The 72,089-nt window shown below is 39.2% G+C and overlaps 1 protein-coding gene and 1 pseudogene across 30 annotated transcripts; both read left to right on the forward strand.

Moving 5' to 3' along the window:
- The first annotated feature begins 5,349 nt into the window (after positions 1–5,349).
- LOC127495079 (NACHT, LRR and PYD domains-containing protein 1 homolog) lies at positions 5,350–55,637 on the forward strand. Of its 30 annotated transcripts, none has more exons than XR_007925059.1 (21): positions 5,350–5,530; positions 12,925–12,959; positions 13,046–13,103; positions 13,841–13,927; positions 14,178–14,212; positions 14,299–14,356; positions 38,286–39,933; positions 40,085–40,165; positions 42,426–42,518; positions 42,617–42,745; positions 44,827–44,985; positions 45,099–45,185; positions 45,304–45,392; positions 51,594–51,619; positions 51,695–51,771; positions 52,210–52,424; positions 52,586–52,842; positions 53,142–53,284; positions 53,483–53,630; positions 54,045–54,083; positions 54,173–54,352. XR_007925059.1 is itself a non-coding variant. In XM_051861496.1 (21 exons), exons 1-21 carry the CDS (start codon positions 5,515–5,517, stop codon positions 54,445–54,447), a joined length of 3,744 nt encoding a protein of 1,247 aa, XP_051717456.1. In that variant the 5' UTR covers positions 5,350–5,514; the 3' UTR covers positions 54,448–55,637. The 30 variants fall into 30 exon arrangements, 21 of the variants coding, with proteins under 21 accessions (XP_051717456.1, XP_051717464.1, XP_051717472.1 ...); XM_051861496.1 differs by having other exon boundaries at positions 53,125–53,256; positions 54,173–55,637; XM_051861504.1 differs by having other exon boundaries at positions 14,181–14,212; positions 53,125–53,256; positions 54,173–55,637.
- A 15,139-nt stretch (positions 55,638–70,776) lies between these two features.
- Positions 70,777–72,089, forward strand: part of LOC127495231 (E3 ubiquitin/ISG15 ligase TRIM25-like) — a 2,668-nt pseudogene continuing 1,355 nt past the window's right edge.

Consider the following 72,089-nt stretch of genomic DNA (forward strand, 5'->3'; position numbering starts at 1 on the left):
CATGGGTAAAAAACCTGGGTTTCATTTTTGATGATGGCTTAAAGTTCGACCGTCAAATAAATTCAGTAGTCAAAGCTTGCTTTTTTCAGCTGCGTTTGCTTTCTAAAGCAAAGCCTTTTCTTTCTTTTAAAGATTTTGAAAAATTAATTCATGCTTTTATTTTATCTAGGCTGGACTACTGCAATTCACTTTATTTTGGGGTTAGCCAGACAGCTTTATCCCGTTTGCAGCTTGTTCAAAACGCTGCGGCTTGACTCTTGAGTGGGGTTAAAAAGAGGGAGCATACTGCTCCTATTTTACGCTCACTACATTGGTTGCCTGTTTGTTTTAGAGTGGATTTTAAAATTTTGCTCCTTGTTTATAAATCTTGAAATGGTTTGGCCCCTACCTATCTCTGTGAGTTACTTATTGAGTATCAACCCATTAGATCCCTTTGGCCTTCCAACCAGGATCTATTGTCTACCCCTAAGTCGAGGCTTAAGTGCAGGGGAATCGTGCTTTTTGTATTGCTGCCCCCAGGCTTTGGAACGCCTTGCCACTCTCCATTAGACAAGCTTCTTCTGTTAATATTTTTAAGTCCAGGCTAAAGACATTTTTATTTTCTAAAGCGTATGGTTGATGGGATAGTTGTATGATTTTATAACTTTACTGTCTGTTTGTTGTGTGTTTTTCTGTTTTTAATGACTTATTGGAAAGCACATTGGTCAACAGAAGTTGAAATTAATTGTGCTATATAAATAAATTGTCGTTGTCAGATCACAAGAACTTTCTTCGCTTTGCTTTCCAAGGCCAAGCATACCAATTCGAGGTCCTCCCCTTTGGCCTTTCGCTCTCCCCCCGGGTCTTTACCAGGGTGGTGTCGGCTGTCCTTTACCCTCTTCAGGTTGGGAGTATAAAGATCCTACCATATCTAGACGACTGGTTGATCTGTGCACCAAGTCGTCACCAGGTCTTAAGAGATACAGAGACTGTTATCAAACGTATACAAGGACTCGGTTTTCGCATCAATCACGAAAAGAACAATGTCGAACCACTGCAAGAAACAATATTTGTCTGGTTAGTTTTGAACAGTCTGACAATGACAGCGTCTATCTCCCCACAGAGGGCAGCAAAATTGTCTACCCTGACACAATCTTTCCGCTTAGGCAAACAGATGGAGTTGGCGCAGTTCCAGAAATTAATGGGAATGATATCGGCAACAATAAAGGTAGTGCCTCTGGGACTGCTCAAAGCACGACCACTGCAATGGTGGATCAACAAGTTTCGACTCCACCCCAAATTACACAGGCGAATGAAGTTGAAAGTCACATGGAAATGTGTCCATGAATAAGCAGAAGCAAGTTGAATCAAGGGGTTCCGCGGGGGAATATACCAGCAAGGAGAATGGTGATGACAATAGATGCTTCTCTGACAGGTTGGGGGGCTGTCTGGCAAGGCAGAACAGTCAGAGGCTCATGGGTGTTTCCTTGGACCACGGAACACATCAGTGTACTGGAGTTGAGAGCAATCTATCTGTCTCTGAGACACTTGATTCTGTTCCTACAGGAGGACTGACAATATGTCGGCAGTCTTCTTCTACGTCTGGTATGGGGCCGTCCATGGCAGTTACCAATCAGGGCAGATCTTCTCTCTCAAGGGGAGGGTCAGATCTGGCACCCGAACCCAACCACGCTACAACTCTGGGTTTGGCCTCTACTCAGCCCCTCTCTCATTAGCTAGAGGAAGCAGTAATGAAAACCATAAACAATGCTAAAGGACCTTCCACTTGGGATAACTACTCAAACAAATGTGTTCTCTAATTGGTGTCAGGACAAGAACCTGGACCCCACAAATTGTGGTCTTGATTCTGTTTTATGCTTTCTCCAGTCACTTTTAGACTCAGGAAGAAAAGTCAACACAGTAAGAGTTTATGTTGCGGCTAAACCCTTCCACAGTATTGTGGAAGGGTTATCAGTTGGTAAACACATGTTGGTGTCTCAATTTCTTAAAGGGGCACATCGCCTCTATCCGGGAAAAAGGTTGCGATCACCATCCTGGGACCTCCCCATGATTCCACAGTCATTGACTAAAGCCACGTTTGAGCCATTGGCTCAGACAGATCTTAAATCACTAACATGGAAAACAGTTTTCCTTCTTGCTATCTGTTCAGCAAAAAGAGTGGGTGAATTACATTCGTTAACAGTAAGTGAAGACTGTCTGAGATAGAAAGCAGACTATTCAGGGGTCTCTCTTTGGCCAAATCTGTTTTTTCTGCCTAAGGTTCTTAATCCTTGCATAATCAATCAGGTTATCGAACTGGCAGCGTTTCAACCTGACCGTGGTCTATCAAGTACAGAGTGTGATCTCACTACCTTGTGTCCAGTTCGAACACTTCGTGCATATATTGAGCGCACACAGTCGTTATGACATTCACACACTCAGCTCTTTGTGTGTTTTGATAAAAAAAAGTGTCGGACAACCAGCCTTGAAACAGCATCTATCACATTGGATAGTACACACTATTGCACAAGCATATTCCAGCCAGAGCGTACCAGTTCCAGGGAACCTGGTGGCTCATTCTACCAGGAGTCTGTTCGGTTCACCCGGATGTTTTATAGGGAACTAACCACTTGGGGTCAGTCATCTGACTTTGTTTACATTAGGTCTCAAGGAGAGCTAGCGGAATGGCGTCATTCAAGGTAAGACCGTGGTGACGGTCATCATTCGGTCTCATAGATCCATAGTTATAGACATAACTTACATTTTACCTTTATTTCTGCAAGCGCGCGATATGTGACCAATTTTACCACATGCGTGACATTTCTCTGTTTTAAATCTACAGTCAGGCGCAATGTGATTTGTTCCCTTGCATCTGTAACAGGACTTACTTGCTACACTGGTTTGCATTTCTTTTTCACGGCTCACTTCGCTGTCAGCTGTGCTGCTATTGCGCAACTTGTGACATGCTGCTGCTGCACTGTTATTTCACAGGTCCTGTGCATTTTTATCCGGCGCCTCCAAGAAAAGTGCTATTTTCAGCGCATTATCACAATAATAACCTCCTTTGGGTTCGTTCATCATTAACTCTGCAAACCATTCTGTCTCTCAGCATCTGTTGCAGCGTTTCACCTTAATTACAGTCCTGTGCGAGTTTGCGCAGCTCAGCCACAAAGTCACTGTCTCATCCGGCCTCCTTAAGCGTGAGGCAAACTTGAAACGCTGAACTATCTTGCTTGGCTTCAGGTTGAATTGGTTCTTTAACAAGTCCACCAACTGAGCATATGACTTAGATTTAGGCTTATCAGGTCTCAGCAAATTTCGTATTAAACTGTATGTTTTGGAACCCACCACACTCAGAAGGATAGCTCTTTGTTTCTCAGCATTGTTAATGCTAGTTGCTTCAAAAAAATTATCCAAAATCTCACAGTATTCTTCCCAGGACTGTGTTTTCTCATCAAATGCTGCTACTATAGCCACATTGGATCAGCGGTTTGGAAAATGTATGGATGGATAATTCAGCTGCGGGCGCCATCTTCAGACGAGACACGGGAATTCATTGAAGTTCAACATGCGACTCTCACAGTGCATTATGGGCATTCTCTAGCCATTGAGGGTACATCAGTTGTACATTTGTTATTGCGGTGCATTGTGGGATTGAATGAGTGCGCTCAGTAACGTCCACTATGGTTTCGGACACCACTACAAATGACTGTCCCTCTCAAATAGTGCCCTATTTAAGGGTATAGGGGGAGCCATTCAACCAAATGGGTGCCATTTCTGTCCTCAGGACATTGTATGTATAAATATGCATGAAAATTAACTCTAAAATACATTTTATTTTCAAGCAAAGTGTCCTGAACATTAATCTGACTACAAATTTAAAATATATAATTTAAAACATTATTAAAAACTGCTGAATAGCATTTTTTACATGTCACCGCTATACAATTATTTATCATAAAATATAATATTGTTTTGTTGTGTTACTCCATATACCGTCTATGCTAAACAAAAAGAAATTTCATAAGATATTATATAAAATTATATAAATTATAATTAAATTATAATTTAATAATTAATTAAATTTATATAATTATATAAAATACACATTTTAGTTGTGTCCCCAGGTTTTCACTCAGTCCTGTTGCCCTCACACATTGTCTCCTCTAAAAAACTTGGAACATACCACAAGACACATTTTCAACAGGAAGTTGCATCATCTGGATCTTATCTTAAAATCTTTCATTTTAATTTCTGTATATTTGATGAAATTGTAACTATGACTGAGAAGGTCAATCTCAACCTACTGTCCTGTTACCTAAATTATTTCTTAGATGTTATTTATTTTAAAAATATTAACTTTAGGTAAGTCGCTAGAATTTGCTTAGTGTCCTCATGCTATTAGCATGTATGCCATGTGGCCATATGTCATGTATTTAAGAATTTTTTGCTTAAAAACTCAATCCTGTTACTTGCTGTCCTGTTACTCATAAGAAAAATAACAGGAGTGAGTTAAGAGTAACAGGAGTGAGTAGAGTCCTCTGTTTTGTTGATTTAATAATGTGTATATTAGTTTATAATATATTCACCTGTATCATAAGTTTTACAGTTGAAATTACTTAAATTGTAGATTTTTAGGATTAGTTTTACAATGTGAATACCATACTTGCAGGGAGCCAGTCCACCACAAAATGACTCAAAACTTTTTGTCTTTTTCTTTCTTATCTTTTGTAGAAGATGGAGAGAACCTATACTAATGCAGGTGTTAGAAACACCCACCCATGGCATGCTGCAAGGGAAAGAGTAAAACACACCCACAACCCTCTTTCCACAACCCTTGTCTTTCCCCCCTTTTGGTAACAGGACTGAGAAAACATGCATCCATCTTCTACTTAGAAACCTTGTAAAAATTTAAATAAAGTTGCCTGAGATTGACCAATACACATTTTGAATATAGTTAAATATGTGTAATATTAGATTCAGTGTTGAAAAAAATATAAAAAATAAAGTTTAATTTAGTTTAAGTTACAACAAGCAAATGTCACCCATTTGGTGAAATGGCCCCGGGGCGATTTCGGACACAGCCATAGTCATTCTTTGTCTTCAACCATTAATTGTGGAAAATAGGAATTTGTAGGTTTTTGTCATAAGGGCATCACAAGAAACAAATGCCATGTGTATTCTCAGTATTTGTGCTGTACAGCATTGGTTACAGCTGTACCTGCACTCATCCTTTTAAGGTATTTCATGAAATCAAATACTGAATGTTTGTAATTAAAAAAATTATTAATATGCAATGTTAGAGCATACTGACAGTAAAATTGTAGGCTGTACCATCAGTTTCGATTTTTGCCATAGTACACCGTGGGCGTGTCGGATCACCTACTTCCTGTTTCATGAGGCAGAAAGGCTTTTGTGCATTTTAGATTATGACAAAAGAAACCGGCCAATAAGTTGTAATATCTTGGGATAGCTACTCACTGTACTGCAGTATGAACATCGGAACGTTATTCAGGATAAATTCAATCCTTCACGATGGCGGATTCTCATAGTGAGTGAAATTTATTTAATTAAATTGCGAAATACACAGACGGTAGTATTTCAGTACATTTTTACTAACGCCTATAAGGCCTACAATGAAATGGAACGTTTTTTTGTTTGTTTGTTTGTAACGTTATTTGAGTTTGATTTAATGAATTAACTGGCTTCTCACAAAAGTGATCAATAGACCTCGTCATGCAATGTGAAGGTCTAGATGTTGATCTTTTGGTCATTCGTTTTTTGATTTAACATTGAAATCGGAAAATGAAAAAACGGCATCTTTTTCAAACAAAACGAAAAACAAGATTTCGGCTTGATTTTTCGTTTTTCGTTCAGGAGTAGAAAATGAATAAACAACTTGAATATTTGATCTCTACATGTGGGTGGGAATGAAACACCCCTTTTTCGCTGATTGGTCAACCAAACATTAAACGGTGCCGTCATCAGTTCTTCCGCAGTTCAGCGCTGCAGAATAATAGTCCTTCGCTGCGATGGATTTAACGCGTTTATTGCAACTAACAGTTTAATATTAAATGTGTATGCTATCTATAATGTTAAATTCTTAAATGTAGTCAAATAAATTAGAATAATATGACACTAGGCTGTTATCAATTAAATCAACCAACTGCATGATGCCAGATGTAGCTACTTACAGTAAATACATTTACACATTAATTACAACTGTATAATATAATGAGATTAATATTTTAAACAACATTTTTATTCAGAAATATGAAATGACAAAATGAAATGATACTTGGATTATCAAAGTACGCCTAATATCGCCACTATGTGGCGGTAAGTCATTGTGTTAACGAAGGAGTCATTTATTCATTTGTCGATTTGTTCAAAACGCTGATTTATTCAGGAATAAAATCAAGTAGCTGTCTATATTAATTGGTCACTGAATCATCGTCTATATTAATGGGTTGTTCAAAGACTGTTATTCATTCAGGAATGAAACAACTCTGTGTGCCTAAAGCGAGTCAGTCGCTCAGCGGTTCTGTGACTTTATTTGCTTTGGAAGTTTAGTTGACTAGTATAATGATAATAATATTTCCGAGCTAAACACGCGTAAGTTGCCGAATTTATGGACACACAGAAGAAAGCATCTATAGGCTCTGCCTCGATATGGTAGCCTATGTGTCAAGGCATTCGTTAGTCTGGCTGTTTGATGAGAAAGAGATAAAGATTAAGATTAAATGTAAATTTAAAAGAGATTATATGTAGTTGCAATAAACGCGTTAAATCCATTGTAGCGAAGGACTATTATGCTGCGCTGAGCTGCGGAAGAACTGATGACGGCACCGTTTAATGTTTGGTTGACCAATCAGCGGAAAGGGGTGTTTCATTCCCGCCCACATGTAGAGATCAAATATTCAAGTTGTTTATTCATTTTCTACCCTTGAACGAAAAACGAAAAATCAAGCCGAATTTTTGTTTTTTGTTTTGTTTGAAAAAAATGAAAAACGAAAAAGGTGCCGTTTTTTCATTTTCCGATTTCAATATTAAATCAAAAAACGAATGACCAAAAGATACACAAACCCCGTGTAACGCTTCAATTCACTTTTCAGACCATACAATGCAAATGCAAAAATGAAAAATTGAAACCAGGCTTTCATTTTTCTTGTTTTTCAGTTACATCATCAATGGATATTTGCCAATTTTTCCCCTTTTTTCAATTTTACCTTAGCTAAATCATGACTTTGGAAACGATCATTTGAATAAATAAAATCTAACCGATTTTTGTCTTGTAATTTGCGCCGTGGGCTGTACCATTAGCACGGGGGTGCGGCCGCGCTAAATAACTGCTTTATTTACACTGCGTGTTGAGGAGTAGTTTAAAAGACTGAACACAGAGGATGACCCTTTTCACCCGAAGTGCTATCATTTTTATTATTTTTATTATTGATATAATAACTGTGCTAAATGTAGCCTATAAAGGCAGACTGGCATCGCGAGCAGCCGGGAAAAAGAAATCCCGGTGGCCTGGCTGATTTGCCACGTTGCCCAGCTTGTTGTATTTACCTACTTATTCGTTATTACTTTTTTATTAATATAGCCTTGGTCAGGGATGCATCCCAGTTCATTTTCAGTGGGATAGGCAGCAGACGGAGGGCACCTCGCGCCTATTCTATTCCAACAGCTGTGAATGATGAATGCAGACTCAAAATGAATTCGATTCATTTATTTTGAAAAAGACACAGAACATGAACAAAAATCCAAATAAAAATAATAAAATACACCCAAACTATAAATAAAAACATATAGCCTACAGCGAAACATAAAATAAAAGCATTCAAGACGTTTTGCACTCATTAAAAACATATGCTATGCTAGCGTAACATTTTGCTAACATATATTTCAGACGATCAAGGAAAGATACCATATAATCACAGAGGTAAAAATATTAACAAAAGTACTTAAAGTAGACTGTGGGTAATGTCACTTAACCAATCTGACGCAGCTGTTGAACTTTATTGCTATAAAACTGACTAGAAACACGGAGAAATGTCGACGCTTGAATGTCCAGCAGCTTGAACGTTTTCGCGGTTGCCATGGTAATTCTAACGGCCACCAGCACTAACGTAAACATAACAATAAAAAAGGCGTCTTTCCAAAGTTAACTTTATTTTATACATTTTTATAAAAGCCATTTATTCGTTGTCATCTCGGAAAAATAAATTCTTCTCTCAGAAAAAGTAACTTTACTCTCTTGTCAACATACTGTGCGCGCGCGCGCGCGCTGTATGTCACGTCATTATATATAAAAAGCAGTCATCCATATTCTGACTTGGTGAAAAGAAACATTTTTTTTTTCTTAAGGGAAATTTCAGTCTTGTGTCTGACGTTTAATTACACATTTTAGGTAGTTACGTTGTCAGTTAGTAAATCATGAAATTACCAAAAAGTAGGAATACATTAAGTAACTGTTACGTCGTGTGTTAGCTGGGCTACAATATTTCATACTCTGCAAGTCAATAGCACGTTGGATGTTGGATTCCCGCAGTAATCATTTGGGTATACCACAGGCATGGAATTTAATAAAGTAATAATGAATAAGTCAATATAACTATAAACAAGATGGGCAATGTGCCAAATCAAAGTATGCCTATTTGTATTTATTTATTGGAATTAATAATTGAAAATAAATAAACCATATAGTGCTCTTGAATAGTCTGATGTTGTATTCCAAAATAAAAGCCCCCCAAACTTCAAATATACGCTGTTTTGTCTATACATTCAGAAAATCATAAAAATAAAAGTCCTAGTTTCCACAAACCAAATTCACCTCAGATGGACAGTACTCCTTCTCACGATGTCAACTACACAGTTTCAGGACAGTCTGATGTTGCATTCCAAAATAAAAGCCCCCCAAACTTCAAATATACGCTGTTTTGTCTATACATTCAGAAAATCATAAAAATAAAAGTCCTAGTTTCCACAAACCAAATGTACCTCAGATGAACAGTACTCCTTCTCACAGCATATATTTGAAGTTTGGGGGGGCTTTTATTTTGGAATACAACATCAGACTGTCCTGAAACTGTGTAGTTTACACCGTGAGAAGGTGTACTCTCCATCTGAGGTGAATTTGGTTTGTGGAAACTAGCACTTTTATTTTTATGATTTTTTGAATGTATAGACAAAACAGTGCATAGATATGAAGTTTGGGGTGCTTTTATTTTGGAATACAACATCAGAATGTCCTGAAACAGTGTAGTTGACACCGTGAAAAGGTGTACTGTCCATCTGAGGTGAATTTGGTCTGTGGAAATTAGGACTTTTCTTAGTTTTAGAATGTATGGACAAAACATCGTATATATGAGTGTTGGAAGGCTTTTATTTTGGAATTTAGCAGCAGACAGTGTCAGACTGTGAGGTGTACTATCATTTTCAGGTGACTTTGGCCTGGTAAATTTTAATTTATATTTATTTATTTAGGCCTTTTTTTCCATTTACTCAGGGAGACTTTTGTTTTGGAATTCAGCATATCATACAGTGACAGGGTCCGAGGTGTACTATAATTTTCAGGTGAAATTGGGCTGTAAAATATGTATTTATTTAGTTATTTTCATTTATTCAGACAGACTGACTGAATAAATGAATGTGAAATCGCTTTGACAGAAGATTACTTGTTTTCAGGGGCCCGTTTCAATAAGGAGGTTCAACCAGCTCTGAGTTGAAACTTGAACTCTGAGTTGACTTACCCTGAAATGGGAAACCCAGAGTTTCCCTCATTTCAGGGTTAACATACTCAGAGTTCTCACTTAACCTCCTTTCTGAAACGGGCCCCAGATCAGTTCTCTGACGGTCCTACCGTAATAACCAGTGTACGCGCGAACCACAAAATATAGTGGCGGCTAGATTGACCGTGCATTTCGCGGTGGCTGCTGGCTTGACCGCAGTTTCTTACTGCACGTTCCGCGATTCATGAAGTGAACGAATCGTTATCGTTCTATTGTAATTTATTGTTTTGGATATTAATGAATCAATTGGGTCAACGATTCAATGAACAGTGCTGGGTATATAAATTGTAATTGGTTAATGATTCCAAATTAAATGACATGCAAGTAAAAATGTACTTTGAAAGGTAATCATTACATTACACATTTAAGGTAATAAAATATTTTTTGATTACTTTTGACCTACCTCGTTTATAACATTGATTTGAATAGGATAATCTTGTACCATATTATTGATATAAAAATACAAAGAGAGAGAGAATGTATTCCATTCTTTGTTATTAACAACGTGAATTAAATATTGCATAAATAAATATTTTCTTTATAATGAAAAGCTATTGATTAAATTTTACATAATAAAGAATCAAAATAATAACTCCTAGTGGTCCAGAGATATGAAAAATGGCTATTTTTGCGTATAACTTCTGAACCATTTGCCCCAAAATCATAAAAGTCTCATTAGATTCGGGGCAACATGCAGAGTCCAAACAAAGATATCAAATTTTACCATGTCAGCCATTTTGTGCATTGGCCATTTTGAACTTTGTAGAAATGCTGTATTTTATGAATGCATTAACGTATCATTACGAAACTTGGTATGGGTCATATGCACAAATGCCCTGAAGGAGTCTGAGAAGTTTCAGACCACCAAATGGTGAAAAAAATATTTACACGGTTATAACTTCGGATGTGGTTGATTATTTTCATGGGAAAATCTCCTTATATTCCTGAATCTTTGCCGAGTCTAACAATACCAAGCATGTTAGGTTTTGCCTTATAAGTGCAACATTGTAATTTAGCATTTAAACATTTTACATGAATATCTTTGAAGATATTGATCGAGACGAAACCACCTTAGCAAAATTGAATTTTGATAGTAAGTAGCAGTAAAATGCATTCAAAGTCGCTTATGGGTCATTTTTTATGTGCTTGTAAATATAAATATAAATGTCTATAACTCCTAAAAGAGAGAGAGAGAGAGAGAGTGAGAGAGAGAGAGAGAGAGAGAGAGAGAGAGAGAGAGAGAGAGATTTTTCACCAAATTTGACACACTTATGTATGGGCGCACTCTGAGGACACATAAAAAAATGGCGGGATTGTGTCACTTGGTGGTGCTATAATTAAACAAAACATGAAATTGCCACTAACTGCAATACAGTATTATGATATAAATTGCTATATGTTACAAATGCATTGGTGTATCATGGTACTTTATATGCCATCGGCACCATGCCTTAAAGGTGCTCAAAAAGTTTCAAGTTTCGCCACCTTGTGGTCATAGTTATAATGAAATTTTAAAAAAATGCTAATAGCTTTTGATTAATTTAACTTATTGTCTTGAACCTGGTCTTAAGAGATTCCCTGGGTCACGCCGAGAACATGGATACCAATAGTTGCATCTCATTTCAGAGACTGTGTCCTCCAGAGGTCGCATTTGTCGGCCACATACGTCATCGAGGTGGTCTCATTTAGGAAAAGTAACCGTTAAATTGCAAAGTAAGAAAGAAATTGCAGTATTTTACACCTCACAAGGAATAAGAGTCAATTTTATTATGGTTACTTTTCTTAAATAAGAGATCCTTGATGATGTATACAGCCTATGAATGTGGCCTCCGTAGGACATAGCCTCTGAAATGAGAAGCAGCTAATGTTGCCATAGTTGGCCAAGCTTCCTGCCCGCCATGTATACTACATCCAAGATGTAGGCTACTCAATATTGGTCAGTCGAATCCGACATAAAAGATCCGCAAATGAAACTGTGACCACAAACTTCAATAAGTGAATGAAAGGCATTAATCAGCAATATGCGTTGACACAAATGACTTTATTTGAATGTTTCATAACATGACACTGAGTTGTTAGAAAATAAATGCATAGTGATATCATTGCATGATGACATCAGGAACCTATGAATCGGCTTTTTGAACTGGTTCATTGAGCCGAACTGTCCGAAAGGAACTAGTTCGCAGAAATGAATCGGACTTTGCATCACTACTCAGAAGGTTAATCCAACAAACATAAATGAGAATATACAACTGATGCATTAACGAGAACAGACAACTGAGGAATGATCAGACAGCAACTTAAGTACAAGTCAAATGAATGAAATAATGATAAACACTGATTAAATGCTGATTAAATGAATTACCATGACAACTGATAAGTGATGGCAAAACTGAACAAAGGAACACATGTGACTGAAAATAACAAACTAAAAGTTAATGAAAATGAAACTAAGAATGGGTGTCTGTGACAGAAATATACCTTGCCTTCATAGTGATTTTTTTAGTCACAAATATAAATAATTTGAACATGTAACAAAACATTTCTTTAAAATAAAAACTTTTATTTAAAATAAAAACTAAAAGGGGAATTAATTGACATGTTTTTAAGTATGTTTTTTAAATGGCACATGAGTTTTGGTAACAGGACTGAGAAAACATGCGTCCATTTTCTGCTTAGAAACCTTGTAAAAATTGAAAGAAAAAAATCTGAGATTGACCAGTACACATTTTAAATATGCGTGTTATTAGATTCAGTGTTGAAAAGAGTTACAACAAGCAAGCATTTGGTGGAATGGCTTACCTGACAGTTTTCGCCGTCTTTCACCACATCGCGCTTCAAAATGGCTCCAGTTCTTTGGATGGATATAATATTTGCATATCACACAGCTCACAAATACATCAAATTTTATGTCAGGTTTATTTAATTTTAATCTAGTTTTAATCTACTTTTGTGTTACATGCACTAAGATATGTTAAGTAAAGCATGAAATGTACATTTTTTGAGTTTTATCTATTTATATTTATAAACAATGGTTTTTGAACCAGGTCTCTATTAGAATAATAAGTATTGGACTCTAAACTCTTTCTATCAGATCAAATTGTATTTGTGATCTTATTCCAGCTGACATGAGCTCTAACATATTCTTTTCAAGCAGGGCCAGGCACAAAGGTGAAACCGCAATCTTCTGTAAGTGATGTAGAATTTCCTATAATGTGTTTTTCTTTTTTTAACAATGTGACTGTGAAACACTCATTATTCCTCTGTTTATTAAGTGGCACAGTTTCCAACCACATTGGCAGCATGATTGGATTGAACTCCCCATACCCCTAGGTAAGCTCATATTCTGACTTTTTAATGTGAGAGCTCAACTTTGATTTGTGATGAGCGTTGAAATTAGCTGTTATGTTTGTGTTTGCACTAAGGAACTCAGTGTCCTAAAAAAGACTTCAAATTGTCTTTACCAGAATAAAAAGCATTGGGCACTAAATTATTATTTCTACTAAATCAGGGGTGTCAAACTTCAACCCTAATTAAAAACACCTGATCCAGCTAATTAAGTCCTTCAGGCTTATTTGAAAACTACAGGTATGTGTGTTGAAACTAAACTCTACAGGGCTGTGGCTCTCCAGGAACTGAGTCTGTACTAAATAAACATCAGATCAAATCCCAGATAGCAAGCAATCATTGAAAAAATATTAAGGGTGAACTATCCCTTTAACTATAGCCTTTGACACTGTAATAAAGTCATATTCAAAGAGCAATCCACAGAAATATTTTACTGCTAGTGTTGTGCTGCTAATGTTACCACAAATATTGAAATATACATCTCTAAAACAGTAAGCTTCCCCTTGGAAATGACAGGAAATTGTAGAGTTATATACACAGTTATATAACTTAGAGTTGTCCCTGTTATTTGTTGAGCTGAGTTTAAAGTAAAAGGAAGTGTGTTAGTGAAGGAGAACAGGGCAGAGTTTTAGTTTGTCATATAGCTGATCATTAAAGAGCTGATGATAGAGCTGTCACAGAGCTTCTTCACTATTGTGTTCTGAAAATTTTTTTTTTTTTAGAGCTCAGAGCAGAGACATCAAGCTCAGATGATCAACCCAGTGCCTTTATGCTCTCTTTACCTCAACAGCAGCTTCAGAGGCCAAAAGGTATGGTTAATATAAATTTTAATAAATTTTGCCTACCCTTTACCCATAAAAGCTCCCTGCTCTAAAAAAAAGAAAGAAAAAAAAGAAATCATTTTTTTAATTCAGTGGCCTTTAAATAAAGACTTCATTATACAGATTATGAGGTCTCTATTAGAATAATAAGTATTGGACTCTAAACTCTTTCTATCAGATCAAATTATATTTGTGATCTTATTCCAGCTGACATGAGCTCTAACATATTCTTTTCAAGCAGGGCCAGGCACAAAGGTGAAACCGCAATCTTCTGTAAGTGATGTAGAATTTCCTATAATGTGTTTTTCTTTTTTTAACAATGTGACTGTGAAACACTCATTATTCCTCTGTTTATTAAGTGGCACAGTTTCCAACCACATTGGCAGCATGATTGGATTGAACTCCCCATACCCCTAGGTAAGCTCATATTCTGACTTTTTAATGTGAGAGCTCAACTTTGATTTGTGATGAGCGTTGAAATTAGCTGTTATGTTTGTGTTTGCACTAAGGAACTCAGTGTCCTAAAAAAGACTTCAAATTGTCTTTACCAGAATAAAAAGCATTGGGCACTAAATTATTATTTCTACTAAATCAGGGGTGTCAAACTTCAACCCTAATTAAAAACACCTGATCCAGCTAATTAAGTCCTTCAGGCTTATTTGAAAACTACAGGTATGTGTGTTGAAACTAAACTCTACAGGGCTGTGGCTCTCCAGGAACTGAGTCTGTACTAAATAAACATCAGATCAAATCCCAGATAGCAAGCAATCATTGAAAAAATATTAAGTCAGTGTTAATTGCATTGAATTAACATTAAGTAATATTGGTTCAGTATCACTTTTCCACACTCAGTTAATGTTGAAACAATATTGAAATTTTAACAAAAAAGTCAATGGTAATGCCATCTATCAAACCCTTCCATTTCGTGCCGATCCCGTCCAGCCGGTGTTTTGAAATATTCAGTGTCTGAGATTTTTGGTGACACTGGGCGGATCTTACATGAATATTCATGAGTTTCCTGTTTTGTGTTAAAGTGCCACTGAAAATATTAGCACACACTCCTCGGATCACAGAAACTGTTTTCGGTAATGTAATAGCGTTAAATTTAATGATTACAAGCTCCAAGTAAATGAGACAACATGCGTTAAATATTTTTGTTATACTTCTTTTACATTTGAGGGCCTTTTAAACGGTTTTATTTGATCATTTATATAAATACATAGGCATACCTATGTCTCTGAGGTGGCATAATAAAGTTTCAGTTGTGATTCTGTACCATATTCCTTATTGCTTGTTCAGTTGGTAAATAACTTGAAATGTTAGTAATTTGATTCACAGAGCAAAATAATGATTTTCACGCATTAAGTAGCTAAAAGTAATATTCCATATCGGACTGCAGAGGAGGGCACAGGCTGTCAGGCTGCAGAGGAGGGCATAGTTCCTCAACAGTTTTCAGCATCCCTTCACCACCCCGACTTCTCACTCTTGGCCACTTCCTACCATAGCTAGGAATACGGAGGGAGTACTCTGGGTTTGGGCCATATACCGAGCTCGGGGTCCTCTCCTCAGACAGCACGCCAAATACGCATACCATTTACACTATCTGACTTATTTGTAAGCGTGAACTTGTGAAATGAGATGTAAATAGGGACCGCGTTATGGAGGATGATCAGATATTTCTTTTAATTTTATTATTAATTTGTGTTTATGTCGCTCAAATAGCATGATTAGTCAGCTACAGAGAAACTGGTAGCCATGCAACAGACAAGTGACCAAAAGTGCGCATGTGCTCGGATGTACATGGATGTCCAATTTCACGAATGAACTCTGTGACATTATTCTGAAGTTTTCTCTTCTCCAAATCACAAAACTCTGCCAACGCAACTCGCTGCACAGTCTTTCCTCCGTATCATCATCGAGATGGCGCGAAGAACATGATGGCAGCGTAGGCAAACCCGGCATTGTGATGTATGAATTTGATGTGAGTATATGTGAGTAGATTAAAATATTGGCCAGTAACATGCATACTGTAGGCCTATGCCTATCTGAGTGTGGTATGACCACACTTATTATCGAATAATCAGAATAATGAAAATTGCATGTAAACTGGAGTTTACATGTCTGCTTGTGTCATGGAAACATCTCAGGTTACGTATGTAACCATGGTTCCCTGGGAACCAGGGAATGAGACTCTGCGTTTGCTAACCCTATGGGGAACGTCACAAGTGACCCGGTGTCTGAAAGCCAAATATCCAACACTCCAATCTGTATTGGCCGGAGACAGCCTATGACGTCATATGGCGTGACCCGGAAGTATAAAAGGAGCTCCTGGGGAACCAGTCAGTATCTATCGTCTTGAGGGTCTGTTCAGCAAGCAGCCCGGAGCATGGCAAGGCAACGCAGAGTCTCGTTCCCTGGTTCTCAGGGAACCATGGTTACATACGTAACCTGAGACGTTCCCTTTCGAAAGGGAACTCGCTCTGCGTTTGCTAACGCTATGGGGAATGATATACCCACACCGCCATGCTTAAGGAGAGTGCATGCCAAAAAATATGGTGAGACAAAGTCAAGCATTTTCGAGGGAAACGCTTAGCAACTCACACTCGGGTCGCACCAGGCTGTCAGTGACAGCATTCCCTACGGCCAACAGCCCAAGCTGAGCCTTAAAGAGGCCTTCCGTAGAAGGCCTACCAAGGCCGCTCAGGGCATCTGGGACCAAATTTTCCGAGGAAAAGTGGTCCCTTAAAGGGAATGTGGCCAGGGAACCGAAAGGAGCCCCGGCCAGTCACTAGAGGGGAACGAAGTCAAACTTAGTCTTGGCCAACCCTGTCTGAATACAGAATCTCTATAACGCATTCTTCAGAGAAGAGAGCAGATAAGAGCGACTGCAAGAAGGGCAGTAAGCAACTCAAACCCACGCATAGAGACGTGCATTCTGGAGAGCAGAACTCAGCTGAGTGCTATGAACCCTCGTATTGAGGGGAGTATAATCCGCTCATCCTAGGATCTACTCAGTGCTTGATTAATCGCACTGAGGAGGCTGTGCGCTAGAAACCCTGACACAGGGGAGCACAAACCAGCCTGGGGCTGATCCTCAGGAGGAGGCCTCATGGAAGCCTTCGACCAATGATCAGCTTAGGGAGCTAAGCAGTATTACACAGACAACCCTAACAGGGAAGTACAAAGCTCACCTAACAGGTAGACCATACTGTGGGCACATAATCATGGAGGCCAGACGGGGCCTACATCATGATAATAGCTCTTATATGGAGCAGGACTCACATACGAATAGCACTTCGTCATATTAGTAAGGCATTTAATGGTGGCCTGAGAGGGCCACCTTGAACACCTGTCTTGCTGGGAGCAAGACATATGACATCAGTAACAGCAATTTAGACTGTAAAGTGCCCAAATGATAGTCCACCTAACACAATCCAATGAGCAGTGTACTCAGTAAAATAACTTTTTACTCTTTAAAGCAAGAAGAGTACAACATATGCCATCACGCACTAAGGAAGGCCCTAGACGGGCCTATGACCTCAGCAGACATGTGGCGTCAGCTCGTGGCAGTGTTTGAAGCACCAGGAAGGACAAATAACCGAACCAAAAGGAGGTTAAATTTCACCTGGGGCCCTGACCAACCAGGAATGTACTTAGTAAGATAATAACAACTCTCTCGCGAGAGGAGTACACTCCAACATACGCTAGTATGTTCAAAAAGGCGGCCCAGAGGGCCTAGAAACCTTTAAGACACACGGCGTTAGTCTGGTGGTCATTAGGGTTCTAGGAGCAAAAAATAGAACCAACCTAAATACTAGGTAGCTATTTAGCTCAACTAGAGTTACCCAGACTCAAGGAGGCGAATGTAGTAAAAACCAAATCTCAGTAAGGTTTTACCACAAAAACTCGCCCTGAGAGGTCATCCACTCAGAAACGTACAGCAAAAAAAACCCTTTTCTTTTTTTTTTGAGAGGAGTACGCAGCCGAACTCCAACATGCTACACAGGAGGCCCAGAGGGCCTACCCTAGTAGACGCGTGGCATCAGCTAGTGGCGACCATAACCATACCAACCATCAGGCCATGCATGCAGAGGAAAATCTTTAGTGAGATGAAAATGCATATTCCGCCACCATACTTCATGAGAGGCCTGCCTAAGGCCTACTCAAACAGAGGTGGGGCATGGCCAATGGTGGTACTGCACAAGCATCCTGCCAACATGTCAGCTAAAAAGGAGGCCTATAGGGCCTCCAAGTTCAGCAACAAGTAGCATTCAGCCCAATTGTAATAATAAACACAAAACTGTGCCAGCATGTAAACTAAAAAGGAGGCCTTATTAGGGCCTACCATTTCAGCGACACGTGGCGCCAGCTAGTGAATATAAAGGAACAAAGCTTACAGGGAACCAGCTCTAACCCAGCATCAGTTGTGGGAAGCTAACTACAACCTGAGCTAAGCAACACATTCCAACAGGCAATTATTTAGGACTCCCGCCACTACACTTATTTAGGATAAGTGACTAAAGGGAACCAATAATGCCTACATGGTCTAAGGGAGGCCTATCAAAGCCTACTACCTTAAACAGACACGTAGCATAAGCCTGTGGCAGTGTAAAATACATGTGAGCAGCTATGATCACATAACAACAGCACTTGAAAAAACACAAGCTGCTAACTAGAAGGAGACTAAACCTAAAGAGCCTTCATACCAAAGTTATATGCAATATAGCTGTTGTAAAGATCACAAAAGGGAGCTAAAATAGAAACCAGACTGCGATAGGGGTTCTAACACTACCCTGAGTATGCAATCCAACAGGTGATGCACTCAGTGACACAAATAAACCCTAACTGGGGAATATAAAATAGTCACTACTCTCTCTAAATAGAGGCTAATATAATAGACCTGCTATAATGAGAACAGGTGCTAACCTGTGGCAGCATAAAGTAAAGCTCACATAGCAAATGTAGGGCAAAAGGCTAGAACTCAAAGCTAACACAACGCTTTGAAACATATGCCATCCTATCAGGATAATGGGTAACACTTTAGAATAACTCACGCTATGAAGCATTAGTTAAGCATTAGTAAATAGTTAGTTCATCATTTATAAAGCATTAATAGACATTAGTAAGCAGTTTATAAATACACCTATAAATGCTTTGTTCTTGATTTATAAGTATATCTATAATGTGTTTAATAAATGTATTTTCATACTTTATTAATGAACAATTTATCATTTCTAACTTAAGTATCTGTAACGATCCAGTCCAATCTGAGGGTGAGATGATGAACCCAAGTGCAGTTTATTGAATTATCCAAAGTGAACAAACAAAGCAACCAGTTGACATGAACTTGAACAGACTTGACTTGAACAGACTTGACTATGTGCTGACTTGACTATGTGCAGACTTGACTATGAGACTCACCGACAGCAGGGTTACATTAACAATACACGACAAAGTAACATGGGGAAGACAATGGCATTAAATACAAGAACTTAGAGAACACATGACTATGACAACCAATGAGCAAGTGACACAAGGAACAAGAGAACCAATGACAGAACAGAACTGAGAACCACATGACCATAAACACCCAATCAGAACATGACACATTGACAAAGGGAGAACATGAGGAGCAAGGGAAGCATGGCACAAACAAGCAACATGAAACAAACTACAAAATAAAAGACATGAAAACATGAACATGATAACAAAACCCAAAACTATACGTGACAGTATTACATTATTTACAAACCAGTTCTTTAGTTGTCGTCAGTGGTTCATAAGATCATTTATAAAGTGTAAGTAAATTATTAATAAACAATTTAAATGTACATTTATGCATCTTATTATTTAGACATATAGTAATAGTTACTCCGTGTGTTAATAAATGCTTTATTAACACAAATTTCTACTGCAATTCATGATTAATTCAGGTAGTTATAAAACATTTAGTAGTTGTCAGTTAACTATTTTTGTGAGCTTATCTAAAGTGAGGACTATTCATGCCTCGTAAAGCTTTTAAAAAGGAGATTTAAGAGATACAGAACATAGAAATATTTATTTCAAGGAAAAAAAATGAAACTTTACGATAAGTAACTTGATTAAAAGTAAACCTCTGCAATTTCAAAGAAAATAAAAATCCCTGTACTCCTCCAGAAAAAAATAACTGCAGTAAAATGAAACAGCTTTTGCAATCTGATACAAAAATAAATTTCTGTAAAGTGTAAACATTGCTGAATAAAAAATTACCAGTGCCAACACTGGATTACAGCAGTGCCAAAATACAACAAATAATGTTTTTTATAAAACAATAATAATGTAATAAAATATTTCATAGTGTCAAAACTACCTCAGTACTAACTTTAAAATATTAGAGAACAGCAGTGCAGAAGATCACTGAGCCTTTAAATCTCCTTTATAAAAGCTTTACAAGGCATGAATAGTCCTCACTTTAGATGAGCTCACAAAAATAGTTAACTGATCACTTCTAAATGTTTTATAACTACCCAAATTAATCATGAATTACAGTAGGAATATGTATTAATAAAGCATTTATTAACACACTGAGTAACTATTATTATATGTCTAAATAATAAGATGTATAAATGTACGTTTAAATAGTTTATTAATTATTTACTTACATTTCCTAAATGATCTTATGAACCACTGACAACTCCTAAATAACTGGTTTGTAAATAATGTAATACTTCATTTAGAAATGATAAATTGATCATTAATAAAGTATGAAAGTACAATTATTAAACACATTATAGATATGTTTATAAATCAAGAACAAAGCATTTATAGATATATTTATAAACTGCTTATTAATGTCTATTAATGCTTTATAAATGATGAATTGACTGTTTACTAATGCTTAACTAATTCTTCATAGTGTGCAGTTATTATAAAGTGTTACCAGATAATGGTCTCTCTAAACAGATTTGCAAATCTGTACTGAGCCTCAGAGGACGGAGCAAGGCAGCTGCAGCCTGCCCGAGACGTGCTCCATAACCTCCAGTAACTCAGCGCATGCTGGGCAAGGAGGCCTGGAGAGAGAGGCGGTCTCACCGCTTCTTCCTCCACCGCCATCTCCTGCTCTCTGGGGCTAGCTGCCAGAAGAACACTCACTCCTGGATCCGATGATGTCAAAGACAGGACATCATCGTCATTCAGGAGCTCATCCCCTCATCCCATGAAAAAGATATGTCTTTAGCAGTTTTTTGAAAATGGGTAAAGACTCAGCTGCTCGGATAGAGCGTGGTAGGTCATTCCACTGTGTTCTTCTCCCAGACAGTAAACACATAGGTTGTGTGTGTCTTCCGGTGTTAAGAATCTCGGACATGGATCAGCACACTTCCTAAAGCGTTTCTCCTTGTTCTCAGACAAAGTAACAATACTCTTACCGAGTTGAAACAGTGGCAAAGACACAACAGTCCCGAAAGACGAGAAGATACCGACTGGTTCCCCATATAACGTCATAGGCTGTTGCCGGCCAATACGGATTGGAGTGTTGGATATTTGGCTTTCAGACACCGGGTCACGTGTGACGTTCCCCATAGCGTTAGTAAACGCAAAGTGAGTTCCCTTTCGAAAGGGAACATCTTACTGCGATTAAGACCTTACTCTGATTATTAGAAATAATCGCATTATTGGTGCACATGTAAATGTAGTCAATATCGAAATAAAGTGAACCTGCAGAGGTCTGCGTTCAAAAGCATGTAAAGGGAACTGTAGTGTATTGAATTTTATTTAAACTCAGGGATAAGCACTGTTTATTCTAACTATACACTAAGCCTGTGTCTCAATGTGCATACTATCCATCCTAAATAGTATGTAACATTAGTAATATTCAATAGCCTACTATTTAGGGTGGATTGGTTGGATAGTATGCTCATTGGGATGCAGGGTAACTCTAGAGATTAACTCCGGGTTAGTTTTTGTTTGGCCAGTTCATTGTCCAAAAGACCTGTGTTCACAGAGTTTGGTAGTTCATATTGTGCAGTAAATCAAAAGAAGAACACCATTGTCCCAACTTTTATTTGTGTTATTTGAACAGTACTAAAACCAGAGGCGGTTTCTTCATTAGGGCGATAGAGCGACGCACCACCAAAGTGAGAAAGGGATGGGTTTTTTTTTTTAAGTAGCCCCTCACTGCAGAACACATGAGATCCAGGGGGTGGAGACGGGTAGGTTTAGGATTTTCGAACTGCAGGCACTGCAATGCAATCTCTATGAGTTCTGGGAGGGCCAGCACTAACATGCTTTCGTCATCATACGTAAACTTAACTTGTGCAGTGATTGATGGAAACAAACATACCTCTATTAATAATCTTTAAGCTAAAGTGACATCCAATAATTTCCTCAGTGCATAACTTACATTTCACAGACCTATTCTCCATCTGTAAATGTTAGAAAGTCGGGAAAATATTTCCATTTTGCTGTCAGGAGTGGACGGGCAAGCACAAACTTCTGTGAATGAGTGCTGTCGTGCACATGCACTCCAAACAGACGGAGCGCAATAGAATAGGAGCAAAATAATTCTGACTAAAATATACATTTTGTGGACTGGGACAAAAATTCAGCCCTGGCACTGTAGCCACACCAGCCCACATTACCACACCCACACAGGTCTGGGTGTGTGGATCTGGCGGGTAACTGCTTAATTCATGGTCTATTTTTTTTTTTTTACTCAATGAATCTTTTACACGTCTGTCGTGAATGAGACTTAATCTTTATTATTCTTTTATAGTTATTCTTTTGTTTGTATTCAGCCATTATGCCTTTATTCTGACATTATGGCTTGCCCATCAACACCACATTCATCCAATTTACATTAATCCACCTATTATCTGAAGTTTTTCTAGAAAACAAACAAACAAAAAGCATATTCTTGGGACCTTATGTGAAATAGATCATGAAATAGAATATAAAATCAGGCCCTTTCTAACAGAACATCCAACACAACTTCTCGTTCAGGCCCTGGTCATTTCTAGGCTTGATTACTGTAATGCTCTTCTGGCTGGACTGCCATCATGCATTAGAACTACAATTAGCATCAAGCTACATAACACAATATAAATGATTAATATTACACTTTCACTCAAATCTCAATTTAAACAACCAGCGTGTTTGTGTTTACTTCAAATCGCGATCTAATGTGGATTTTAGTCATATAATGCTGTTTAAGTATGTTATATTTAGCATTTTATATGCAGCTAAGTTAATCGTTACACACTAACATTCTTTATTCATATGAAAATACATCAAATCGCATGAAAATTTACACACAAACCATCGTAATCGGTCAGTGTATCTTTTGGTCATTCATTTTTTGATTAAATATAGAAATCGGAAAATGAAAAAACAGTACCTTTTATTATTTAATGTTAGTGTACATGCTAAATAGGTGTAACGATTAAAAACTTCTTCAGTGTTCCTTCTTTATTATTAACGTTCCGAAACCGGTTTGATCAGAAAAAATAACGGTTCCCAGCCGGCATTTCAACGTTGATTCACCGGTGAATCAACGTCGGGTACCATGGTTGAATCAATGTTGGATTACCTTTCGGTTTTGCAAATTGGATCAACGTTAATATTGTGACGTTGTTTCACCGTTGAAATTACGACGTTGTTTTACCGTTGATATCGCGTCGTGCTTTCACCATCTTATGGTTGAATTAATGTTGGATTACCTTTCGATTTTGCAAATTGGATCAACGTTGAAAATGCGACGTTGTTTCACCCTCTTACCTTCAACATGGATGAATACACTATTTTACATTAAATTACAATCTAGTTTGCGTTTGTACAAACATGACAATACTAAATAATTACTGTACATGCACTAATAAATACTAAAAATACTGTATCAAACAAATAAACATCTCAACTTTGCAATGTTTAGAGGTAATATTAAAAACCTGTAGCATATAATATGAAAATAAAGGATTATTTTTCTACAATTACAGCACAAACCTTAAATCAAGGCTTTTCTAGCTCAAAATGATGCAGAAGTAAAATCTGTATTATGTACCCATATTCATGTGTACTATACCTTCAACTAGATAAAAAAAAAAACACTTTTTACAAGAACAAATTCTTAAGTATTTTAATAATTATTTTTTTTATTATTATTATTTTGAGAACATCATATGCAGTGTCTGACAGTATTTTGTAAGACCGATAGACCTCAGTCCATCTAGAGAGAGATTGCACTCCATACGAAAACTGTAAATTTTAAAGATAAATCAAGAAATGCAGTATTCATCTTCCTACAAAGATGGTTGATGCTGTGGACCAGGGACCTTGACTTGCGTTGACTGTGGTGGTTGTGAATGTGATGACTGGCGAAGGATGTCGAAGAGGGAGGGTACCGATATTTCTGACCTGGAACTGCCTTTTGTGCAGTGGAGGTGCGTAGAACAGTTTGAGAATGGACACAGGCCAGGAGCCTGCAAGAGAACCGTGTTGGTGGAAAAGGGGTATCGGAGCATGTGACTGCCTGCCTGAGTTTTGTTAATAGCTGGAGACAGCATCAAATTTGACAGAGGCAGCCACCTAGTAATTCACTATGCAGGAAAAATAAAACCCTGCCTTAAATGAAATACATTTAATATTTAAGGAGAAAAGCCTTGTTCAGTGCTTGGACACATAGTGTAGTTGTGGTTTGGGTGATCCAAGACAGTCGTAGCTCAAGGTCCTTTCTGATGTCGTCCACTCCACTCTCTTCACTTGTCCACTGTCTTTACTGCTGTGTATATTAAAAACAAACAAACATCAAAACATATTATCATTTTAATACTTACACTTTACAGTTCATTCAGTTGCATCTACCAATGCAGGTTTATATTGTTTCCCCTGGGGGCTCCATATATTACTAATTATATGGAGAAACATTACACAACAGAATCCTATCTATACTTTGTATTAAGTAAATCAATTAAAATCAACCTAAGTACATTTATATTCAATTAAGTAATCGAAAATCACAAAATGTTAATAAATCAACTAGAAAAAGAAGTGACAGTGATATAGACAACAATCTCTCACCAAATATGCGCCAGTAATCAGCCAGATGTTTGGTGAATCTACAAAAAGGAAAGAAATGGTTCACTAAAAAGTCCTTAAAATCAGGAATTTAATTTTTACTATTTAATTTTTACTATCATATTTCCGGGTTTCTCAGAAGCGGAAGTCGTTATAGTTGGGTAAAATGGCGGTGAATGAGGGAATAAATTAAATATATTTTTTGTGTTCCAATTTTCTCAAATAGCAAAAGAAAAACTAAACAGTGTTTTCACAACTTTCAAAAAGATGAAAAAATAGAGAGAGATTGATAACGGCAGTCAGTAGAGAGAAAGATGTCAACTTTACCGTCACTCCCATAGTATTGGCTATAAGTGAAATACACTAGAAAGTCTTTCATCAAACAAAGATGGATCTTTAATTTCTTTATAATGTAAATGTATGTTTCAGAATGGGGCATTTGTATGATTTGTACATATAAATAACCTAGTCTGTCTAACTGCATCACTATATACAGACATTACAGGTCAAACCATTCTGATGTTCTTTTTATCTAAATAAACAACATATTATATGACTCTTAAAGGGTTAGTGCACCCAAAAATGAAATTTCTGTCATTAATTACTCACCCTCATTTCATTCCAAACCCATAAGACATTAAGTAATTTCATATAATAAGTTAATCTTCAGAACACAAATGAAGATATTTTTGATGAAAGCCGAGAGCTTTCTGACCCCAGACCGCAACGTAATTGCAACTTTTGCAAGCCCAGAAAGATAGTAAAGACATTGTTAAAATAGCCCATGTGACTACAGTGGTTCAACCTTAATGTTATAAAGCGACCAGAATACTTTTTGTGTGCAAAAAAACAAAAATAACAACTTTATTAAACAATTTCCTCTCTCCGTGTCACTCTCTGATGCTGTTCATGTGAGCACCACAACGTAGACTATTTTAATGAAGTCTTTACTACCTTTCTGGGCCATAAAAAGGTAATAACGTTGCAGTCTATGGAGGGTTAGAAAGTGCTCAGATTTTATCAAAAATATCTTAATTTGTGTTCCGAAGATGAACGAAGGTCTTACGAGTGTGGAACAACATGAGGGTGAGTAATTAATGACAGAATTTTCATTTTTAGGTGAAACTAACCCTTTAAGATACACAGCATAAAAAAAAATCAGTGTTATATTTCATATACCTCAACGGAATTATTTTATTACTGTCTGTTTACTTGTCTTTTTTGTAAATTCAATTCAGTTTGAAATCAAGCTTTCTTGCGCTGCATGTGAGCTATTGCAACAAAGTTACCCTATTGTACAGACACAAATACACAGAGTGAGCAAATATTTAAGTGAGAATTCAAATTGATTACTATACTATAATTCATGCACTTCATAAATAAGGTGAAAGTGCTTTATTGAAAGTAGCAATTTTCTACTTAGATCTATGATTTGATTGAATATTGTTTGGTAATTCATTAAATATCGCTGGCTAAAAAGTAATTAGTAATTTGTAATTTGAGTAGTTTTTGAGAAGAGTAATTTATACTTTTACTCGAGTACTATTTTGACACCAGTACTCTTACTTGTAATTGAGTATTATTTCAGCAATGTAACAGTACTTCTACTTAAGTACAAATTTTCAGTACTCTTTCCACCACTGAAAGTCTCTAACGATAGACATTTTATTTCATGGTAACGATATATAACATTATATCGCACAGCCTTAAGCAATAATAAATGTCCAAGCTTATCGATACTGCGGTGTTTCATAATTTAGCCCCAGGGCCCATTTAATTTAATAAGGTTTTGGTACCCTCCCTACATATAAGTATATAAAGGATGAAAGCCTGTTGTGTCAGTCTTTTGATTTGTGGCTGTGCAGCTATTGTGAAACCCACCATCTTCATGTACTGGGTGTGAATGGCATCAAGGCCTTGTCCTGAAGAATCTCAGCACCAAACGCTAGAGATTACATCTCATCTGGTAACAAGAGTAAACATAATTTTAAGAACTAATAAAGTATACTATGTGCAAAAAATCAGATGAGCCTAGAATATGATCTTAACGCGTTTAATAACATGTTAAGCATTTTCCTCCCATAAAAAAACGTAATAAGAAAACGCTTAACGTGGCTTTCAGAGTTGTTTTATTCCTGAATGAATAAGAATGAACGACCCATTAATATAGACAATGATTCAATGACCAATTAATATAGACAGCCACTTGATTTTATTCCTGAATGAATCAGCGTTTTGAACGAATCTACGAATGAATAAATGACTCCTTCCTTAACACAATGACTTTGCCACCTAGTGGCGATAATACTTTCATAATCCAGGTATCATTTCATATTTCTGTATTAAAAATGTTGTTTAAAATATTAATCTTATTATATTATACAGTTGTAATTGCTGTGTACATTTATTTACTGTAAGTACATCTGAAAGCAACTTCATGCAGTTGGTTGATAGGCTACTGATTTAATTGGTAATAGTGTCATATTATTCTAATTTATTTGACTAAATTTAAGAATTTAACATTAAAGCAATAATAAAACAGGCAGTGTGCCAAAGGTGTTGGCTAGGTAGTTGTGAGTGCAGGTGCGAAGTAAATTATTATTTCTGAGATAAACTAGTATAATAATAATATTTCTGAGATAAACACGCGTAGGTTGCCGAATTTATGACACACAGAAGAAAGCCTTGTCTCTGCCTCGGTATGGCATGTGTTAAGCCATTCGTTAGTCTGGCTGTTTGATGAGAAAGAGATTGAATGTAGTTGCAATAAAAGCGTTAAGAATCCACAACAGCGGAGGACTGTTATTCTGCTGCACGGAACTGCAAAGAACTGATGACGGCACTGTTTAATGTTTGGTCAAACAATCAGCAGAAAGTGGTGTTTCATTCCCACCCACATGTAGAGATCAAATATTCAAGTTGTTTTTCATTTTCTACCCCTGAACGAGAAACAAAAAAAAAATCAAGCCAAATTCTTGTTTTTTGTTTTGTTTGAAAAAAATGAAAAAACGTCCGATTTTCTATATTTAATCAAAAAACGAATGACCAAAAGATACACGGACCGTGCGTTTATTAGCTTCTTGTTTCACGTGTATAAACTTGTTTGGCTATATATGTTTATCACGGAGATCAGAATGAGGAAGTTTACAGAACAGCGTGACCAGAAGGGGCAGGGAATATGGTCATGTTGAGTCGCGTAAGATGATCGACAGCTGTACAGCGAATGAGAGGGCGATGAGATCATAAGTGACATACATCAGATAGAAACAGACACAGAGTGCACCCTGAACGCTCTTTCAGCTCTTCAGATCGCATAATTCTGTGTAACAAATTAACGAATTAGCTCAAATTATGGGTGAAACATATATACAATTAAATCATAATGCGTTATGATCAATTATAATATAAATCTACCAAAAGGGAATTATGTATATAGATAATCAATTACAACGGATTATAACCAATTATGAATATACAGTGGGTACGGAAAGTATTCAGACCCCCTTAAATTTTTCACTCTTTGTTATATTGCAGCCATTTGCTAAAATCATTTAAGTTCATTTTTTTCCCCTCATTAATGTACACACAGCACCCCATATTGACAGAAAAACACAGAATTGTTGACATTTTTGCAGATTTATTAAAAAAGAAAAACTGAAATATCACATGGTCCTAAGTATTCAGACCCTTTGCTGTGACACTCATATATTTAACTCAGATGCTGTCCATTTCTTCTGATCATCCTTGAGATGGTTCTACACCTTCATTTGAGTCCAGCTGTGTTTGATTATACTGATTGGACTTGATTAGGAAAGCCACACACCTGTCTATATAAGAAGTTTCAGCTCACAGTGCATGTCAGAGCAAATGAGAATCATGAGGTCAAAGGAACTGCCTGAAGAGCTCAGAGACAGAATTGTGGCAAGGTACAGATCTGGCCAAGGTTACAAAAAAATTTCTGCTGCACTTAAGGTTCCTAAGAGCACAGTGGCCTCCATAATCCTTAAATGGAAGACGTTTGGGACGACCAGAACCCTTCCTAGAGCTGGCCGTCCGGCCAAACTGAGCTATCGGGGGAGAAGAGCCTTGGTGAGAGAGGTAAAGAAGAACCCAAAGATCACTGTGGCTGAGCTCCAGAGATGCAGTCGGGAGATGGGAGAAAGTTGTAGAAAGTCAACCATCACTGCAGCCCTCCACCAGTCGGGGCTTTATGGCAGAGTGGCCCGACGGAAGTCTCTCCTCAGTGCAAGACACATGAAAAAACACCTGAAGGACTCCAAGATGGTGAGAAATAAGATTCTCTGGTCTGATGAGACCAAGATAGAACTTTTTGGCCTTAATTCTAAGCGGTATGTGTGGAGAAAACCAGGCACTGCTCATCACCTGTCCAATACAGTCCCAACAGTGAAGCATGGTGGTGGTAGCATCATGCTGTGGGGGTGTTTTTCAGCTGCAGGGACAGGACGACTGGTTGCAATTGAGGGAAAGATGAATGCGGCCAAGTACAGGGATATCCTGGACAAAAACCTTCTCCAGAGCGCTCAGGACCTCAGACTGGGCCGAAGGTTTACCTTCCAACAAGACAATGACCCTAAGCACACAGCTAAAATAACGAAGGAGTGGCTTCACAACAACTCCGTGACTGTTCTTGAATGGCCCAGCCAGAGCCCTGACTTAAACCCAATTGAGCATCTCTGGAGAGACCTAAAAATGGCTGTCCACCAACGTTTACCATCCAACCTGACAGAACTGGAGAGGATCTGCATGGAGGAATGGCAGAGGATCCCCAAATCCAGGTATGAAAAACTTGTTGCATCTTTCCCAAAAAGACTCATGGCTGTATTAGATCAAAAGGGTGCTTCTACTAAATACTGAGCAAAGGGTCTGAATACTTAGGACCATGTGATATTTCAGTTTTTCTTTTTTAATAAATCTGCAAAAAATGTCAACAATTCTGTGTTTTTCTGTCAATATGGGGTGCTGTGTGTACATTAATGAGGAAAAAAAATGAACTTAAATGATTTTAGCAAATGGCTGCAATATAACAAAGAGTGAAAAATTTAAGGGGGTCTGAATACTTTCCGTACCCACTGTATATGGTCTAGAATTACTTCTAGTTTTAGAATTACTTTAGAAAAACTGATCTAATTTGTCCAGCAAAATTATCAGTCTGATTTTTCTTATCAACTCTTAAAAAGGAGTTTTCTTCTGGCCAAGATCTCCGATCTAAGTACTTACAAAAGTATATAATGAGCAAAATCAAACATTGAAGGGACTTGGATTCACCAATGAGAATCAACAGAGACAATAAAGCATAATCAAATGGATTTAATATATGAAACTACGAAGATATATACAGATAAATATAATAAAGAATACATACATAGAATAAACGAAAGTAAGGTCAGGAAAAACAGAGGTGATCAAAGAATGGCAAATTACTAACAGTTAAAAACTTTGAGAACCAGCAAGGAATCACAACTTACAAATGTAAGCTTAAAACACGTTGAAAGAAATGGTTCTATACTTGCATATAGGTAGTTTTAGGTGCTGAGGTTACTGCGCCATTCTGCAGGAGTTTCAGTGCGTCCAAGCTGGAGGTCCTATTGGTCTTCCTGAAATCGAGTCTTTGGCGGGATTTTCAAACAAGGTTGAACTTAAGAGTAAAATGGCCGGAAAATAAGAAAGAAAGAGTCCGTCTTGTAGGTAAATGAAGACTGAGCACTGCGACGCTCACGTTGCTTTGTTAAAACACACCTAAACTCCTCCTGGGTTGGACTGGCCAATAGCCAGCGTGGATTATGAAGCGGGAAAAAGCTTCTTTGTCTGGTTTTATGGCCTAATTTGCATAGTTTAAGAAGTGTCAGATCTTGGTACGTTTTTCTCAAAAGTATTTTAAAAGTAGAATAACGCATTTTATTGTAACATAACATACATAGTTGGTTCAAGCATCCTGAGAGGTTTAAATCAAGATTAAACACGTTAGGGTGGAATGACAAACTTATTCTAGAATAATTAAAAATCACAACTAGGCTAATCACACATAGGGACATGCATACATAAAAAGGGATACACCATATACTTTCTACAAAGAATTATGTGTGTGTGTATGTGACATGTATTGGGGTTTTCAACGGCGTCTGGAATTCAGGCCTGGTTTGGGTAACTTGATCTGAGTTGATTAAGATCTTTGTGAAGTCAGAAAGGGAGAGATCCGTGGTTGCCTGTTGCCCATTGACACGGCAACAAATGTGTCAAGTGAGCTGTTAACGTCAGCCAGGCCGGAGGCTAACGTGAGATTTACTTGAGAAGCTTGAAAGGCTAAAAGCTTTTCGAATTCAAAGTTGGTTTGATTATCTTGATCCTCTCCAGACGCTACATCAGTAAGAAATGAATAGAAATGGTATTTTGTATGATGAAATATTTTGCAAACATGATACTAAATCAATATTTCTCCAAATATGCGAACTTTTGAACTAAGAGCCCTAATGGACGCTGTCTAGTGCATGTATGTGAACACAAATAAACCGGAGAAGAGGTGACTGGCTTTATATTCTTGTTGATATTCTATTCAAAATATCATACATTACATATCGATTATTTTGCACTCCTGACATAAATTAAGAAATTAATGTCACTGCAACCTAGTTTTATCATAAACAGTGGTCAAATATCGAAGCTGGAGTCTTTAATCTATATAATGATACTCAGTTTGTCCAGATTAAGAAAATGTGTGATGTTTTAACATGCAGTGAATATTGAACAACAATTATCTGGGGCCGTCGACGATCCTTGAACGCATTACTTCTAGTAGATTAAAGTGGAGTCGTCTCAGTTACGTATGTAACCCTCGTTTCCTGAAGGAGGGAATGGAGACGTATGTCAGAAGTGAACCGATGAATTGGGATATCGCAAGAGAGCCCTATCACCTTCGAGTGTGAACTAAATGAGCCAATGGACATTGGCGTGCAAGCTTTGCGTCACGTGCACCGCCCCCGTGAGTGGGTATAATTGCGGAAGCGGGTGCGATTGCACTCTGTTTTTCGCTGAGGAGACGAGCATGTAACCCGCACTCAGCGGAGGCACAGGAACTGTGGCGATGGGACGTACATCTCTGTTCCCTCCTTCAGGGAACAAGGGTTACATATGTAACCGAGACTTTCCCTTTCAGTCGGTCACGTTCGACGTGCATCAGAAGTGAACCGACGAATTGGGATCCCTAATAAAACACCACGGTTACTGACCCCTTCCAGCACCCAGCGTAAGCTTCAGCCACCCGGCGCACCTCAGGGCGGAGAAGAGAGCGAACTTACACTGAGAGAGTTTACTGCTGTTCCGCATGACCCGTTCAGTAAGACTTGCATAACACTGGGAAAGCATGCCCGGGGGGAACGCTGCGGAGACCACTACCCACCGTAAGGGGGAATTACGTGGGCAGTGCACATATGGAAGTCCCTGGGATAGCTCCAGCCTGACAGGGGGAGACACAACTGGCAAGGATGGCAGAGCAGACTCTGCCAAGGGAAAGACATGGGCTCACCTTTAGGGAGGTTACCGTGGAGAAATACACATATGGGACCGCCGTAGGGGTCACAACATATGGCACCCAGTCAAGCACATGCGAGTAACGAGCGCTTGACCTAGCATCAGACACTCTGCAATGTCCGAGCCGCAGGGGGTGGTGGAGGAACTCAACAGGGTTTGCCAGCAGGGAACTCGCTGGAGCAATGGACGCACGTATCCGGCCCAGAGGGCGGGAGTGGCTTTGCAAGCCGACACTTAGAACGGGTCCTTTATGCTACTGGCTACTGGAAGCGAGTACAGGGGAAGATACCGGTTCTACACGAAGGCTATAAAATCTGGCGAACGTGTTAGGTGTCACCCAGCCCGCAGCTCTACATATATCTGTCAGCGAGGCACCATGCGCCAACGCCCGGGAAGAAGCAACTCCTCTAGTGGAGTGAGCTCTCAACCCGAGCGGGCAAGGCACGCCTTGGGACTGATAAGCCAAGGTGATGCCGTCCACTATCCAGTGGGCCATCCTCTGCTTGGAGACAGCCTTTCCCTTCTGCTGGCCTCTGTAACAGACGAAGAGCTGATCTGAGATTCTGAAGCTTCATGTTCTGTCCACGTACAGGTGCAAAGCGCGGACGGGACAGAGCAAAGCTAGGGCTGGGTCTGCCTCCTCCGAAGGCAGTGCTTGTGGGTTCACTACCTGGTCTCTAAAGGGAGTGGTAGGAACCTTGGGCACATATCCGGGCCGGGGTCTCAAAGTAATGTGAGTATGACTGGGCTCGAACTCTAGGCATGATTTGTAGACCGAAAACACGTGCAGGTCCTACCCTCTTGATGGAGGCCAATGCAACCAGGAGTACTGTCTTTAGGGACAGCGCTTTTAACTCCACTGACTGCAAAGGTTTAAAGGGAGGTCCCCGGAGAGCTGTAAGTACCAGGGACAGGTCCCAAGAGGGTATAGAGGGAGGACAAGGCAGATTCAGTCTCCTCGCTCCCCTCAGGAACCTGACGATCAGGTCATGCTTCCCTAGGGACTTACCATCAGACAACCTTCGCTCCAACCCTTCTTGCAGGAAGGAAAGCACTGACCTGATCGAACATCTCGGTGAGAGGAACACCACTCAAGGAATAGGTTCCACTTCAGAGCATGAGGTTCCTCATAGAAGGAGCTCTTGCCGAAGTGATGGTGTCTACAACCGACTGGGGTAGATCACCCAGAACCTCCGCGTCCCATCCAGGGATCAGACATGAAGTTTCCAGAGGTCCGGACGCGGGTGCCATAGGGTGCCCCGTCTCTGAGTCAGAAGGTCCTTCCTCTGAGGAATGAGCCAAGGAGGTGCTGTCGCGAGAAGCATCAGTTCTGGAAACCAGGTCCGAGTGGGCCAATAGGGCGCCACTAACAGGACCTGATCCTCGTCCTCCCTGACTTTGCACAAGAGCTGTGCGAGCAGGCCCATTGGGGGAAACGCATACTTGCGAAGGTCCCGGGGCCAGCTGTGTGCCAGTGCGTCCGTGCCAAGAGTGCTCTCGGTCAGCGAGTAAAACAACTGGCAATGGGCTGTGTCCAGAGAGGCAAACAGATCTATCTGTGCGGCCCCGAAACGCTGCCAAATCAGCTGGACTACCTGGGGATGGAGTCTCCATTCTCCCGGAAGCGGAGGCTGCCGTGAGAGCTCGTCGGCTGCACGGTTGAGCACGCCTGGGATGTGAATGGTATGAAGCGACCTCAGATGCTTCTGACTCCATAAGAGGAGATGGCGGGCAAGTTGCGTCGGGAGTGTAGACTGACTTGGTGGTTGATGTACGCAATGGTCGCAGTGCTGTCCGTATGGACCAGCACATGCTTGCCTAATAGCAGCTGAATGAAGCTTATTAGACGTACTGCTAGCAACTCGAGGATTTTCCACTGCAGTTGAGGCCCCTTCCACAGACCTATGACTGCATGCTCGTTGTACGTGGCTCCCCACCTGGTGGTGGAAGCATCTGTGGAGACCACAGCATGCCTGGACACTAGTTCCAGGGGAACTCCTGCCCACAGGAATGAAGGGTCCGACCACTGAGTGAGGATACGACGGCAGCTCGGTGTGATCGACACACAGAACGTTCCGTGCTGCCACGCCCATCTCGGGACTCGGCCGTGAAGCCAGTGCTGAAGCGGCCTCATATGAAGCAATCCGAGTTGTGTGACTGCAGCTGCAGATGCCATATGCCCCAGGAGCATCTGAAAAGATTTCAGTGGGGCCGCCGTCCTGCACTAGAATGAGCCAATCGTCGAGATAATTGAGAATGCGAACGCCCTGTTCCTTGAGGGGAACAATGGCCGCCTCCACAACCTTGGTAAAGCTGTGGGGCGACAGGGCCAGCCCGAAGGGTAGGACTTTGTACTAATATGCCCAACCCTTGAACGCAAACCGTAGAAGCCAACGAGGCGGAGCAACAGAACCCGACTCAGATGGCAGTGCGACCCGAAGTGGGGTCAGGCTCTGCGAGGTGACAGGATGAATGGGAGACGGCACGGAAGGGGCGGCCTCGACATTCACACTGCCACCTGCTGGCGACATAAGAGAGGCTGAGGGTGGCGAGGCAGAGTGTCGCACACCGCCAGACACGCCCTCTTGGGACCTGTAGGATTGAGACACAGCTCTTTTTGTGAAGTTGTGGGTACCGCTGGATTTCGGAGAGCCAGCGGTTGAACAGAAACAAAACAAAACCAAGGATTCTCTGGAGGAGGGAGTGATGCCGACATCATCTCCCAAAGAGCTGCTTCTTCCTACTCTAGGTTACCCATCTCAGGGCCGCTTACGAGATCTTTTGCCACCTGACTTGGCTGCGGGCTGAGCGGGCTGGACGCCACGTCCATGACCGGCACCCTGGGGTCTGCTGGGTGGAGGCTGCTGCTTGGCAGACTTCGCAGGAGCAGAGGACAACACGGGCGGGCACCCTCAGCAACAAGCAGATGAAGGAGGGGGATCCTAGCGTACCCCCTTAGCCGCCCCGCCATCCTGGTTGGTGAAGGTCGAAGAGGGACCAGACCGACTTCGGACAGAAAAAGGTGTCTTCCATGATCTGGTCACCTCCTCATGCACCTCCGGGAAGAATGGCACCGGTGCAGCAGACTGAGAACCAGCACGGGCCGCCTCAAGAAACCAATCATCCAGCCGAAAAGGCTCAGGACGCGGTGGAGGATTCCATTCGAGCCCAACCTTCTCGGCGGCCCGGGAAGGCATAGCCGTCAGCTCTGGATCTGACTTGGGCAATGCTACGGTACCAGAGGGAGGCAATGCAGCCGAGTCGTCATCTCCAGAGGACTCTTGCTCACCTTCTGATGCCGCAATCAACATCTGGTCCTCTGCCGGCGCATCAAAGGAAACGGCTGGTTGCTCATGAGAGGGACCACCACGATCCTCTGGTAACGCCACTGGCTGCAGTGTGGTAGAGGGATTAGGGGCCCACGGAGAAGCTCTCGGCAGGGAAGCCCTAACCGTAATCCTCAGATCACCCTTCTTACACGCCGCACCGCTGCCCTCCTGGTGAGAACCAGAAAAAACAGCAGAATGGGGCATAGGGGAGGGGACCCCCGCTCCCTGAGAACCAAGGAACGTGAGTCTCGATCTCAACAGTGCGATAGTCATGTTCCCACAATGAGAACATGAACTATCCACAAAAGCTGCCTCAGCATGCTGAATGCCCAGACATGTGACACAGCGATTGTGACCGTCAGCAGGGGCCAGGGAACGACCACATCCAGTAACGCACAAAGCTCTTTTAGAAGGGGGAAAAATTCACTCTTTGTATGGTGCTTAAGCACACAGGGGATCAGCAGCGTTGCGATTGTAGGTTCACATTGGTCGCCTACAATCAGCACACACAAAGAAAAATGGCCCAAATCGCAGACTTGACCAGCAGTTGAGAGCTGTGTATGAGCTTGCGGCCACCGCTGTAAAGTGCCGTTCCACCAACACTCTCCAACAAAGATGCTCCCAAAGACTCGACTTTACACTGTAAGGCGATCTTCTTTTAGCAACAGGAACACAAGTGCTTGGCTCCGAAGCGAAAGACAGAGTGCGAGCGCACCCGCTTCTGCATTTATACCCGCTCGCGGAGGCGGTGCACATGACGCAAAGCTCGCAGGCCAATGCTCATTTAGTTTACACTCGAAGGTGATAGGGCTCTCTTGTGATATCCCAAGTCGTCGGTTCACTTCTGACGTATGTCGAACGTAACCGACTGAAAGGGAACTGGTGTTACCGCAAATCTGTATTCAGGATAGATCATACTGAAGGCTCAATGAATGGAGCATGGGGCACATCATTTGAGACCTTGCAGTATCTGACTATCACTGCCTTAGTAAGTTGCAGTTTTCGTGAATATATGCTTTTTGCTTTTTGTTACGCTTTTTGTTGTAAGCAAGCAGAGCGTGGCTGACTTAAAGGTAAGCATTCACCCTGCTTCCTCTGTCTAAGACCAGAACTGACGAGTATGTGTCAGTGAGAATACGATCGGCCAACGTGAATTCTCTATACGATATCAGGTCCCTAATGAACGAATAATTGAAAATATGGGATACTCAGAAAAATCAAAGATCTAAATTAATACATAACTGATATTAATTCCTAATTAGAAACACAATCTGAATGTAATAATCATTTGAAATTGGAGTCAGATTCAGCATGCAGCTAAAGTAAAATTGAAACTATATTCAAAAAATTAAGTGAACTTTTCAGGGGCGCTGAAAAGATATACACGCATTATACCTTCGCCCAGGCCATTGGATTCCATTCGTTGGGCCGACGGGTGGTCCTTACAAAGCACTAAGAGTTTAGATCAATAATTTAAAAGCTGATACACGTTAATCAGTGGTGAGACAGTATAGTGAAATGTTTTCTTTTTTGAAACAGAGGTGTAATTTGAATCTTGACCGAGCAGTTCTCACACTGATGGTCGTATTTATTTAAGGCTACTGAACCAGAAGTTATAATTTGGTTTAGTTAGTATTTAAATACAACAAAATACTGTAACTTCAACTTGGTTTAAAAGTATTGTTGTCACATGTCTGTCTGTTTTGCACCATGTTCTGTTTGTCACATGTCCTCCTTTGTTCAGTTTTTCCCGCCATTATTTAGTTCCCTTGGTTACAGATTGATTTGAGTTTGAGTTCAGGTGTTTCTTATTAATTATCTTGTTAAGTTCCCTTTGTTTGCTGTGTATATATACCCTGTGTTCTCCCTCTGTCTCTGTCGGTTCTCGTTGGTTTGTAGAGTGGTTTGCCTGTGTTTCTCCTGTTATTTTGAAGTAAAGTCTACCTTCCTGTATTCTGCCTCATTTGGAGTGTTCCTTACCACTGTAACTGTGACAATTGTCTGTTGTTTTGTCTATTCAGTGCTGTTAAACAAGAATTTTCATCTCAGGGTGACTGTATTATGTGATTATTCTCCATTTAATTTAACATTTTGTATTGTGGGACTAAAGAATGTTTTATGGGCAACACTTTATTTTAGGGTCTTTTAACTAGTTGCTTATTAGTATGCATATTACTAGAATATTGGCTATTTATTAGTACTTATTAAGCACATAATAATGCCTTATTCTGCATGACCTTATTCTACATTCTTAATCCTACCCAATACATAAACAGCTAACTTACTAACTATTAATAAGCAGTAAATTAGGAGTTCATTAAGGGAAAAAGCATAGTTAATAGTTTATATGTGTTACCTATACTAAATGTATATGTGTTCCCTGTACTATATTAAAGTGTTACCATTTTATGTTTTTTTTCTAGCATGGCAGAAGATGGTATTTCAGTATAAGAAGTCAGTCGACTGGCATGAGAATGAGAGGAGTTTCCTCTATTGTGAACAAGTCTCGTTGGCTGCCCTGTACAGTGAACCTGTGATCATTAAGAAAAATAAAAAAGGCAGTTTTCTGAATATCAGTGTGGAGGAGTTGTTTAGGTTACACATTCCAACAACTATCATTCTCCAAGGAAATTCTGGTAGTGGAAAATCTTTCATAGCACAAAAGATTATGTTGGACTGGGCATCTGAAAAACATTACCTTAAAGACTTTGATCTAGCTTTCTATCTGAGGTACGAAGAGGTGAAGTGTATTTCTGAAGAGATGAACTTGATTGAGCTCCTGGGCTGGAATTGCAGTTTATCGTCAGATCAGATCTCACAGATGTTACAGAACTCAGCACAGAGAGTGCTCATCATCATTGATGGACTTGATGATCTGGATGACCTTAGATTCATGTGTCATGAATTTTGCATATCATCTCAATTCCAGAGAGCCTCACCTGAGGTCATTGTTTTTTCCTTGGTTCGTAAACAAATCCTGCCCAGATCTTTCCTGCTCATCACTACTAGAACTGAGCACCCACAGAGTGTGTTGCTTATAGGACAACAGCGTTTCTTTAAGATTGTAGGTTTCTGTGAGAAAGGGGTGGAGGAGTACTTCCAGAAGTTCTTTCAGGATGAGGAACTCTTCAGGAAAGCTTTCAAGTATGTGAAGGCAAATGAATCCCTCTTTACCATCTGCTCCATCCCTGTTATCTGCTGGATCATCTGCACGGTTATGCAAGAGAGGTTCATTGATGGTGCAGATGCAACAAGCAGACTGGAAACCACCACCTCTATCTACGTTGACTTTGTGTCCACTCTACTGGAGCATCACTGCCAGGGTTTGAGTCAGTCCGTCCCGACCCTCCTGAGGAGTCTGGGTCAGCTGGCAGAGAGAGGGATGCTGGAACAACAAGTCCTGTTTGATGAGAAAAGTGTGAATGAAACTGTTTCAGACCCTGCTGGCAGCCCAGTCCTGTGCAAGGTCCTCTCTAAGAGAACAATTTGCCAGGAGACGATGTTCAGTTTCATGCATTGCAGCTTTCAGGAGTTCTTCACTGCTCTGTACTATGTCCTTCTGGATGAAGAAGAGTCTCAGAGGAAAGTGAGAGAGCTGCTTCACACTGTAGAGAGAGGGTGGGCTTTGTCCTGTTGGTCTGATAGAGACTTTTCAATGGCAGATGTAGAAATAAGACATTCAAAGCTTCTGCAGCCTGTGATTCTGTTTCTCTGTGGTCTCTGTAAGAAAGAATGGATCCCATTCTTTAAAAAGTACAACATGGCTGTCTCTATCAACACAGAAACCCAGCTTAAGGAATGGCTAAATCAGTGCTCACAGAGATATCAAAATGAACACATGCTGTTCATTCTCTATTGTCTCTATGAGCTACATGAGAAGAGCTATGTTGGAAAAGTTTTGGAACATTTGGTTTCGATAGATCTGTCAAACATTCCACTGAAAAATGCAGACTGCTGGATGTTGCAGTTTTGTTTACAGAACTGTGATAACATTAGCAATCTGAGACTCAATATAACATCTGACAATCTGAAGATTCTTCAGTCTGCACTGCACAGTTGTGAAGAGTTATGGTGAGCAAAGATCAAACTTTATATGTTTTGACACATCACTTGAATTTCTACTTACTATGCTAAAGTACGTTTACTGTTATGTGAGCTCTAATCTTGATCAAATAATTAAATTTGATATCTGAATGTTAATGCGTTCTGTTCACTTTTAAAGGTTGAAGGTGGATCACATTACAGATGAAGCTGGGGATTTGATCTCAGCGCTTGGTGAAGGAAAGATTGTGAAAGAACTGATGTAATAGATATTTCATTCTAATCTTTAAAGCTGCAGTCTGTAACTTTTTTTGGTAAAAAATTATCCAGAATCAATTTTTGAGCAAGTACATAACCAGCCACTGTTCAAAACTATCTCCTTACCTTAGCCCGATTCACAATGGTAAGCTTGTAATAATGTAATGAAATTCAAGCATGCCGCCGTCCGTCTTTACGTCATTACGTCACTTCTGTTTACATAAAGAACAAGTCCCAGCTAGTAGGCTATAACACGTGAGGATGCTGCAGGTGATAGATCATTTATAGCCTTTTCTCACAGCAGCTGGAATAATTAAATTTTTCATTTTGATGGCGGATTGTATGGTATGACAAATTAACGTTAGAAAATAGACTGGACAGAAATTGAAATCTACAGGTAACGCTAATACACACTAAATACACATAGTCACGCAATGCTGATGTTGTTAACATTAACAATTTGAGAACAAAGTATAACAATAATAATGATTTGCATGGTTTGATGTGATATGAGCTAAGCGATCTTTAGATTTAATCACCATTGGTAGCGCGATTTATTGTAATGCTTTTTTTCTCAGTTGGTCAGAACAAAAGTGGCAGATTTGTTACTTGTTCAGATGACATTTTCCAGTGAAAAATCTTATTTTGGTCATACTTCCAAGACTACAATCTGTGATTCTGAAGTACCTGTACAGTATCCACCGGTGCGGTGACTGACAGCCTACTTCTCAAAACATTGGATTCATCCATGCTGAGGAGCCATGCTGATGCACAACCCACGTAAAGATGAAAATTCTGCAAATAACTGCAATTGCAGGTTTCAAACAGAGATGGTGACAAAGATGCAAAACTTACGAACTGCAGCTTTAAAAGGAACACGCCACTATTTTTGAAAATAGGCTAATTTTCCAACTCCCCTAGAGTTAAACAGTTGAGTTTTACCGTTTTCGAATCCATTCAAAACGCCTGCTGCACCCATGGTACCAGTAGCGGTTTTTGGCACAGGCGAACCGGGCAGCTGCCCGGAGCGGCATTTTTTCATGATACACGGGGGGCGGCACGAGCAGTTAAAAAAATAAAAAATAAAAATCCTCTGCGTCGCCGCTGCAAAGCAGTTTTCTATTATCTATCATTTCACTGTGTGGGGAATTGGCAAATTGCGCCCCTGCTTGCTGAGAAGGTGCCGTGCACAGAAGCTGTGTGAGAAGGGGGTCTCATCCAGGGTGTAATTCAATGTAGAACCTCCACTGCATGGTACGGCAGCAAAGTTCCTTGATTATTACGCCAGAATGAGAGTATAGATCGGCCTAGAAAATCGCAACTTTTCATTTTCCGTCGGTCTTAGTACACAATGTAACTACAGAAGAGTCAAGTTTTAAATATGAAAAATATCGAAACTCTTTGGTCATTTTTGAGCGAGATGCTAACGGTCTAATCAGATTCAATGATCTATGCTAAGCTATGCTAAAAGTGCTATCGCCAGTCCCGGAGATCGGCTGAATGGATTCAAAAACGGTAAAACTCAACTGTTTAACTCTAGGGGAGTTGGAAAATTTGCCTATTTTCAAAAATAGTGGCGTGTTCCTTTAAGTAATATCTATTACTGCTATGGGCTCTATGCAAGGAACACAGCCCACACATTTCTGCTAAAATCTCAACCAGTGCCTGTGCTTCTGGTGTCGGTTTTGGTTCATGTGTCAGAAGTAGAAAACAGCTCTGTGACGTGTACAAGATAAATGATCGATAACATTAACATTTAACTTTAACATTTAATATTTATTTAATATTTCAGTGCCATGTCAAATCATCATGTGTCTCCCTTACACTGATCTCTCGTTACCTGATGTTTATCAAAAACAACAAGAAAGTACACAAAATATTCCCATTTTTTTGGCTCACACTATTCCATGGTTAAATATAGGATTGCCGTGTCAAAGAATTTTAATTTTCAGTCATTCTTTGACAATTACCCCCATATTTGGCAATGCAGTCGCTGTAAAATTAACTGTCATTTTACTATACAAATAAGATAAAGTATGAGTAGTCAGAGACTTGTTAACTTCTCTACTCTGCTGTAGCTAAATGAAATGACAGCTTCCTGTCTTACACAACAATGGATATCAGAAATTTGTGAAATGTTTATCTTTCGCTGCACCATATGTTACTGTATTAGTGTATTAGGAGACAAAAGTTACCTTGCATAGAGTTCATTACTTTTTTTTAGTAAGGTACTTATAATATAATGTCTTTATTGTAATTGGCAGAATACAGAATCAAAAAGGATTGAAATCTCTCAAGAAAACGACCAAAAGCTTCTGCCAAGAGATTATTGCATCAGTTGAAAATGAAGATATCACGTAAAAAAACTCTAATAAAAAAATGCCAGCTTAATTTATATAATTTATAAAAAATAAAAAAGTCTCAGCTCCAAACTTTACTTCTGTGACTATTTTAGGCTCTGTGTTTGCTTCTCAAAAACAAGACCATCATCGTTAATCTCAGAATTAACTCTGACCTGTTTACGGCAAGAGATTTCCACTGTCAACTGGAGAGTCTTCCTACAGAAACTCCACAGATCACCAAGGTCTGTAAAAAGTAAATTTTGTGCATGTGTGAATTACCTGTGTTTTTGCAGTGTATCTAATAGTGAAGCCATGAGTTTAATTACTTAAAAAAAAACAAAAAAACAAACACCTCGTTGCTAAGAAATATTTGTTGTACTAAGAAATAATGTTTTAGTTAAAGGGATAGTTCACCCAAAAATGAAATTTCTGTCAACATTTACTCACTCTCAAATTTCTTTCTTCTGCTGAACACAAAAGATGATATTTGAAAGAATATGGGTAACCAAACAGTTTCTGGTCCCCATTGATGTCAGGCTCGAGACTCTGGGTGTTTGGGCTAGAAAAGACTCTTGAACGGGCTCGTGGGCTGGAGCGGAGCCTGGATCGGAGCCTGGAGTGGGCTCGGGGACTGGAGCAGGCTCGGGAAATGGTGCCGATGTGTGTGTTGCCCAGACACACAAATGCTAACGCCATGGTAGGTACAATAAAGTCCTCTGGGCTTGGAGCTGGAGCCATCATAGGACTCGTGACGAAGGAGAGAGTCGCCTCTGGACTCGGGACGAAGGAGAGAGTCGCCTCTGGACTCGGGACGAAGGAGAGAGTCGCCTTCTTGACCGAGAGCTCAGGCATGGCTGCGTCCATCTTAATAAGGGACTCTGGACTGGTGGAAATCTTAGGAAGGGACTCTGGAGATGGGGACTGGCGAACAGGGAACTTCATTAAGGTAGTTCGAACAGAAAGGAAAGGGTCTCTTACTTTGGTTATCAGGTCAGTATCTCGAGGGAAGACTGGAGGTTCAGGCGTGGAGATCATGGTGACAGGCATGGATGAGGGTGACTGTGGTTGAGTGGCGGTGCTGTCTTCATCAACCGACTGTGAGGGAAGAACCACTCAACCACAGCACATAATCAACATACTGTGCCAGGGAACATGTTGTTGCTGCCGCTGGGACCTGCTGGTACAGATGGTCGTCTAACCCACCCCAAAAGACGGTCTTCAGGGTGTCATCGTTCCAGGACACTAAATGAGAAAGTTCGAGGAACTCCTTAACGTAGTCCTCAATCAGGCGGTCATCCTGGAACAGGGTGAGCAGACGGTTAGCGGGCACAGTATGAGAAGTGGCAGATGGATCATATGGTCGATCCCCGCCAGAATCCGTGGTGCTCTGCATAGGGTCTGGTCTTCTGTCAGGCACACAGACAGAGGCAGACAGGTAAGTGATCAACAGATGTTTATTTAAACAGAGGCACGGACACTGACAACAGAGAATTGACGAGACCAGACACTGTGGTGCAGGGAGCGAGAGTCTTTATAGTGTGTGTTTGATGAGTGGATGGCTTGCAGGTGCAGGTGATTGGTGACTGAGTGCAGGTGAGGAACCAGAGGGATGCTGGGAAGTGGAGTCCAGGGAAGGTGAGACAGATGGTGACTGTGGCAGTCTGTGGCAGTCAATTGACTTATATAGTCTATATATTTTTTTCTCCATACTTGTCACAGTTATGTTCAGTTTGTTTTAATTTTCATGGACATTCAGTTTGTTTACCATGTATTTAAGTTGCTGCCATTGCACTCTTCAGTGGTCTGGTATTGCTTGTGTTAAGACACTCTGTTACACTTTTGGATTATCTTTGAGTCTTCTAAATAAACCTTGTTTGATTTTTGTATTTATCTTCATCTTCATTGGAGCAACGTGTGACAATACTATGGAAGTCAATGGGGATCAGCAAATGTTTGGTTAGTCTTCAAAATATCATCTTTTGTGTTCAGCAGAAGAAAGAAACAAACTCATACAGGTTTGGAACAATGTGAGGATGAGTAAATGATGACATAAATTTTTGGGGGTCTTATTTTTTGGGTTTGGGTGAACTATCCCTTTAATAAATGTCACGGGACAGTGTTGACAGTTTTCTGTGCTGCTGAATGTTTCTGTGTGCGTGGTCAACAGTTTGAATGCACACCAGCCCATCACAATAATCAGACAGATCGTGGTATAAATTAGTATACATGCTAAATGTCTACAGTATATGTCATTATATTATATGTTATTATATGTACACTATATACTGGTGTGCAAATAACATCTGCTTTTTTCTTTTTATAGCTCTCCAGTTTCATCAGTGGATGAATTCTTCCCTCTGGATGTCCTGCAGTCTGTGTCTGGTTTAAAGAAAGTCCATATGCAGACAGACAGATGGACTGTCAGATGGAATGTCACAATCCTCTCCCTTGTCCAGGCCTTTCCCAGTCTGAACGAACTCAGGTAACAGAAAGATCTGCTCTTTAAATGGATTTTGTTTATGCTTGTGGATATTAAACTTATTTTAAGTTGTTTTCAGAAACACAAATGCAGCTTTGTAGTTTTTTTTTTTCCAGGATAAATGCAACAGTTTCATTTATTCCATTAAAGATTATACAGACCCTGAGGGAATCACTGACACAGACAGGTTGGACCCTGACTGTGTAAGTACGCCATTTCTTTGCATTTTGTAACGTAGCAGCTGACATTACTGAACTACAAAATTTCTCTTTAAAAATATTTTTTTTTACTATATTCTGTGTTCATTGTTTTTTCATTTAGCTGGAGGAAGTCAGTGTTGATTGAGCGTGACAGGAAGAGTTTCACAGCTTCACAGTTGAAGACAAAGACAGAAAATATTGAGAGCAAAAGTAAGCAAATCTTGAACAACCCCTTGACTTTCATAAAGGTGCTGTAAGTGATGTTCTGTGGAATGACGTGCAGAAAACTGATGTCACTGAATTCGGTGTCCTGAAATATCACTCTTGTCTCTGTGAAAAGTGCTAGACTCTTTAAACTGAAAAAAAGTTCAGATTCTTTGTTAGCCAATCAGAAGACCTTGACTTTGTCAGTCATTTTGCAGAAAGCATCATTTGTTGGTTTGTTGCAAGAGAATGCTGTTTTTCTATTGCTATTGACAACTATGCCAATACAAAGTCAAAAATGTGTTTAAAGCTGAGTTTAGGTTTATTTGACATTTTAATTAAGTGTGAAATTGAGATGATGGCTTCTATTGTTAAACTCCATTTCTAATTACAGTGGTCTTCAATTATCTCTGTATTCATAGGCAATTTTACAGTGAATGCTGGAGGTGTGTTTTTAGACATAGTGACAGTTTAACAATATTTAATTGGGATTGTGTTTTATCAACAGACTGTGTGCCTTGTATTCCAAAACATTACAATCTTTATAAACTATTTAACAGTGTAGGTACCTCTACAAGCATGATGAACACAGGATTGAAATTATAGCCATATAGCCATATATTAGGCTTCATGTCTGATATCTATGCTATCATAACACGTGTATAGTTTAAGAATAGCTGCTGAATAGTATAGATGGTAGAAATAATGGCACTTGTGATATTACTTTAATCTTTCACGACTGTTATTGAGATGGCCAATTTTTATACATTTTAAATAATTTTTGTCATTTCTGTAAAATGTTAAAAGTGTGTTGGATTTGTAAACAATAGCAGCCTGGATCTTTTGATAAATTTTGTGAGTGTTTAATGTTTTTATCATCACACTATCTTAAAATTATATGACCAAGTTTGCTCATATTAATATTTTAACGCAAGATCCACTCAAACATCGTTTACATATAGTTTTCCATATTTACAATTTATCTCTAAAGATTCGTCACACACTTTTCGTGTACTTCGGTGTTTAGAGTACGATAAGAGCGTTTATTACAGGCTTAGAAACAAGTTGTTTCTCATTATGTAGGAAAATGCAGACTCCCGTTCAGCAAGCATCTATTTACACGACATAAACAGCGGCATATAGGTCACCGTCGCCTCGCTCGAACAATATAAGTTATCACTTGGTCTCTTTGTAAAGAAATTTATGAGGAATTGTTTTCCCTTACTGTTTACTTTTTGCCTGATCTTAGCTTGAACAGCGGTGGCGGCACGATTTGAAGATCACCACACTCCGGAGTCTGGCGCGTCCGCTCTCCCTCACAGCCATTTAGCGCATTGCAACATTCCTAGACAACCAATCAAAACATGCAAATTGCGTGCATGCTGTGCTTGTGGGAGGCTCCTACACAGACGTGAGCGAAAGCTTGTCAAACGAGCGAACAGAGAAATAGTGCAGACGCAGTGTATGCGCACAATTGTAAAATAATAATAATAACTAGAATTACATTTCCTGAAGAAAATGTGAATGGTGCTTGCAGTGGCAAAATTCGGCACTCGGTTGCTAGGGTGTTGCTAGGCAGTTGCTAAGGTGTTCTGAGCGGTTGCTAGGCAGTTGCTAGGGTGTTGCTAGGGTGTTCTGGGTGGTTGCTAGGCAGTTGCTATGGTGTTCTGGGTGGTTGCTAGGCGGTTGCTAGGCAGTTGCTAAGGTACTTGGGGTGGTTGCTAATGTGTTGCTAGGCGGTTGCTAGGGTGTTCTGGGCAGTTGCTAGGCAGTTGCTATTGGTAACCTGGGTGGTTGCTATGATGTTACTAGGTGGTTCCTATATCAAATAGGAAATAATTCTTAGTGAGAACCATTTCATCCATTTCAATGATAAATTTAGACGGAAGGGCATCATCTTCCACACGTAAATCAAGAAAATGTTTAAGGGCCAATAGGCCTTCATGATGTGGAATATTGGTATATAGTGAAGTCACATCCATAGTTGCCAGTATAGCATCCTGCTCAACATTTTGAATAGTTGATAGACATTGGAGGAAATCTGCAGTATCTCTCAGATAACTAGGAAGAGATGTGACTAACGGTCTCAGAACAAAATCAACAAAATTCAAGAGTGGTTCAGTCAGACTATTGTTACCGGCTACTATAGGCCATCCTGGTGGATTGATTAAGCTTAAATCTTTATTTCCTGATGGCATGAATGTAGAACTTGAACTTTCTTGTTTTTTGTAATTTTCTGTAACATTATTATTGTTATTTTCATTACTTTAAATGTATATTTCATATAGTTTGTATTATGTTTGTTACTTTTCAGACTCTCTTGCAGTGATAATTGATTGTTATTGGTGTTAATTGATGATTGTGATAATTGGATTCAGCTGATGGCTTTGAATTGCTTGTCTTTCTAGAAAGAGGGTGATTGTTTGTTGCATTTTGAGCACTGAGGATAGCAATCTGCAGAAACGTCTGCTCATGCTCCTCTGTTTTTAACTCACTTGCACTTTGCACTTTATTGTCTTTTTTGGATTCAGTGTGCGGTCAGCCATTTTTTTGTTTTGCTCAAGTATATCTTTTTTGGTTCTACACACCTGAAGGCAAAGAGAATTTTTCCAACTGAGAGCACAACAACTTTTTTTGATCTAGAATATCATATGGAAAAATAAATTGCAAAAAGTGAAAAAGGAGGTTCTAAGAAATGAGATTAGTGATGGAGATCTTGGTGTTGTTGACTTTACCCTTTAACCATGTGTTTTTAAGAAAATTGGAGGTATTGATTTTTTTTTTTTTTTTTTTTGTTACAGTGCCCCTTCTCACTTGCTAAATTACCCATTAAATTAGCAAAATTTCACCAACAGGCTTAATTATAATGGTTACTACTGATTTTTCACCTCATCCTTGTTTTATTTGGAACAATCAGAATATTACTTACAGTGTGGCAGTATGGGAAAACAGATGTTTTTTTTATGCTGTGTGGCCGGATGGAGGAGGAAATGAAATTATCCGGAAGTAGGAAATGCGTAAGGAAATGCGTATATAAGGAGGAGTTGTAAGAGGGAAAAATAGGGTGTAAAAGAAAAAGAGAGAAGCAGGTTACCTGAGACAACCACCTAGTTGGCGAGACTGATATCGCTGCTGTGTTTGGGCCAGGCGGGACTGCTAAAGTGGACACGAGTTGCCGGGGCGATCACCGAAGTGCCACTAGTCGCACCTTTGGAGGCTGGCTGCAGAGCAAATTTGTCTTTTTGGCTGACGAGTGCGAGTGAGCTGTTCAGGTGAATTCCTGTTTTACTACAGCCCTTAAACAACTCCTTCTGATAAAAAAAAACAAAAAACATTCCCCTCCCAGCCCCCCCACCCCCCCACTCCCCAATATTTTAGTGAAAATACAACTGTGAAACTGAACTTTTTTTGTGTGGGACTCTGATGTATGTTTGTAATCGGTGGATTATTAAGCTATTCGGGAAAAACAAACAAACAAACAAAAAAAAAACTATTATTTGACAAGTTTGAGCTTGTCTGCCGCCCAAACTACATAAAGACTGCTAATTTGAATCTTATTTGGGCCCGCCACCGTTACAACAGAAATAAATCATTATTTGAGAGATGTCAATAACATTCTTTTTGTTAGTCAGTTGATAGATGGCAATACTCAGTTTTATCTTGTTTATAAACAAGGTAAAATAAGTCATATTTAAAATATTACATAGATGCTATATTTGTAATAGTGTACTTAAGTATATTCAAAATATTGAGAAAAAAATGTACTTTCTGTGACATAGAAGGGACAATTGTACGTCTTTTTTGGAATGAGTTATGGATCTCTCAGACAAAACAAGAATCTGCATTAACACCTTTGTTATTATTTCCTTTTATCATAACTCTAACTCTGGCATTCAATACATTGTTAATCTTTTTATAACACTTGGCAAATTTTTTATTCACAAATGCAAATGTTTGGGTAAGAACCCACTATGGTCAATTTTTCTGGCTGATTATAATTCTTATATTTTGTCTGGGTTTAAAAACAAAAAATCATTCAAAAGTCAAAAATTGGTTTCAATGTTTAATGTTATATAATTTTTCTCCCTTTGGCTCATGTTGCTTTTTTGTGTGTTTTGTTTTTTACTTATTTGTTTATTTTTCCCTGTATTATTTTTGTTATTTATGTATTGTTCTTGATTTATGTATTATCATTTATTGTCCATGTATACTCATGGACTTGTTATAAAGTATTTTGCCATTTAAAAAAAAAAAAAAAAAAAAGAGTCTATCTATGGTGACAGTAAAGGCTGCCATCTGCTAGTACATAATGGCATCCGCAGCTGACAGGTCTAACACCTACATCCAGTCATTTGGTGCTTGTCAATTTTTAATTTTGCTCTCAGTATTATTATTATTATTCAGTTTACATTATTACATGGCTTGGTTTTCAGCAACAGAGTTTAATAACAAACACTTTAAGCAAACTTTATGGTTAGATACAGTGGGTACGGAAAGTATTCAGACCCCCTTAAATTTTTCACTCTTTGTTATACTGCAGCCATTTGCTAAAATCATTTAAGTTCATTTTTTTCCTCATTAATGTACACACAGCACCCCATATTGACAGAAAAACACAGAATTGTTGACATTTTTGCAGATTTATTAAAAAACAAAAACTGAAATATCACATGGTCCTAAGTATTCAGACCCTTTGCTGTGACACTCATATATTTAACTCAGGTGCTGTCCATTTCTTCTGATCATCCTTGAGATGGTTCTACACCTTCATTTGAGTCCAGCTGTGTTTGATTATACTGATTGGACTTGATTAGGAAAGCCACACACCTGTCTATATAAGACCTTACAGCTCACAGTGCATGTCAGAGCAAATGAGAATCATGAGGCCAAAGGAACTGCCTGAAGAGCTCAGAGACAGAATTGTGGCAAGGCACAGATCTGGCCAAGGTTAACAAAAAAATTTCTGCTGCACTTAAGGTTCCTAAGAGCACAGTGGCCTCCATAATTCTTAAATGGAAGACCTTTGGGACGACCAGAACCCTTCCTAGAGCTGAGCTATCGGGGGAGAGGAGCCTTGGTGAGAGAGGTAAAGAAGAACCCAAAGATCACTGTGGTTGAGCTCCAGAGATGCAGTCGGGAGATGGGAGAAAGTTGTAGAAAGTCAACCATCACTGCAGCCCTCCACCAGTCGGGGCTTTATGGCAGAGTGGCCCGACGGAAGCCTCTCCTCAGTGCAAGACACATGAAAGCCCGCATGGAGTTTGCTAAAGATGGTGAGAAATAAGATTCTCTGGTCTGATGAGACCAAGATAGAACTTTTTGGCCTTAATTCTAAGCGGTATGTGTGGAGAAAACCAGGCACTGCTCATCACCTGTCCAATACAGTCCCAACAGTGAAGCATGGTGGTGGCAGCATCATGCTGTGGGGGTGTTTTTCAGCTGCAGGGACAGGACGACTGGTTGCAATCGAGGGAAAGATGAATGCGGCCAAGTACAGGGATATCCTGGACGAAAACCTTCTCCAGAGTGCTCAGGACCTCAGACTGGGCCGAAGGTTTACCTTCCAACAAGACAATGACCCTAAGCACACAGCTAAAATAACGAAGGAGTGGCTTCACAACAACTCCGTGACTGTTCTTGAATGACCCAGCCAGAGCCCTGACTTAAACCCAATTGAGCATCTCTGGAGAGACCTAAAAATGGCTGTCCACCAACGTTTACCATCCAACCTGACAGAACTGGAGAGGACTGACTGAGGACCTGACAGAACTGTTGCATCTTTCCCAAAAAGTCTCATGGCTGTATTAGATCAAAAGGGTGCTTCTACTAAATACTGAGCAAAGGGTCTGAATACTTAGGACCATGTGATATTTCAGTTTTTCTTTTTTAATAAATCTGCAAAAATGTCAACAATTCTGTGTTTTTCTGTCAATATGGGGTGCTGTGTGTACATTAATGAGGAAAAAAAATGAACTTAAATGATTTTAGCAAATGGCTGCAATATAACAAAGAGTGAAAAATTGAAGGGGGTCTGAATACTTTCCGTACCCACTGTAAATATAAACTGTGATTGTGTTGTCTCATCTTTATTGCCTCTCTCTAGTGCAGTAACTTTCCAGACATTGTCTGTCGATTAATTTTCTTATAAATCTTGAAGTAACTCATAAAGTCTACTGATAAATGCATTTGTGTCTTACTCTTCATTAGGAGCTGAATCACCTTCAGGACAATCAGTGAGTAGCAGATGTCATGTATTCTTTCTTTCTTACTCAAAATCAGAATAAGAGGATCATTCTTTTCTTCTTCAGTCTTCAGATGATGCAGAAGTGTTCACACCTGACCATGTTCCAGAAGATGATGAGGACAAACACAAGAATACATACAGGTATTGAACAATTATGTTGTTTTAGTGGAAACTGTAAGAAAATAAGGTTAAATTTCATCTAAGTTAAGATGACTTAAAATGTTTATTATTGCAACACTTGTTAGCATTTGTACTATCACATCCTCACATACGACTGCTTTATTATTATCATCCGTCAATTAACATAATATCCAGCATTTATTCACTTTTGCGCATATTCCTGTCTGATTGTTCTGTTCTATTGTTTTTGCCTGCGTGTTGTTTATTGAATTCTTTTGCTTCAATATTCTGGACTTCTTGCCTGGGAAATTTCTGCTGTAATTTGGATTTGTTTGCAAGAATTTTTCTAAAATCCTGATTCACACATCCCAAATCTGTTTTCTTAAATGATCTATTATCACATAATAAAAGACGCAGGTCATTTGTAATTTAATAAAATGAAAATGTTCTGTCCTCCAGGTTTGTGTGTCCACATGCTGGTCAGTTTCGTTGCAGTCTGACCAACCTTGTGTTTGTGATGGAGGGTGAAGGGGAGGTGCTCTATAAAACTGTCTCATGGGATCCTCGTCTGTTAGATGGTTTGGGTCAGATGCAGCCTGCAGGACCCTTGTACAACATTGACTGTTTTCATGGTTCAATCTCAAGACTGCACCTTCCACACTGTGAAATTTTTGGTATGTTTATTTCTACATCCAAAATATGAAGTATGCATATAATGATAATCTCACAATTTTAGGGTTTAAATAATCAGCTTTGTTAGAAAAAACATCTGTATAATAATATGAAAATATAATAATTAAAGTATTATAATCTATCATTCTTATGTGTTTTACAGAGGAAAACAAGGACAGTTTGGCTGTAGCACATTTAACTGGTGATAATATAGCAATAATGCAGCCTCTCCAAGTCACTGAAACTCATGTGATGATTGACATCAGAGATCTCTCCATCTTTGGGAACTTAAAAAGGATGATCTTTCCTCCTTCTCCTGTTTTTGCCCAAGTGCTTGTCTTTCTGCGTCCGATAACTTTGAGACAGGGAGAAAACATACTGGATGTCCATTTGCTACCGTGGAATGTCCCACTGTCAGAGGTATCATTATTTTTTGTTCAAATGAAAGCAAATAATTGCATAATACTAATAAAAACTGTATTTCTGTGAAAATGTCTTGTATCAAATTTCCCTAATGAGAGACACGCATTACTCAGATTTGCTTTTGAACATATAAAATACATACTTGAGATGACTGCAGTGTAAATCTCTTAAGTGAGAGGACACTGAACTATTTAGTCATTTTGTGAGGATGCTTTTCTCAAGATATTGGAAGGAACCATTTTTCTGTTACCTCTGGCTTTCATGTCTAAAAATTCACAGGCTTTTCCTCCCTCAAGGTCAAGGACCAGCACATGGAGAGTACCCACATTAAAACCAGTTCAAAATGTTCTCTTACTCCGGGAACAGAATACAGTCTGTTGTCAACCAGAGGGATCTACAGTGCAACCGGAGGTAACGTCGTGTCAGGTTGCATAAACATGTCAGTTAGATTTGTAATTAATATCACTAAAATGTCATTGAAGAGTAGATATTTTCCTTGATATATATTTTTTTATTTCTAGTTGATTTTAGCATATTTTGCATCATGACTAATTTGTGTAATAGATTAACGCTGTAGTTCTTTTCTGTGATTTTAGTTGTTTTGTCTTTCGTCTTCATATTGCTGTTCTTTTTTCAGACTGATACGTTTGAGTGTAATTTTGGTCCAAACTATCATCCCACATTTGAAGTGTTTGTGAATGTCAACATTGAGGAGGTCAAGCTGAGTCTTTTGGATAAAACTGAAGGAAAGGAAGTGTGGGTTCCACGACGAATCCCTCTCACAGGTAATGAATGACATGAGTGACAGATGTTGCTAGTATTGTAACTTTTTTTTAACACATTGTAACACTTTTTACAAAATTAAAGTTATATGAAAGATTGAATCTTTCACAATTTATTTTCTGAAGTTGCAAATACAGAAAAAAAGGTTTTAGCAAACACTTTCCTAGGTTTTTCCAAGTAAATCCTGCTCCAGAATTTTTCATTGTAATCAACAATGCTTTATAAAATTAAGTTGGACAGTTACTAGGTGATTAATATAAATTAAACCCATCTTAATAAGTATGTTATTTAACTCAATGTACTAAATTCAGTATGATCTGTGAAGTCTTTATTGATGTATAACACTTAGTTAACTGTCATTGTTTATATACATTAAAGTTGCATTTACTGTATGTCTTTATTTCTTATAACATCAGGTAAAGATGCAGACCCTCCTGCTCACAAAAGGCTCACAGGTATTATCTATCTATCTATCTATCTATCTATCTATCTATCTAATCACAAATCTGGAAAGTAACTTTTTTTGTTTATTTGTTTCAATCAGAATCTAGTTTTGTGAACAAACACAGAGATGAACTCATTAAGAGAGTTTCATCTGTGATGGCAATTGCTGATGGTCTGAGGACTAAAGACATGATTCCAGATGAAATTTACAGTAAAGTTAGTGTTGCAGAAACAAGACAGGAGAAAACAAGACTCTTGTTGGATGCTCTTGACTCAGGAGGAGCTTCTGTAAAAGCAGAATTCTACAGACTGCTGAAGGAGAAGGAACCTTATCTTGTAAATGATCTAGAGTCTGGACACAGTGGACTGCAGTAATGCTAAAAAAAAAAAAAAAAAAAAACCCAGGAACTTGAGTTTGAGACATAAATGCCAGCTCCAGCGTTACAGTTTTTCACAATTGCTAAGACACTAAACCCCATTCTCTGAACCAAATTCTCAATAGTCTAAACCAGTTTGTCGAATAAATCACTTTTTCTGCAAAACCTTAAACAAGTTCAGGTAGTTAGACACTCTGTGCAAATCTCATGCATTCTTTTTGCAAAACTCTAAACACATTCTCACTCATTAAAACATTTCTCACTGTGATGCACTTACGTTTCAAAACACTAAACACAGGCAAGCAAAAGTTAAACAACTACAACACAGTTGTCATCCTTTACACACAACGACTCAAAATTGTTCCCACTTGTTTCTAATGATGTGATTAAACCAACTGTACGAAATATAGGCCAGTTCAGAGTGCACAGGTGACACAGGTGCACTGAATGTTGATATGAACAATGGATTGAAACAATCTGAAAAGTAGAGGAGGAAGAGTTTGTGTAAGAGGTGGTGGACGAGGAGGAAGAGAATGAGGATGAGGAATAGCAAGGTGTGGAGAATGTTGTCAAGGCTGGATCCGGCACACCAGAGGGTTTTTCCTTTGCCTGGCAAGAGACAACATTGCCTGTGATGTGGACAAAGTCAGTAATATACAATATTATTGATCTGACTGCACTGACACTATTGGATGAGAACTGAACTGAGCTGGATGATGACATCACTGCTTTATAGATGAAAATAACTAATTTATGTAATAATTGATGATCTTTGCAATGGAACAATGACACTATTTTCTTTTAGAGCTGCTGTACAGCCAAAATAAACTCTCTTTGCATTACTAACAGGCCCTTTTCACAATGACGGCAGTTAACTTCCGCCTATCCGCAAAGCAGTGGATCTGTTGTTCCGTCTTACCTTCGCTCTGAAAGTAGCACATCCACATATAATACTCCGAAGAATTAATGGTGGGAAGATTTTAGATCATTTTACATCATACCAGTGTAAACTGAACTGGTGCAATATATTAAGATTGTATAATTTGTAAGAAGTGTATTGAAAATACAAAATGAAAGTATGTGTTCATTTAATGCTGCTATAACAATGAGTACTGTTGTAAATCCTCTGTATATTTTTGTATGTCGAATACAAAAAGTCTTGTTCTACAATAAAGAGACGAATGATGACTTTGTTTTTTTACTAATAAAAATACCATGTACAGGAGTCAGTTTTTACAACATTAGCAGTCTTCATGTAGAAATAGTATTATATTAAACACAATTTATGTATGTCATATTTATCGAAATAAAACTGAAATAATAGACTTTTTACGGAAGCCCTAAACGGCCATGGATTTTTTTTTTTTCTATCTTGTTTTCTCGTGATCACGACTTAATTTTCTCGTGATCTCGAGATAACAAAAGTTGTTTTCACGACTTAATATCTACTGTAAATTACACAAATGTGCCAACAGGTGTCAGTATATTACCAAATATAACTGATGATGTGCAGTAAATTTCCACTTTACTGTATTAGTTCATATTGGCCCAGATTGTACGAGTTTCGGACAGAGAAAGTCTTCGTGATCGCTTTATTTTGTGCAGTATTGTGTGCGTTAAGTAATTAACTTAACTGTTAAATGCTTGAATATGATTATTTTGCTTAAAAGTGTATCTGTTATCGTTCTGACTAGTGCATGACTCACCACAGTTTCAGGACCGCAATAGTTCGGTGTGATACTAAAGTTATTGCTTATTAAAACTAATTTTGATGTCACTATAGTTTGCACCTTATTGTGTATCTTTAAGACGCCATTTTAATCATCGCAGTTTCAGTGTTCGTTTCACTCACTCAATGTATATTGATAAGAAATATGATTTATAGCCTATGTCATCTAATTCAGTGATAGTGTGTAACCTATTTTCTACATTTCTTTGTTGGAAACAACACACATACATAAACACTCTTCTCAAACAGCATCCCAAGATTGTTTTAGCCTATATCAACTGGATTAAAGTTTTGTTTTTTGGAAATCTGGAGTATTGCACCTCTTTTTAATGGAAACTGGAGGAAGACAGTTTAATGATATCACAGCCTATCCTACATGACGAATAAAAATAACAAACACATTATGTAATATAATTTTATTTCAAACGAATGAGGAAAATAAAGTGGGTTTAATCGAATAATTTATAGAATTATAGAATATTCTGGCATCTTTCTGAAGGTATACTCTGGCTGCGCTTGAGATGTTGAATGCTCTGTTGATCATTAAACATGTTAATTACACAAATAAAATGTTTAGCGTAGCCTACATTTATTGAACAGTGATTGATTAACCTATATGTATTTATTTATTGTAAACTTTATTATTAAGTGAATAAACATTTTGCTGAAATATCCACAAGATATAAGAGCGCATGATTTATACAACTTTTGTTATCTCGAGATCACGAGAAAATTAAGTCGTGATCAAGACAAAACAAGATAGAAAAAAATAATAATCCATGGCCGTTTAGGGCTTCCGTAACTTTTTGATATTTAAAAAGAATAAGCTTATGTTGATCTTCATTGTACATACAGGCACTGAAATACGTAGTACATTAAACATTAAATGAAAAGTTTTTTTCTGCACGTAAATGTCGGAAACGTGCGTTTATTTCACAAATACTGACATAAACAGCTTCATCTGTAATAAAGACAGCAAAGTTTGCACATTACTATGGGCAGCAGAAAGTGTACGGCTTCAGTGTTCTGTATTCAACTCCTCCTCCGACTTCAAGCAGCAAATCTCGCCGATCGGTAAGTTCGTTTGTATGGAAGCCCGTTTCTATGGAAGCCCGTTTCCGCCACAATTGAGTAAAACAATATAATTCTGTAAGTCATAATAATGAGAAACTTTCTCATAATTATGACTTAGTATCTCATTATATTGAGAAAGTTTCTCGTAATAATGACTTAGTATCTCATAATAATGAGAAACTTTCTAGTAATAATGACTTAGTTTCTCATAATAACGAGAAACTTTCTCGTAATAATGACTTAGTTTCTCATAATAATGAGAAACTTTCTCGTAATAATGACTTACTATGTCATAATAATGAGAAACTTTCTCGTAATAATGACTTACTATGTCATAATAATGAGAAACTTTCTCATAATAATGATTTACTATGTCATAATAATGAGAAACTTTCTCGTAATAATGACTTAGTTTCTCATAATAACGAGAAACTTTCTCGTAATAATGAGAAACTTTCTCATAATTATGACTTAGTATCTCATAATAATGAGAAACTTTCTTATAATAATGACTTAGTTTCTCATAATAATGAGAAACTTTCTCGTAATAATGACTTAGTTTCTCATAATAACGAGAAACTTTCTCATAATAATGAGAAACTTCTAAGCATGCGCAGAGCAGCGGAGCAGAAGGGCGTGGCACGCTAGCGACATCCGCTGGTCTCGTAAATGCGAGAACAGCAAACATGGCACGTTATGCAAAACAGTTGTTTTCGTTAAAGTAATCTACAAAGTGCAGTCTATCTATATTATCATTAAATAACATCAGTTATTATAAATTATTAGTAGGCCTATATCTTCAATACTTTTCCATGCGCACGAGAAGGTGGAACGCAAAGTGGTTTCCGTGGTAACGGTGGAAACTGTTGCATGAACGCGACGGCTTACAAAACTATCAGAATTACGAAGGAATATGACATGTATTCGTTAAGTTTAAGTAAAACGTCTTCATAAAATGTGTGGGTTTATGTGTTAACGTTAACACGTATTTCGCGGATGAGTCTAGGCTATTTGATGTGCAGGTTTGCCTAGACAAGGCGCTGGAAAGCTTTTCTAATATAAACCGGGTCCTAAAGCACTTGCCCAGTCATAAACCTTCATTCCAGTGATATTCCTACAGAAAACACCTTTTAAGATGTTTATGACTCATTAGAATGTATGCAAAAGACAGCTTTCCAGGTGAAGCGTTCTTTAACAGACTTGGATATGTAGGTGTGTGATGTCTTATCATTCCTCCATCTGTTTGAATCCATGGATCACCACTCTGTGTTTCTGCTTGTTCATACACAAAAATACAAATGAATAAACGACTATATCCCGTCTCATAGGCTACTGATAATTTATCAATAATGTTATTTATTTAATGATATTATAGATTACACTTTTGCAGAACGTGCCATGGTTGCGGAGTTATCGCATTTGACCAGCGGATGTCGCTAGCGTGTCACTGCTCCACTGCTTTGCGCATGCCTAGAAGTTTCTCATTATTACGAGAAAGTTTCTCATTATTATGAGATGTTAAGTCATTATTACGAGAAAGTTTCTCATTATTATGAGATGTTAAGTCATTATTACGAGAAAGTTTCTCATTATTATGAGAAACTAAGTCATAATTACGAGAAAGTTTCTCATTATTATGAGAAACTAAGTCATTATTACGAGAACCTTATGATTATGTTTTACAGCATGATTTTACAAATATCAAATGAGCATATTTTGTTTCGGTGGAAGCAAGAACATCTGACGATCTGTACAATGTCAAAATTTTGCCTATTTACAGTTTTTCTCAATCGATTTGACACATTTCTCCAAACTCAAGTCATTGTTCTCAAAACAGTTAACATAGTGATCTGAACACTTTGTAATTGTCCTAAACAAGTTGTAAATTTTCCTTCATTTCAGGCAAATTACAAATCACATGCATCATTTTCATCTATATCAGACAGCTAGTAATTCACACAACTCAGGAAATGCAAATTTCCTTATTGTTTATACAGCTATCTCAATTACAAAAACTATAAAAGGGGAAAGAAAATGACAAAAAAAAAAAAAAAAAAGAAGAAGAAGAAGAAGAAAAAGAAAAATGGGAAAAGAAAGAGGTGTAAGACTTAGAGGTTTCTGGAGAGGATAGAGAAACAGTGGAAGAAGTAGAAAGAGATGAGGTGAAACCAGTAGCTGGTATAGGAAGAGGAGATGAAGCAAGAAGAGCTGAGGACGTAGGAAGAGGAGAAGAGATGGTAGAGTGGAGAGCAATGGTATTACAGTTTTTTACAATTGCTTACACACTAAAATTACAAATAACACACAGTTACTGAAACTCTACACTCAAGGAGCAAAACCTCAGCCCAGATCTGCACAACTATAAGCACATTCTCAGCCTCACACTTTTTGCAAAACACTAAACACACTTCTCTACATTAGACACAGAAATCTAACATAATGTCACTTCTTTGCCATTTCAAGACACTGCTTTCCAAAATACCACCCCTATAAACCAATTGATCAAACATGGCCATCAGGTCTGCAGACACTTAGATGCTTAACTGTAAACTCAACAATCAGGTGCAAGTACTATAAAAAGGCAAAATGTGAGTTTATGTGTCTTCAACAAAATGGAAGGCGGTGTTGCAGTAAGAGGGAGAGGGAAAAACATCATTGCCCACAGAGTTATTTTGAATGGCCGGGCCAACGTGGTGGTAACATCACAAAATATGTTGCAATCACGCAGAATTGGGTCCTCCACCAGCATGCCAACTTTGGCCCTTACAACACGGCCCACATATTCACATTTTAGACAGACTACACAAAATCGTCACAGCAGAAGAACAAATGGATGCAGAGCAGATGAGATACATTGTCATATGGGACAATGTATATTTCCACCTATCTGCTCTGGTCCAAAACTGGTTTCATAAGCGTCCACAGTTTTCACTCCAATACCTCCCACCATACTGTCCCTTCCGTTTTTTTTAGGACCCGAGCACCGATGGTGTGAGGACCCTATTGTAATTGCTCGGTCAATTCTTCTTCTTCTCCGAAATGAATTGCATTTTTGAGGGCCTAAACATGCTCAAAAACTCATGAAACTTTGCACACGCGTCAGAAGTGGTGAAAATTTATGTCTGATATGGGTTTCAGAATTAGGTGTGGCAAAATGGCTCGATAGCGCCACCTACAAAATTTCAATTAAGCGTCATTCGTGCTACGTTTCACGTACAGTTATGAATTCGCTAGACACATGTAACAACCCAGTACCTACAAAAAAAGTCCCTGGGTGCAAAATCTGTAAACCCAACAGGTGTCCGATCTGCCCCAAACTTCACGTTTTATTAGAGTCCTGGCCTGAAGACAGACCACCTACCGGCAACAGGACATGACATGTTTTGCACTGTGATTAAGTCCTCATAGAGATTCAAACAGAACCACATCATATATGGTCAGTCTAATCTTAAGGCTTTAGCCATGTTAAATTGCAAAAATCTTGAGTTTTGGTTGGAGGGTGTGTCCGTGGTCTGATGTTTCGCCATGAAAGAGGAAGCTGTTGTAACTCAGGCATACAATGTCGATCTGTTCCAAACTTCACATGTTTGATAATAGTCCTGGCCTGAAGACATCAACATGGCAATATTCAATTATGGTTAAAGTGCCACCTGTTGGCAGCAGGAAGTGTGGCACTTTGAAATGACTTGGCCATAATTCTCCTGTATTCACTCGCGTACATGCATGTCGCCCACTGTTCACTGTTTTCCCGATGCCTACGGGTGGCGGTGAGGCTGGGTGCGAGGGCCCTTTCATCGCTGCTTGCAGCTTTAATTTTGTTTTGTTTGTTTTTTTGGCATGGCGGTGGAAGGTTTACGATCTCCAGCCCTGTGTCAGGATATCCCTCATTCAAGTCATGGAGGAGGCCTGTGACCTAATTGATGCAGGGTCTGTGCAAGAAGATTCAAGAAGATTCTTCCCTCGCTGTCTTGCGTGAGAGGACATCGCCTGTGCTATGGCCAGATCCTGCTAGGCCAAGAGATGATGCTTAGGTGTTTTTTCCAATTTTTTTTTTTTTTTTTCATTTAAAATCATGCTTTCGTTTTGTCTCCACAAATGTTTTTGTTCGTGTAATATATTGTATTTAGAATATGTTCTGATTTTCAGTGCAAATGCAACCTTTGGAAAGGCATGGATGGATTACAGTTTTTCTTGATTGTTTACACACATTTTCTGAAAGCATGCCTCATACTCTCAGAACTCTACACACAAATCAAAAAACACACAATGGGCAAAACCCCTCAATTCTCCTGCAAAATGAAACTTTACATTCAAAACAATGTTCTTTCTTCTCAAAATGGTATTTTGTTTTCAAATGACACACACAAACCATCATATGAATAGACATTTATAAGAACCAGTTGAACACTGATGTGCTCTATGTAAAACACTATGATGAATGGGAAACACTTCTCCATTCATCATAATGACTTTGGTCTTTATTTGGTTCAGTGTTACACTTACTACAGACAGTACATAAGTGTGTTGTAAAATATTTGTAGTAATATATATATATATATTTTTATAGTCAGGACACACAAATACACGGTAACAAATATATTTTATTTTTCCAACAAAAACAATGTACAGTGTACATCCCAACCAACGCAAAGTTGCACATACAGTGGTCTACATACAAAACAGAAGAATTTACTGTATACAGTTACAGTAAAAAAAAAAAAAAAAACTATGCTGCATCCTCTGCTCTCTTCTACAGCACCTCATCCACATCACAAGCAATGTTTTCCCTGGCCAAGCAGTGGGGGAAATATCGTCTAGCATGGCGAGTCCAGCCATGAAAAGCATCAACTGCTATATCTCCACATGCGTCTTCCATAGCTTGGAGAAGGGGTATACGCGTTTGTGGATTTCGGTCATACACTTTCCATCTCCAGGCAGAAAAAAAAATCCTCAATAGGATTGAGGGATGGGGAATATGGAGGGAGATAAACAACTAAAAAGCGTGGGTGGGCAGTGAACCAGTTACGAACCAGAGCAGCCCGGTGGAAACTTACATTGTCCAAATGAGCTGCTCTGGGCCGTCTATCTGATCTGGGGGAATGAGTGTGTTGTGTAGAGTGTCCAGGAATGTGATCAGATGGGCAGTGTTGTAGGGGCCAAGGGTAGCATGGTGATGGATGACGCCGTGGTGGGTAATCGCTGCACACGTTGTGATGTTCCCTCCACGCTGGCCTGGGACTTCAACAATGGCACGCTGGCCGATGATATTCCTTCCCCTCTTTCGTCTTTTTGTGAGGTTGAATCCAACCTCATCAATGAAGATGAACTGGTGCTCCACTGCACCCACCTCTAGCTCAAGGACTCTGAAACACACATGACAATATCAGAAATAGACATGGAGTGGTCGCTATTGTGAAGCACAATCATTATGATAACAATACTGAAATATGTATAATTTACACAGTGTTGAGTATGCATCAATTGTGGGATTGTATAGGACTCACTTGCACATAGTTATATCGCAATTCTTTGACTCTTTCTGAGTTGCGTTCAAATGGCACCCTGTAGACCTGCTTCATCCTCAGATTATTTCTGCGCAAGACACGGTCCCGTGTTGATAAGCTTACCCTATCAATATTTGGAAATATCTCATTGTTTTCTTTTATTTTTCTTTGTATTTGCCGTAATGTTATGGCGTTATTTTCTAAGACCACGTTCATGACTGCAGTTTCCTGTTCAGGAGACAGAACACGTTCCCGACCACCTTGTGTAGGTAATCTTTCAGTTCTGCCAAACAAATAGTAAAATACTGTAAATACTGTGTAGGAATGCAAAGTAGGAATACATTTCCCAAATACTTGAAACATACTTTATTTTTACAGTCCTACAGAACAGTCCACAGGCAATTCTGTACTACTGTACTCATTGAGCACTGTATTGATTTGCAGTAATGCAATTTTCTAGTGTGAGTAGATTTCTTACCTATTCTCATTTCGGAAAGTCCAGATGATGGATGCTACAGTGTACCTGCTCAAATTTGGCTGTACTCTTTGCCCAGCCTCCCTCATTGTTAGACCATGGTTGACCACATGGTCAACCAAAGTGGCTCGGATCTCATTAGAGATTACGGTCCTTGGCCTTCCTCGTCCTCGTCCTCGTCCTCGTCCTCTCACTCCTCTGGCTCTGGCTCTGTTTCCATTGTTGGCATCCATTGCTCCAAAACAGAAGAGCTCACCTGTTGCCCTTTTATGCTAAAGCTCTGTTTGCTAATTGTAAAAATGTGTGACAGGTGTTTGCCCATGTGATGAGTCAGTGTGCATATTTGAATGGCAATGTGTTCCTTGTGAAAACAAGAGATTTTTCTGCCCGAAAATTGTGCCAAATGCAGAGAATTGTGTGTAGTGTTTTGAAAAAAGTGTGTTTTAGAACTGCAATGTGAGTGTAAAGCAGAAATTGTGCTTGTAGTTTAGCAGAATTGGTTCAGGGGGTTGGTGCATGAGATACATGTTGTGGTCATTGTGTCTCAAGTACCAATATTTGTGTGTAAACAATTGAGAAAAACTGTAAACACTTTGAAATGAAACTTGTTTACAGTTTTTGCCCGTTGCTTGAACACTATAAACACATGCTTAAACCAAAGTAACATAACTTTAAGTTGTTGTTACTATACCTTAAACAAAGTGTAACCATACCTTAAACAAAAGCGCTGCTTTGCACTTTAGTTGCAATTCTGTAACACACTTGCTCCTAGACACTACACACTATTTCATACATAAGACACTTAGTTCAAAAATGAAATCTCAGGGTACCATTGGGAAAACACATCTATTCAAAATACAATACACATTGGTTAATTGAAAAGACGTTGACACACACCTGAAAACACTTACTTACAAAACTGATCACCAATCAGCCAGCTACAAAAAGGCCTCAGTTAAGCCATTTTGAGAACTTTGCAAGCATGGAGGCAGGGAGAGCTAGAGGCAGAGGAAGACAGAGAGAGAGAGAGGAGGACGTGGTCGAAAAGGCCACGCAAGGACCATTATTTCAGATGACATAAGAGCAACTTCGGTGGACCATGTTATAAACTATGGCCTGACTATGAAGGAAGCTGGGCAGAGAGTCCATCCTAATCTAAGATGTTTCACAGTTTCATCCATAATAAGGACATTCCGACTGGAAAACGGGTATGTCTTCAACTCTCTACTCTACTCAGACTGTATCTAGAGTATTTACAGTACTGTATCATATCACGTTACTGTATCACATGTATTGTATTCCAGGGTGGCTAATGCTCCTTTTCCAACAAAAGTGGTAGTTTTGTGAAACATACCGTGATAACGTGTTGAGATGTTTCAGTACTGTGTATGGTAAATACAGTAAAGCACAACATGACCATGAAGCAATTGTACAGGGTCCCATTTGAGAGGAACAGTGTCAGGGTCAAAGAACTTCAACATGAATATGTACAGGTAAGTGTTTCAGTCCTTCACATTTACAATAAAGAATGGGTGCAGTCCAGTAACAGATGAATATGTACCACTGGATTAGTACCACATAGATACATTCAGAAAGCTACACAGGTACCTGTGTGGTGGGGTGGGTCGGTTCTGTATATATAGTAGTGTAAGTGTGTGCTTTGAGTAAAGCCATCCACAATATGTATTTTTTGTTAGAGAGAATCTTGGACATGGATGGAGCTGCCCAGCCGCATGAATGTATTTACACTGATGAGGCTGGATTCAACCTTAGCAAAAACAGACGACGGGGACGTAATATAATTGGCCAAAGGGCAATTTTGCACGTCCCAGGGCAGCGCGGGGGAAATATCACATTGTGTGCTGCCATAAGTCTTCAAGGCCTACTGCACCATCATGCCAAACTGGGTCCCTATAATGCGCAACACATCACATTTCTAGATGCACTTCATGATGCAGTTGGACAGGATGGACCAGAGCAGCCCAGGTTTGTTGTTGTCTGGGATAATGTTAGTTTCCATCGGGCTGCTCTGGTCCAGAACTGGTTCACCAACCATGATCATTGAAGTTCTGTACTTGCCCCCTTACTCGCCATTTCTAAATCCTATAGAGGAATTTTTTTCCGCTTGGAGATGGCGCGTATATGACCGCCAACCACATGCCTGTATGCCTCTTCTGCAGGCAATGGAACAGGCCTGCGGAGACATTGTGGTGAGGTCTATCCAGGGATGGATTCGACACACAAGGGGATATTTTCCCCGATGCTTAGTGAGAGAAGACATTGCTTGTGATGTTGATGAGATCCTGTGGCCAGACCCCAACAGACGGCAGGATCCATAAGCCCACTTGCGCACAATTGTGTTTTTCTGTGTTTACAGTAGTGTATTGTTTGTTTATATTTGTGATTTAACTGAATTTACTGTACTGTAAAATATACTACTGTAATGTAATGATTTTGAAATCCGTATTTAATTTTTTGGTTGTTGTGAAAACATGCCCTCTGTGGAACTGAATAAAAACATTGAAAATAAAAGACTGCAGTTTTTTTTATATAAAGTAGACTAGTGTGTTGCTGCTGATCTGAAAGTGTATTCATATGATGCAAGTGGGTATCATTTTGTCATCAGAGTGACATTTTGACAAAGGATTGTTAGGTTTTGATAGCAGAGTTTCAATTTGACATAGATGTGAATGGTTTATTTCGCAGTGTTGTGTCTTATTTGCTTGTGTGTAGAGTTTTGACACAATGAGCCAAATTTAGCAAAACGTGTGTAAGCAATAGGCAAAAACTGTAAACACATTGTTCATGACTCAAAAATACACATTTCATCAGTTTTTAAAAAAATAACTTTTTTGAAGCTTTATTTGTCAATGACAAATATAACAAACTTGTTGGAAAAACATTATTAAAAACATGTACTTTCGCTACTGTATTTGTACATCCACAGCGAAAAATATATTCTAAAATCAATAAACAAAATGCCTGAAGTTTTGATGTTAGTTTTTCTCGATTGCTTAAACACTATAACCAGGCTTTTGAACTAAAATTTCAAAATCATAACACCATTTAGCAAAAAGCACACCCATTTCCCTAAACTATAAACACTATTCCCCTTTTTGACACATGAATCAGATTTGTCTTGTCACTGCAAAACTCTACACACAAATCCCTTCATTTCTCATTTCCTACACCATGTTGTCATGTAGAAAGCACTAGCATTCAATATTATTCACTCAAGTCAGCATAGCTTGAGCTCAATTAGCACACAGTTACCCATGTGGAAACACTAAGAGTCAAAATTTATCACACACACCAATCAGAACCTTCAATAGAGAGATAAAAGAGCCTGAGTCAGTTCATTCAGTTTTGGAACAATGGATCCAGAGAGACATGACTGAAAAGGTCGAGGACACCAGAGAGGAGGAGGAAGAGGATGAGCAAGAGCGGTAAAGGGTGGAGGAAGAGGTGAGGGAAGAAGAGGAGGACGAGGATGAGGAAAAGGATGAGGTGCAAGGAGACAAGGAGTCTCAGATGAAATTCGTGCCACTAGTTGACCATGTCCTTGTCCATGGTATGACTATGAGGGAGGCTGGGCAAAGAGTTCAGCCAAACTTACAGTGGGTACGGAAAGTATTCAGACCCCCTTAAATTTTTCACTCTTTGTTATATTGCAGCCATTTGCTAAAATCATTTAAGTTCATTTTTTTTCCTCATTAATGTACACACAGCACCCCATATTGACAGAAAAACACAGAATTGTTGACATTTTTGCAGATTTATTAAAAAAGAAAAACTGAAATATCACATGGTCCTAAGTATTCAGACCCTTTGCTCAGTATTTAGTAGAAGCACCCTTTTGATCTAATACAGCCATGAGACTTTTTGGGAAAGATGCAACAAGTTTTTCACACCTGGATTTGGGGATCCTCTGCCATTCCTCCTTGCAGATCCTCTCCAGTTCTGTCAGGTTGGATGGTAAACGTTGGTGGACAGCCATTTTTAGGTCTCTCCAGAGATGCTCAATTGGGTTTAAGTCAGGGCTCTGGCTGGGCCATTCAAGAACAGTCACGGAGTTGTTGTGAAGCCACTCCTTCGTTATTTTAGCTGTGTGCTTAGGGTCATTGTCTTGTTGGAAGGTAAACCTTCGGCCCAGTCTAAGGTCCTGAGCACTCTGGAGAAGGTTTTCGTCCAGGATATCCCTGTACTTGGCCGCATTCATCTTTCCCTCGATTGCAACCAGTCGTCCTGTCCCTGCAGCTGAAAAACACCCCCACAGCATGATGCTACCACCACCATGCTTCACTGTTGGGACTGTATTGGACAGGTGATGAGTAGTGCCTGGTTTTCTCCACACATACCGCTTAGAATTAAGGCCAAAAAGTTCTATCTTGGTCTCATCAGACCAGAGAATCTTATTTCTCACCATCTTGGAGTCCTTCAGGTGTTTTTTCATGTGTCTTGCACTGAGGAGAGGCTTCCGTCGGGCCACTCTGCCATAAAGCCCCGACTGGTGGAGGGCTGCAGTGATGGTTGACTTTCTACAACTTTCTCCTATCTCCCGACTGCATCTCTGGAGCTCAGCCACAGTGATCTTTGGGTTCTTCTTTACCTCTCTCACCAAGGCTCTTCTCCCCCGATAGCTCAGTTTGGCTGGACGGCCAGCTCTAGGAAGGGTTCTGGTCGTCCCAAATGTCTTCCATTTAAGGATTATGGAGGCCACTGTGCTCTTAGGAACCTTAAGTGCAGCAGAATTTTTTTTGTAACCTTGGCCAGATCTGTGCCTTGCCACAATTCTGTCTCTGAGCTCTTCAGGCAGTTCCTTTGACCTCATGATTCTCATTTGCTCTGACATGCACTGTGAGCTGTAAGGTCTTATATAGACAGGTGTGTGGCTTTCCTAATCAAGTCCAATCAGTATAATCAAACACAACTGGACTCAAATGAAGGTGTAGAACCATCTCAAGGATGATCAGAAGAAATGGACAGCACCTGAGTTAAATATATGAGTGTCACAGCAAAGGGTCTGAATACTTAGGACCATGTGATATTTCAGTTTTTCTTTTTTAATAAATCTGCAAAAATGTCAACAATTCTGTGTTTTTCTGTCAACATGGGGTGCTGTGTGTACATTAATGAGGAAAAAAAATGAACTTAAATGATTTTAAATATAACAAAGAGTGAAAAATTTAAGGGGGTCTGAATACTTTCCGTACCCAATGTAAGTTGCTTCACTATCGCCTCGATCATGAGAACCTTCAGGGAGGAAAACAGGTAGGTGTACCTCAGTGTACTCTACTGTAACTTTTGAGTGTTACAACACATGCATCAAAGTGCCTTACATACCGATAGAGTTTCTGTCTGCTTCCATTTTGTAAAAAGGATGTGTTACAGTTACAGTAATCAGTACTTCTATTTTTGTAGGACACAGAGACAATGGAATGGAAGAAGCCTAACTAGACATTTCAGTTGATGCGTGCCAGGGGTGGATCAGGCATGCAAGAGGATTTTCCCCCCGCTGCCTGGATAGGGCCAGTACAGCCTATGAAGTTGACGAGATTCTCTGGCCTGTCCCAGACCAAAGATGTGATGCTGGGGCAGAACATTTTTTGTTGTTTGGTGTATTGTACTGTACAGTACATTAAGGAATAAAAAATGTGCAAATGTATACGTGTGTTCATCATGTGAAAAGTTCCATGAGGGGGAGAACCACAAGCAACACAACTTATTACTGGTTTTTGTTTTTGGTTTTTGTAGTATTGTTTTGAACTTTAACTCACCAGTGTGTAAGACTATGTTGTAGTGTGTGTGTTTTTGACGGCATGTGTGTGATGTCTGAGGGCAAAGTTTGGTTTTTCAGCAAGAGTGAATGGTTTTGAGTGTAAAGCTTCATTTTGACCTGAAAATAGGATGTTTGGGGAATTGGGTGAGACGTTATGGATTTGTGTTTACTGTTTTGAGAATATGAGGCATAGTTTCAAGAAATGTGTTTAAGCAATCGAGAAAAACTGTAAATTCTTTTTTTTTTTTTTTTTTTTTACTTTTTTTGTCAGGTGGTACAACCAAATATTTGTAAATATATATAATTGTACCACCTGACATGTAAAGTGTACTAACCTACCTATACTTGAAATTAGCAGTTTTTATCAGCATTTGAGAGATCTACAAACTTTTTCACTCTGCCACAAAAATCTATTGATTTTCTATGGATGTTACATGATCAGGCTTAAAGGGATAATTCACCCAAAAATGAAAATTATCACATGATTTACTCACCCTCAAGCCATCCTAGGAGTATATGACTTTCTTCTTTCAGACAAGTACAATCTGAGTTATATTAAATAATGTCCAGGCTAATCCATGCTTTATAAATGGGAGTGGATGGTGGCTCAAATTCTAAAGTCCAAAAAAATGCACCCACCCATTATAAAAGAAGTCCACACGGCTCTGGGGGATTAATAAAGGCCTTCTGAAGCGAAGTGATGCGTTTGTGTAAGAAAAATATCCATATTTAAAAATTTATAACCTGTAATCTCTAGCTTCCGCTAACTGTCAAATGTGCGTTCATGAGAGAGTGGCGTCCCAGCTTATGACGTAGGACGCAGTCGCAGCGTGAGCTCCGGTAAGAATATGCTAGTCTCGCGAGAACCAAGTTGTTTACAGCAAAGGAAATCCATGTGAAGAAGCGAATTGTTTGATCTATACTCTACATTTTATTAGAGTTAAAATGGTGATTTCTTGTGAATTTTTGATGGACGTCGTAGACGCGTGCAATGTAAATAAGAGGTCATGAGCTCTCCGTCTCCTCAATTCTGTTTGTGCCACTGCTGCTGCAGCCTCCTCCATCTCCCGGAGTTCCTGGTCGGTATATTCCGGTTCAAACAAATATGGCTGGGCAAAAAACTCAGTCTCCTCTTGGCTTATATCGAAATCCTCCAACATTTTTCTTTACAAATTCTAGTTTTGTACTTTTAATTCATGACCGGTGTTTTGTTTTGCTTTCTCCTCTGCGCTTCTGTGTTCGTCACCGGAGCTCACACTGCGCCTGCGTCCTATGTCATAAGCTGGGACGCCACTCTCGTAAACGCGCATATGACAGTTAGTGGAAGAGATTACAGTTTATAAAGTTTTAAATATGGATATTTTTCTTACACAAACGCATTGCTTCACTTTATTAACCCCCCGGGGCCGTGTGGACTTCTTTTATAATGGATGGGTGCAATATATATGTGTATATGCCACCATCCACTCCTATTATAAAGCATGGATTACCCTGGACATTATTTAATATAACTCCGAATCATCTGAAAGAAGAATGTCATATACACCTAGGATGGCTTGAGGGTGAGTAAATCATGGGGTAATTTTCATTTTTGGGTGAACTATCCCTTTAAATGTCCTAATTGAACTAAAGGTTGTAGTGAGTTTCTAGACTGCCATCTAGTGGTAGTGTTTATTATATAACTGGCACATTTGCAAATGTTTTAAAACAAGGATATGTTTCAGTTCAGAGAAATCGAAACTAAAATGTTGTGTAAGTCTCTCTGTCTGTGAGTGTGCAAAATACAATGGCAGAATCCAGTATTTCAGTGGCTCAGGATCAGTTCAGTTGTTCAATCTGTCTGGATCTACTGAAGGATCCAGTGGCCATTCCCTGTGGACACAGTTACTGTACAATCTGTATTACAGGCTGCTGGGATCAGGATGATCAGAATGGAGTCTACAGCTGTCCTCAGTGCAGACAGACCTTCACTCCAAGACCTGTTTTAGGTAAAAACACCATGCTGGTTGAAGTGCTGGAGAAACTCAAGAAGACAAAACTACAAGCTGCTTGTCCTGCTCAATGTTACACTGGATCTGGAGATGTGGAGTGTGACGTCTGTACTGGGGACAAAAACAAAGCCATCAAGTCCTGTCTGGTGTGTCTGAACTCTTACTGTCAAAATCATCTTGAACAACATGAGAGTTTCTTCAGAGATAAGAGACACAATCTGATGGATGCCACTGGACTGCGGGAGATGATCTGCCCTCAACATGAGAAACTACTGGAGATTTACTGTCGTACTGATCAACAGTGTATATGTTATCTGTGTACAGTGGATAAACACGAAAACCACGACACTGTATCAGCTGCAGCAGAGAGGACTGAGAAACCGGTATGAACTCAGTAGTTGTGCTACACATAATAAAAATCATTGCATAATCCAAGATCATTTTCTAAACAGTTACTTATTGGTATCTCCCAAGGATCTCATTTTTTACTTGAGACAATTACTTTTTATGCAGTATGATTTATCAAATCTGTCTATTTGTTATTCCTACAGAGACAATTGGGTAAGATGCAAAAGAAAATGCCAGCAGAGAATCCAGAAGAAACTGAAGGAGCTTGAGGATCTGAGAGAGGCTGTGGAGTCTCACAAGGTGAGTTTTGAGCAGAACAACAACTGCTGGCTGCTGGAAGAGCTGTTTCAGACTCAGTTAGGACTCTCCTCAATCAGTCAGTGAGGAGCCAGTGCTGGAGCTCTTTTTACAGTCCCACTGAAGCCCACTGTGGGGAACAGGCTGTGTGAGGGACCAGTAAGAGCTGATTCTAATGCGTCTCTCTCTGTGTCCTAACAGCGCTCTGCACAGGCAGCAGTGGAGGACAGTGAGAGGATCTTTACTGAGCTGATCCGCTCCATTGAGAGAAGCCGCTCTGAGGTGACACAGCTGATCAGAGATCAGGAAAAGGCTGCAGTGAGTCGAGCTGAAGAAATATTGGAGCAACTGGAGCAGGAGATTGATGATCTGAGGAGGAGAGACAGTGGGCTGGAGCAGCTTTCACACACAGACCATCACATCCATTTCCTCCAGGTAACAGA

Source organism: Ctenopharyngodon idella, chromosome 2 (assembly GCF_019924925.1).
Source record: "Ctenopharyngodon idella isolate HZGC_01 chromosome 2, HZGC01, whole genome shotgun sequence".
Classification (NCBI taxonomy): domain Eukaryota; kingdom Metazoa; phylum Chordata; class Actinopteri; order Cypriniformes; family Xenocyprididae; genus Ctenopharyngodon; species Ctenopharyngodon idella.

Excerpts from the sequence above, each read along its gene's own strand:
- LOC127495079 (XM_051861496.1), top strand. Across the intron at positions 13,104-13,840 it reads TGAACTCCCCATACCCCTAG|AGCTCAGAGCAGAGACATCA; the intron begins GTAAGCTCATAT and ends TTTTTTTTTTAG. Across the intron at positions 45,186-45,303 it reads ACAGGTTGGACCCTGACTGT|CTGGAGGAAGTCAGTGTTGA; the intron begins GTAAGTACGCCA and ends TTTTTCATTTAG.